Here is a 72,089-nt window from a genome sequence, read left to right on the forward strand (position 1 = left end):
TTGTAGCCGTGACGAACGTGGTTGTTATGTAGCACTGTGTACTACATAATATAAATAGTTTTTCTATAGTCCTGTTCACATTCAAAAAAGACATGTATGAGATGGTGTGCTGATTTGATACAGCAACCTGTGCATAATATTGATAAGAAAGGCTTCAGAGTTTGAAGGTGTTGTAGGTAAGATTTAAGAGCTATCATTTAATGGTTATTTTCTAGAAATGTGAGAATATATTTTGACTGAGTCCGCCTCTGTATGAGATCATTTTGATTTTTAGACCGCTCGCAGCTTATTTCATACCAATCAGGGCATGTCTTATGGGAATTCAGGGAATCCTCCTTGCCTGTGAATCACAGGTGCATGAAATGCAACAGTTCTCAATGTTGGAAAAACAAGGGAGGTTTCAAAGTCTTGCCCTCTTCTGCTTTCTCTCACTCAATAACTCTCAAATCTTAACTGCAGCAGCTGTAAATCAAGTGTGTCTGAATACACACTTGATTTACAGTTTCTAACAGTTGTGCACAGCAGCATTAGCCTTGCGTCTACCTGAAATATAGCCAACACAATCCACAGCTCCCTGAAACAAGCACACACTCACATACTGCGTAAGGGATTTCTAATGCAAAAATGAATGCATTAATTAACACATCTTCTACGTGTTGCCTATAGCTTCACTTGTTGTTTTCCTCACATATACGTTTGGTGTTGAAGATGAACCTCATGATTATCAGGCTCCCCATTCACAACTTCTCTGTGCAGCCCCTGCTTTTGTTTTGTGATTTGTTTCCTTCTTAAAATGGTTGGTACGATTTCAGAATTATAAAGAGAGAAATAATGGAAAAGAGCGTAAGGGAGAAGGATGTTGAAAATGGACAACCCAAATAGCGCACCCTTCATATCTGCTCCCTCCTTCCCTTTGTTTCTCCGCCATGTCAAGTCAAGTCCATTTTGTTTGTAGGGTCCTAAATCACAGTGACAGTCTCAAAGGGCTTAACAGGCCATATATTTATGACATCCCCTAACCATAGCCCCCCGATGTGCGGAAAAGAAGATAATGGCCATCTAGATGTTAACGAAGTGTGCGCAAATGTGTTTGCAAAATGTATTTCACGAACCAATATGGGAAGAGATGTCCTTATTGGTTAAAAATTAGCCAGGAAAGTCTAAAATTAAATCTCACAAAGGGTCAACTTTAAACAGAAATTCACACAGCACATTTCACCCACTAAAAGTTGACGGATGCCATTGCTAACGGATTGCACAAATTATAGTTCTATAACTTTTATTTGAGTTTATTTTTTGTAAGTAAAGCTTTCGGTTTTAAAAGGAATACACGCAACAATGTGAATGTGCTGCAAAATAAGCAATACATTTACTTTTGGCGAAAACCGTGCCCTGTGCCTTGGAATGAGGACTCTAGCTGTCTGGCCCTGAACTCAGCCCTTCTGCTGTATCTGCTAACAAGGTAACCAGTGAAGAGCTGCTAGTAGAAGGCTTTGTCTGCCAGTACCAGCTGTGACATAAAATTAAGATTCTGCATGTTACTGTTGGGCAAGACCTCGAAGATACTTTTGATTGATTGAGTGAATGGAGAAAAATGTGTTAAAGCTCAAAAACTAAAAATCTGTAAAATAGATTTCCAATGCTTTTCCTCCCAACTGCACGACAGCGAGATGTCGACAGCCCCAACATGCGAAGTCCCGGAGGGTTCAATTAGCTAACTCCCATCCATCATTTATCAGTTTATATGCTGAATTCAAATGAAGCCGCCTAATGTCACAGCAGCGACGTCGACAGATACACACTTAGCAACGCCGATGCCACTTGAGTAATAATAGGAGCCGTGCATTGGCCTTTAGAGACGGACGCTGGAGGGCCGAAATCTCATCAACTAAGACCACACTCAGACCAATGGTCACTTTACTTCGCCAACAGCAAAGAAAAGTGGTCGTTGGACAGAAAGACAGACGGAGATATCTCTCTCATTGTCTCTTCATCACTGCTCTCCGGCTCCGTCTTGACTGGCTAACCATTCGAGACCTGTTGATTTTGTTTTTTGGGAGGAATATAATTAGTACTGCTTCATGAATATCAAAGATGGGGGGAGTGATTCCAAACCAGCAGCTTGTCAAATCCCTCTTTAATTAAAACAACAGGCCACAGTGTAAAAGCATTGCCAGCAAAGTCCAGATATAGTAGCCACATTACCGATATCTTTATATCAATATTTCAAATCAAGCTTGTTTACACGGACACAGTATTTAAGCATATTGTTGGAAAATTTTGAAAATGTTGGAATCAATCAAATTCATATACTGTCGAGCCTCAGTTATGATTTAGTGTAGAGAGTCTTTTTCGGGGGAATATGCATAAAATCGAGTCCAATGGTGAGCCTGAGGATAAACAGGCAGTAAGATATGCAGTCCTATAGTTCTTGTGAATTTCTAAGCCGCAGTAAGTTCACTTCCTCAGCAACACAGTGATCACTTCCTCAGCAACACAGGCTCCATGATCTTCTGGGACCAATTAGGTTGAAGGAATGACGGGGCCCGCCTTTTGACCCATGGAGGGGACAACTCCCTTTTCCGCTCTTTCAAGAGAAGCAGGAAGCTCAAACAGTGGTATGCTCCCTGGCCTACCTCCTATCTGCCCTAAAAGCTGTTTAAAATCCTTAATATGTGTTAAAACATCATCAAAAATAAAAAAATCCTTTGTCCATTGATTTTTCTAGCTCCTAGCTTCCAGTTTGTTTCGTTTCTTGTTGCAAAAAGTAGTGTATCATTATCGCAGCCTCTAATAATACATGTATGGGTATAAATGTCTGCACTGCTTATTCTACAGTTTGAAAGAGGCGACCTAGTAAGCAACCTAACTCAAAACTTTTTTATTTTTATTTTTCTGTTAGTTAACTTGGCTGCTGCAGTTCTGGCCCCAAAAACTGTTTTTCAACCGACTTCTTTTACTATATTAGCAGCAGAATGTATTATGTTGTGTTGCTATTTACACTTTGTGTAGGCCTTCATACCGCATAAACAACATGAGGAACTAAAGAATTAGTTCCTCATTAGTTCGGTTGAGTTTAAGCTGCATGTTAAATGCTCCAAAAATATTGGATTTTAGCTGTTTAATCACGCAATACCAGAATATAGTAATTTTAACATGTGATATGCTAAAATATAGCTTTAAACATGTAACCGATTTGTGCTAAAGTAACATCTTTAGACAGGGTGTATTTTTCTGCTGATCCATGTGTCACAGATGTCTAAGTAAACGCTACTTTGGCTCTCAGTGGATGTTGCGTCGCTCACAGACAAACCCAGTTATCTTTCCGCCATGCTTTGCGGACAAAGTGACTTGACATTTCTAGTGAACACACATGCGGGAAAATGTTTATATTCAGGAGTAGGTCATTTTTTGAGTATTTGCATGAATAAGGAAATCTAGTCGCATTAACTCATTCATAACTACTCACCCGAAAATATGAACAATTTATCCCACATCAAATCAAATCTATTGAACACAGAGTGACCAATTATATCCAGCTGAAATTGTCAAATGGCGTCAGACTAATCCCTAACAATGGGCTGCATGGAGAGAACGTTATTTTCTTTGAGGGAAAACAATTGTGGGAAGAACATGACTTAAAGGTTGGGTATGGAATTCTCTTTTTGGGCAATTTTTGCAAAATTACTTGAAATCCTTATCATAACCCACTTACAGCCACTGAGTTAGAAGTACTGACATGAAAATTAAACAAGTCAATCATCTGTGAAACGGGCAGGGCTCGAAAAACTCCAGCCAATGATTTCCAGACCCACCGAGTGGCAATGGACAGTGAGTATGTCAATCAAACGGTCGTACTGCACTCCCCCTCCTCCGCGCGACCCCTTCGTGCACGTACTCAAAGCTTGTGACCCAGAGCAAGCTTCTCAATGTAGATTGAGATGAGGTCTGGCGTTAGCCAGGCTAGCATAGAACAGGGCTGATGTCTATCAGCCAATCGCTGTCCTTGGTACTGGACCTTATTCCTCTGTCTGTCAAGATTCACAACAATAATCTGCTGCACCATATGGATCATTAACTTGCATCTGTTTCTCACTCTGGCACAGATACTTTGTCCTGAGCGTCTCCCTTGCCTTGCAATATCATAATGGAGTCTGTCAATAGCTCATCTCATATCATCATTTTATGATTATCCCTGAATGTCCTTTCCACTATTAATAAATTGTTCTCTTATTTAATCATGATGAATTCATCCCCCCTATAACAAGTGCATCACATAACACACAATGTAAATAAACAGAGGCATAATGTCATTTCATATAATATTGTGTGTCAGAGAGAGAATCAAATCCCTCCTTCCGCCTTCTTAAAAGCTAAAGCTGACTGCCTCAGTTCTTGACCCCCTGCTTTATTATAATTTGTGCGTCTTCAAATATTGTTTTAAATGATGTATGAAAGTTTTCCAGATTTTCTTTCAATACAATAGTTTCTATGTTTTCCTTGATTGACATGCATGTTAATTTATTAATGATAATGCACACACACACACACACACACACACACACACACACACACACACACACACACACACACACATACACACACACACACACACACACACACACACACAATTACAGACACAGAGAGAGAGAGAGAGAGAGAGGGAGAGAGAGAGAGAGCGGGGGGGGGGGGGGGGGTGGATAGCTAGTAGTCACAAATCAGATTTAAGATTCATATCTGAAGTCAGGTAGCAGAGCTCCAATGTGTTTACCAGGGTGTTACAATCTTTTTGCTTCATAATAGTTTTGCCCAATCATGACGCTGGAGGAGGGGATCAGGGTTTTCGACAGACACGGAAAGCTTCATCCTCTCCTGTAAATTATGTTTTCTTTGGTAGAACAACTCTGTAACAAAACAGGGAACAAGCGGTAGCTCCTCCCGTTGCAGTTCTGGTGTCCGGCCCACACTCCGTTCTGCTACAACACAGTAGGACTGCTGGATTCGATGGCTAGATTATTCTGGTACCTTTTCCGTATTTTCAGTTGTTTTAGTTGAAGCGCTACACTTAAATCCATAATAGGAACACATTCAGTGACATATTTTGTCATAATTCCTCATCTGAATCCAAAGTAAACATCTAATTAGCTGTTGGGCTTGTTTGTCAGGATGTTAGCCATTTCATTAAATAATCAAACACAGTGTAAACAACAACGTTTGTACTTGCTTACCAATTAAATAGAGCTAGGGAAAACGCTAATAGAGGACGGTGGATTTTTTCCCCTTATAGTCAATCCTTTTGAAAATGTCAGAACAACTCTTCCTATTTAAATTGTTACGTGTATAATGATATAATTAATATTTTAATGTGTACAATGTTTGAGTAGTAAAACACAGATCACACAATGTTGTTTCTGAGTGTTGATGATACAGTGAGTCTGCAATAGACAATAGACCAAATTTGGGTTAACGTTTTTGTACTATAATTATCAATTTATAAGTATCAATCCTTCTATAGACTACCAATCCCAGAATGCATTGCTCAAGTGCATAAACCAGCTTGATGTTCCTGAACTTTTAGGTATGTTTAGAGGAACCATATGAGTTTAAACTATAAAGTTACCGTTTATTTTACCATTTGCATGTGTCAAAAGGTCCCCATCCCTCCCAGTAATTATTAATTATTATTTTTTAATTATTAAAGTGTTATATTGTGGTGTAATTATCGTAACTTTTCCATTTGGCACTGTTCAATTTTGGCATTTAGAGGACAGAACTTTTAATTTCCTGGCAATCAAGTGCTGAATTAATTCAATCATTAGCATATGCACATGATTTATCCTTTGTTTGTTGTCATTTTTGAGCAATCTCTGGCACAAGAACTTCCTTCAAGATTACTGAAGTTCCCATATATCATATCAGCTGATTACCTTTGCCTAGGCCAACATGAAGTCAGAGCATGAGAATATGGATCTATTTGGAAAATGTAAACACTATGAAATAAAAAAAGTTATACCGGAAAAGGGATATTCCACATGGTTGCGGGGGGGGGGGGGGGGGTAGGGAACATGCGTGTGCGACTCCGAACACTATGGGCTGGTGGGTGATTCGATTTTTTATTTTTTTTTTTTTGGCCAAGGGCCCCCCCTCTGCCTTGGGCCCCCCACGACTGCCTCACTTTCCCCCGCAGTCCGTCGGCCCTGGTTGCGGCCCACGAACGGCAACTTGGGATATCTTTTTCAAATTTTAATGCCCACAAACTGATGTCCCAAAACTTCAGCACTATACAGGAAACAAGTTCAGACACTAATGTACTTATTTTTGCAGTTTCCTAGGATTATATCCCAAACTGAGATCCTCAAAGAAACCAAAACAACAGCCATATAAATCAGCGGGTTTAAGAATGATTGATTCAAAATGTCATGCACAGCAGAATTGTTTTGGCTCTCTGTCTTCCTTGAACTATATGATAGTCTAAGCCAGTACTAAGAGATAATCTATTTATTTATTTTTAAATAAAAAACAACTTCACAATGTACCCTTGAGTACTCATCCCTCACCAGAGAAAAGTGAACGTGCAAGGAGATTAGCATTCCCCAATCCATATGTTAAAAATAAAAACATTTAATTCACAATTCGTTATAGGCTTTCAGCATCAAAACCCAGGTGTCAGAAATATATAATCAAATTCAATTAATGTTTTCCCTTAAATGTAAAGGGAAATCTCTATTGGCTGTTTATTGTCAAAGTAGATTGTTGGCATGCATATTGGTGCTGTGTGCATTTCTTGGAAGGCAACAATTATGCCATCAAAGCAGCAGGAAAGTTTGACAGCAGCGTAGAATAATAGAGGAGAAAGAGGAAAACTTTCATTATTGAACTCCGCCTAGCAGCATTTGGGTTCAGACGGAAGGTGTTTCATGCTGACGTTTGAACAGAACTTTGCTGGACTGGTCAGGTTGAATATTATCCATCCACTCCCTCATAGCAATTAAAAATAATTGCTGCAGCGACCGATACCTTTTTAAATCTACCTATAAACTAGGGGTGGAAAGTCTTAGGCCACTTCTATGAATCTCCAAGTGCTCATTACAACTATTGGATATATGGATTTCTTGAAGGCAAAAAAAAAAAAGGTAGGCATATTTAGTATGCCCGTCTACCGTGCATCTTCTAGGACCTTGCTTGAATTCAGCGGCTCTAGTCAAGCTCTCCCATTTGCACTGGACCTCATGACACTTGGTTGGACTCTGTGGACTTTGCATTTTCTTTCCAAATGTTTTGCTAGTATTTTGCCAACCGGCACAAAGACAGACGTACAGGTCAGGCTCATGGGAGGTCTTAAAGTGACCCTTTGATGTGGTCTGCTGCTCTTTTTGACCTTGGACTGTACCCATTCGTCCCATCACCCAGCTGCCTCACACAGACACAGTCAGTTGGCTCAAGCTTTCCATGATCAAGTGAAGCAGATAAATATGATGGATGAACTTCCTTTTAAATCTCTGCACCCATTCCAACATTCCAACAATATAATAAGGATGTATGGCTTATCCATTATGAGATAATCTTTTTCTATTTATATGGTTTGGTATAGTTTTTTTGTTTAGTGTATTCGGTCTACAATACCACACACACACACACACACACACACACACACACACACACACACACACACACACACACACACACACACACACACACACATACCCCCATAGATATAAACCATGCTGTTTCAGTGTGGGACAAATCAGAATACATTTATTCGACATATTTGCGGATGCCTGTGTGTTTGTGTGTGCGCACATGCGTGATTTTATGTGTGCCTAATTACAGTCACTTAAAATTCAATAAAAAAGTACTGGGCTGATTCAAAGTAGGAGTAAGAAAAAAACGTGAATTTGGTTACATCGTTGTAATTATCCTTCCCTACTTTATTCTCCACAAACAAAGTTTCAGAAGGCTGTTCCACTCCAATTAGTTTAAAGTTAATTGATTTGCAGTGTTTGTCATAACAAGTGATGGGCTGTTTCTATTTACATGCTAAGGTGATGGTAATTTAAGGAAATCATGTTGAAGAGGAAAGGAGAGGGGTGAGGGCAGGAGAGAAGGGTAGCGTGGTTGGGTCTGGGGGGGGGTCTGTCATCGTCACCTGACGGGGAGCTGAGAGTATAATATGTTGAATGAGGAGGGAAACTGCAATATTAAAAAGGTAATCTAAGTTTTCAGCTTTCAATATCCGGGGGTCTGTAATGTTAGTGGTCATCGCCGTAGTCTCTGGCACATGCACAAACATGCCCACACACACACACACACACACACACACACCCTTGCCTAACTGTCATAGCTCATCAGTGCTTAAATTGGCAGTAAATGTTTGTGTGTGCGCTCACAAATGTGTAGTTGTACAATATATGTGTGTGTGTCTTTGTGTTGATGTGTCAGTGTGTGTCTTTTGTGTTTACCTTCATATGTTTGCGTCTGAGTGTGTGTCTTTTTGTGTAAGCGTGTGTGAGCAGGAAAAACCAATTTCACACCTCAGGGCTCTCCAAGCTGAAACACAAAATGGCTGCCGCTCATGAACCATCAAAGATGACTGAGACCAAAAGATTACTATAACACACACACAAACACACACTGACACTCACACCAACACACTCATACGCACACTCATGCACATACACACACACAGAACATGGAGAGTTACTGAGACGGACATACATTCATACGCTGTCCTGTCTGTCATAATTTTCAAGGTATAAAGCCACAAAAGATTACCAAGGATCGGCCATACTCTGTCTACCTTTCTCTATCCTACACTCACACACACACTCTCACTTCCACATATGCACACATACAAACAAAGAGATGAAGATTGCTTGGATATGGAACGATGGTTCTTATTAGAAACTGAAATAAAAGTTAAATAGAATTTTGTAACTTTTTAATGGAAACTGTAAGTGAAAAAAAGCTTCACTGCAATGCACAATTTACAATTCAAAAATGCACACACATAATACGACTGAAGTCAGAAATGAGAAAAGATATATATATACATATATATATATATACATATATGTATATAGAGAGAGCGAGAGAGAGAGAGAGAGAGAGAGAGAGAGAGAGAGAGAGAGAGAGAGAGAAAGAGAGAGAGAAAGAGAGAGAGAGAGACGCAGAGAGACAGAGACAGAGAGAGAGAGAGACACAGAGACAGAGACACAGAGAGAGAGAGAGGGAGAGACAGAGAGACAGAGACAGAGAGAAGGAGAGAGAGAGAGGGAGCTTTGGCTCATTGGACATACCATAATGTCATTATGTCAATCCCTCCTGTGGTCATGGCAACATTCTCATCTCAATGCCTTGAGGTGTGTACGGTGGTGCTTTGCCTGTTACACTTGAACTTGAGACTGTGATTGGACGACACGCCCCATTAACTACGAGAAGCTGATGTTTGCTATCAAAAAGGCACGCAAAAACACACACACAGACACACACACACACGCACACGCACACACACACAGTGACACACATTCGGTCCCAGGCCTACTCAGGGCAAATATGAAGCCATAAGGAGAACCTAGGACAGCACTATTGAAATTAGCCCCTCTGTGGTCAAATGTGTTATTTCTGCCATACAGATATAACTAGATTGACCAAAAAAAATGTCATACTGTGTGTAACAACTAAGAAATGTACAAACCAAAATTGGTAAATGTTTCTAAATTTAGGAACATTCACTATTTATTTAGTCACTCGATTTTCAGAAAAGGCTTTTAGAAGTCACTGATCATTAGCTCCGTCCATGTTCTTTTAGTTATCTACAAGTATTTAGACATGTTACTCATGGTAATAATATTGTACAATGTATGTCCACTTACCATTAACATATTACAGATATTAATCTGTATTGGAAGGACATAAGTGTTTAGGTTGGCTGTGTTCTAGAAAAACCTTCATCAGTTCATCCAGGTCGCATAGTCCGCTATGTGCGGACTATGCAGTTGCATAGTTTTTAGAGCTGTCAGTTAAACGCGTTATTAACGGCGTTAACGCAAACCAAATTTAACGGCGTTAAAAAATTTATCGCGCGATTAACGCAATTACTTAATAAAAAAAAAAATAATATTTTTTTTTTTTTTTGGCTCAAAACAAAGAAGCAGTAGCCTGACTGTTATGTTCAAATGACATTTGTTCAAAGCAGTCGTTTAATTGCACTATAGGCTCTTTTTTTGTATCGTCCTGTTTTGATCAGTGTATATGCCAATGTTGTTATCAATAAAAAATCATTTGCACAAGGCAAGCCGATGCACTTCACCATGTTGATAAGAGAATTAAAATGAGAAGAATTCTGGGACAAAAAAATCGAGGGATATTTAGCATAGAAAAAGAATTTGTGATTAATCGCGATTAATTAGAGTTAACTATGACATTAATGTGATTAATCACGATTAAATATTTTAATCGCTTGACAGCTCTAATAGTTTTATATTACATTTTTTTTGTTTCAAATAACTTGATTGAAATAACATTTATGACTGCCCTCCCCAAACGATTAACTCTGAAAATATAAATATAGATATTATTACTGAAGCGCTGCAATAGATTTGGAAGCGGCGTCTTGTGAGAAAATCAACTTCAACATTAATCATCGAACCGTAATATAAATATAAATAAATAAATACATATATATATATATACACACACATACACACACTATTGGTTTGTTATGTGTTTTGATCTTATCCGTCTTTTTATGGATGCTAGCCGTGGTGGCTGGCCAATAGAGATCGCTAGGGCGCAGCTGTCTCTTTGATTTTTCTTATTTTCTTCTTAAAATATATATTTTTTTTAACAAACAATCATTATTTATTTCAAGTATGTGTGTTTAAAGTGCACAATAAGATGTTAAATATAAAATACCAATCATGAGGGAGAACTAGCGACCATGTTCACCCCGTCCTGCTGATGATCTCTTGTGGGCCGATAGATACACTGCCCAGCCAGGGCAGCAGCGTAGCCAATTGCTGACACAAGATGTGCACATAGCATCATTAATTTTTGCCAATCAGCGTTCTCGAAACAGATGCCTAAAGGGCAATTAATCTGTTACACCTGGCATTATTAAGATTGACAATGATGAACGCGGGGCACTCAAGAGACAGAATTTCAGCCTCCCCCATAATTCAATAACATCTCTTCAAAATCCATTTTCGAAGGAAAACTATGGTGAAGTTACAAATCAAAGAACTGCCATTCAAATCAGACGGCATGCGAAAAAGGTAAAACATATATGTGAGGCTACTCCTGTCATTTATACAACCGAAGGCCTTGGCTTACCCACCAATGTCAACCTTTTGATAAATTTGTATATTTGTACATTCAAGTGATTTTGTGTAAGGGTTGCTCCACACATTGTGGTGCTATTAGTTAGCGAGTAGTTGAACCCTCTCTCAGATGTGGAGTTCAAAATAAACAGCTGCCAAGACAGAGATCCAAATATCCACAAACACTGCGGCACTGGTTTCCCTCATCGTGACGTCAAATGCCTCCGAAATATAATTACGGTATTAACTAAATTATGGAAAGTTGTACTTTAATGCCGATTCTGTAAATGCTAATCTACTTCAGGAGTTTCTCTTTGTAGGGGGCTACAAAGAGCACCCCCAATGGCTCTCTCTCATTTGAATTTGAGAGAAGGGGTCTTAAGCATTTTTCACGGATCATACTTATTTTCTTCTTAAAGTGCACCAGAGTAATGCATTGAAATATTAAATGCCTGCCCCTTGACTTGGCTTGGATTTCCCCCACCCCCCTCCCGGCATATTGTCCCAAAATAGGGCCCACAAAAAAACCCATCCATGTCAAGTTTTTAAACCTTTAAGGTTTGATGTTTTAGGATAAACAACGGATAAAGGGGTCCCCCCCCCCCACCACCCACCATTCCCGTTCTCGGTTGGGCTGGTGCGTCGTGTGCTGCGGCAAGACTGGTTATTATCACAGTTTAGCCCCGTCCTCCAGGAACATGCTGAGAAAAACAGCAGAGACAAAGAGAGTTCCCACCCTCCATGTGTTATTCCCACTCCCTGTGCAGCCACTGTGTTTCTGTTTGGTCGTGGAATGCCTCACGAGCACGCAACATGTGCCAATCTAGGGGGGGAAGTTCACTGCAGCAAATGTTCTCAGGAGAGACGTTCAAAATGGAATGTCACTGCTGAAAAAGGAAACACATTACGTGACGCAAGTTTTCTGCTCCTCTTTGGCAGAGGTTTGATTCCCATATACGTCATTCCGCACCTCTCTCTCTCTCTCGTCATTTCATGCCTCACCTTCCTTTGGCTGTCTCAGGTATCATTTAAATTTCTCTGCAGCATCCCTGACAAAGGGGTCTGTCTTGTCATATCCATCCTCAAAAAGATCACAGATCAAACACAACCAATAGAGTCATAAACTCACAAACCTGACAACCGTGACAGGTCATTTGTTTTTGTTGTGATTTGAAACTGGGTCAATGGAAGCCGTGTTTCAGCAGATCCCTGTCAAACATCTAACAGAAATCCAAACGAATATCAAATAAAGCATCAGACAGCTCTTTTGTCCAAGATATTATAGATCTTTATCAATAGTTAACTTCATACTCACAAGTTGATGCTTTGTGTGCCTGCGTGTGTGTGTGGGTGTGTCTGTATGTGTGTGTCCCACCCTCCGTTTGTGTGTGTGTGTGTGTGTGTGTGTGTGTGTGTGTGCATGTGTGTTGTCCTCTATTTGTGTGCGTGTATGTGTGTGTGTGTGTGTGCGTGTGTGTCCATGTGTGCCATAAGTGTATTCTTAAGAGTGCCTTCACATTTATGTGGAGGTGTGTCATTTAGACGAAACACAGCAAAGCACTCAGGGATCTCAGTCCCCGAGCACAAAGCTGCCACCGTGCGTCGCCCCTCACAATGCCGATGTTATGTCTGACTGATGCATGTGATCTCCACACGAGTGTGTTGGTGTGAGTGCATCCGATTGCCATTGGGAGCTCCGAAAGCAAACACCCAACCATCATCCTACGAAGCCCGCCTGCACAGCGGCAATCTGGGTAGACTTCACGTAATGACAAAATAAACAGAACATTTCAGAAAGCAGGGGATGGCTGCTGTTGTGTGTATGTGTGTGTGTGTTTCTGTGTGTCCAGCTATCTTCAAATGTGTTTCATAAAACATTGTTATTGCAATAATTTTATTTTTACACTTTATCTACTACCGTTTGTGTTGTTTTTTGTTATTTACATTTGAGAGGCGTTACGGATGAGCTTTGACAAATTATAATAGGTCAAAGTGTTATTTTGTACTATTTTAAAAAGGGGTAATATGATGACACATCCAGGTGTACATGAAAGAAGATTGACCTCAACAGAGCTATGATGAGTCAGTACTGCTGCAAGTAACTCTGAGATGAAACGGAACGATGAGGGAACAGAGAATATGTGTGTGTGTGTGCGCGCGTGTGCGAGTGTGTATGTGTTTGTTTGTGTGAAAAAACCACCCCATTAACAGAAGACAGGGTCTTATGGGTTTACTTATTCATACCAAGAGAAATCTTTCATTTAACTTATTAACAGCATCAATACTCTGATTATTTTTTACCTCGACTTTGAAAATATATGTAATTCTAAAAGACCAGCAGGGTCATGAAAGAGGTAGTTGGCATGAGCCCATAAAAGATGCTTATCCATTTAGATGTACTTGAATATATCCTCTAGCAACACTGAATATCCAGCCAGAATTGAAGCTGAATGATAATGTACAAGCCGAAAGCTTCCAGTACCTGTATTTCGAAGGCCAGTGAATGAATAAACGGGGCCCATAACAAATGGAGACTGAATTTGATAGTCATGAATATAGGTATCCATGATGGTTGAGCTTACCCCGTTTTGGGTAATAATTATTGTAGGGAAAAGGGATCAAAGATAAGAGCAACAATTCTCACAATGGAACTGGATAACTGGAGCTTGTTAAGGTTCAGAACAAAATGATGAGGCAAGACAGACAGAGCGTTTTTGGTCTCTAGTATTAGAACATCTCCAGTAGGTCAAGCCATCTTCAAGATTCAACATCATCGAATTGTTGCGGTCTCACTCAGTCAATCAGTGTCTATTGTTGACTGACCCCAGGAACCATGATGGGACTGTAGAAATGGTGTTAGAACTCATCTCGTAAAAACAGTCTAGTTTTAACGTGATCATTCTATATAAAAAATAACAGTCCCCTATGAGTGGGCTTGGAATAAAAATCCTATGCAGGATTTAGAGTGTGTGTGTGTGTGTGCGCGCGCGTGTGCGTGCGTGCGTTTGAGTGTGTGTGTGTGTGTCCAATAATATGCTAATTCCACATTAGCATCAAATGCAATGCTTTAAAACCTAGAGCGGCTTGGCATGGCATCTTTCTCACAATCTAGACTAAACGTGTAAAAAGAAAAAAGCGCATTTGAGTGAGATAGTTTCCCTGTGTTATTCTCCTGAAGGTAGGTCTTTCCTTGGTCCTGTTTCATTTGAGGGAGATAGTTTCCCTGTGTTTTTCTCTCTCCTGAAGATAGGTCTTTCCTTGGTCCTGTTGCCTCCCCATCTATGCCTCACTGGCTTCCCCTGTCTACAACACCTCTGGTATTTGTTCGCAGTATACAACTGCTGGCATGTCAATATCTAGGGGATTTGACTAAATCAATATTGCTGCATCAATGCCACATAGTGTGTGTGTGTGTGTGTGTGTGTGTGTGTGTGTGTGTGTGTGTGTGTGTGTGTGTGTGTGTGTGTGTGTGTGTGTGTCACACACACATATACAGTATATGCTAAAAATAACATTATGGGGTTCCCTTGAAGAGGTATCAGATAAACCCCATACAGCAAGTGGCCATATCACATTAACATTCTATCCCAGCATCCTAATATTGGGCACTAGAATTAGCCTAATTCCCACTAGGACTGTATATCTGAAAGTATAATACAACTCACAAATTTAATTTATACTTGACTTGGAGATACAGTTGCCTTCAAGGCAGAATAAATTACAATTTCTCAAAGTAGTGATAATAAAAAGCCTTAACAGGGCGGAATCAACGAAGGCCCTGTCAGTGTAAAACATAGTTGAAAGACTACCCCTGCGGTCTTCTGACTTTGTATCAACCTCTTCGAAGTCCAAGTCATGATGTCCAGGAGCTCGCTCAGTACATTGAAGACTAATGAACTATTTCATATCAGTCAGGACAAGAGCAAATGTATTTCTAATAATCTCAAATGTGAATTTAAATGTTAAAAAACATGCATGCGAAAGTCTTATAATATATTTAGATTTATCGATTATGGTTGGGTTTTATTTTATTTTTTAGATCCCAGATAAAACATTCTGACGAACAACTGCTTTAATTGTAGATGAGACAGAGCAGCAAATGAAGACCACAGGGCCGGCTAAAAGAAGCTGTTTGAATTAGTCTGCTCTCCAACTGCAATTTCCATGGCTTTTATCATGGGCAGCACAATGCATCATGGGAGGCATGCTGCAATAATGAGCACTCTTTGTGTACAAAACCAGACCTAATGGCGAGCTAATTATATCGCTTGCAGAGAAAAATCATTTTAAGGGAGATGCAAGTTCCCCTTTCGTTTTTTTCATGTATTTACATATAGATGCCATATATTTACATATTTTGTCATGGATAGTAACATTGTCAGACCTTGCTCTATCTAGCTCTGTCTCCTGGATATTGATGTGTAACAATTAAGGTTGACAAGTTGGCACGCTATGCAAGATAATGCTCACCATCACAATACCTATATACGCATTGGCTCAATCTGTGCTTTTTACGGAATACAGTGTTTGTCCATTTCCCCCCCAACATAACACTTCTAATCTGACCAAAATGTAAACAGAACCTTTTGTTTACCAACGGCAGATACAGTTCTGTTTCTCCTTACGCAACAAGTACAAGGATTGCATCCCATTACCTCCATCAATACAAATATTGCAACTGTAAGCAAGATAACATGATAAACAAGTATAGATTGTGCGTTTGAGGCCCACTTGTGCAGTCCGGAGTGGTAGTCTACCGTCGTGGGGGTATAGAAGCTACCGCTGTTTTTTTTTAAGTTTCATCATTGATGGGATCAAGCATTCTGTATGTTACTCCCTTTGGGTAGTAGTGGGCTGAATCAATGTGATAACAGTTCACATTGCCACAGCCTGTGGATATACTGAGTCTGTTTAACCTGGTGGTCCTTTTTTTTTATGATATCCCAGTGAATCGACAGCCAGGCAACCAGGGAAAGAACATTGTGAGCTGTTTGCACATTAGATGGAAAAGATGGATTGATCGCAGTTGTTCTCGTAACCCTCTGGATGGCTTCCCTGTCTTGGGAAGCAATTGTGCAGAGGTTCGCACACTTGGGGTCAGGACCACCTAGTTTGGGTAGCTGGAGATGAACGGCCATGGGAGATTGCTGACTTATTAGCTATAGATATGTGATGGAAACTAACAGGATGATCAGGTCTGGAAGGTCTTGTAAAAGCTTTTTGTGTGTCCACAAACAGACCGTTCTTATGATTCGTCCCCGCTTGCAAACTACTACTAGTGATGTGACGCTAGCAGGGTTAAGGCAATGTGTGTGTGGAAGCAGACGCAAGTATTTAAAAAAGAAATGGGGTCACGTTGAAAACGACTATCCTACGGGGACCCGATAAAAGTTTAGAACCCACTGTGTGTCGACTGACACCCCTATTTCCTATGAGACGACGTGCTTGTGCACTGGAATGCGTTCAGCAATTTGTTGTTATAAAGCTGCAGGGTTGAAGTGCTAAATAGCATGGTTTGAATGTTTTATATCCATAATAACTTGAACAGTGGTGGGCAGCCTACATTATCATGATGCGTTATAGTGAGGCTTTTTTTTATACTTTTTTTTAATCATTATAAATGTAACATAATAAATAAATGTTAGGTAGACATTTATTTGAATTTCAACTGATGAGTCACGTAACTGTGACTCATCTCAGACTACATTTTGGTGAGTTGTTCAAGCACTGACGACTCAGACCAAAGTTGTTCTATGTCAGCTTGACATCAGAAGTATTTAACAACTTCCAACTGGTACCTTGTACTTTCCCATGGGGTCATGGGTTACTGTGGTGGCTTCTGACAGCCCCTTAAAGGCGCTGTTGGTAAGAATTGAGAGCTATTATTTGAGTGTCTTTGTTAGAAATGGCACAGCCACCCGTCAGCCAGTAAGTGAAACGTACTGTGAGAATATTTGAGAGTATTTCGAGTTCACTGATTGGATAGGGGAATCCATCTTGCCTGTCAATCACAGGTGCAACACTTCTCAATGGCGTAGATACAGGCAGGTGGGAGGGAGCAGAGAGGGAGGGGACTTATTTTGTGGTTCTTTAGTTTCAAAATAATTTCTCTTCTGCCGTTTTCTTCTGTCGCTCTGTTTCAGGGCAGACCACAAGGTTATTATTTCTGTTGCATATTTCCAGCTGCACTGTCGCATCTATTTACTAACCCTTGCCCTGGATTTAATGCTTTCTGGACAATAAAAGTAAAGGTGATGGCTAAAGTAGCAGACTTGTGGATGAGGATGTTTGTTGTATTATTACTGCTAGAAGCTCACAAGTAGTAAATGGGTCTGCCTGTCACAAAGTCCAGAATTCAGTCGCTGAGCTCAGCTCCCGAACCAGGTAGTCTCAGAAACTCTTTAACTCTTCACAGAGTACGACTTTATTCGCAGCACTCACAATCCATTGGATGGCAGAGACAGCAGTCTGAGCACCACAGATTTCTCAGTAAATCGCCTTAAGTAAAAATGTGGGCGGTTGAAACTCTGCGGGTGCACTGCCAGTTAGCGACCCAAAATCTCCTCAAAGACACAATTTTAGGGGCTTTGACACATCTATTTATCTCATGGCGCACACAAGACTATTTATTTATGGCCATGTCATGAAATAAACTGTGAAGTAAAGGTGAAATAATGAAGAACATGTGGGAATAAATAAATGCACAGAAAATAGTACAGCTGGAACAAGACAATAAAAATGTGCATTTCTTGTTTAAGTATTTATTTCATGTTAAAATGTATTAATTATTGCATTCCATGTTTTAATTAATTATATATTTAATATTGGCACATTTGGCATTCCATAGTCGTATGGAATGTATGATATGTGTGTGACAGTTTGTTTCTGTCAATAGTTCATATATACTGTACATATGTTTAGTTATTTTTATTCATATATAATATAAAACATATCGAAAACAGTGTATGTTTACAACATTGAAACAATACAAATATGATAGTAGCCATTATTATTATGGCATATTTCGTTTCTCACAGCAATTGATTGAGCTTAAACCTCACCATTGTTGGGTGTTTTAATCACACTTGTGCCTTATCATTTGAAAGTGGACCAGAATAAAACCATTTATAGAGGAAAATTCCCAGGATGGATTGCCCCATGGATGGGTCTATTTTATTCTTGAGAAACTATCAGTTTTTTAATGGATTAAATAGCTGCAGTACAAAAGTTAGATACTGCAGGTTTGAACCCCTTCCCCATGTAATAATCTAGTTCAATCCAATCAACTTTTAGGTTCACAAAACGATTCATCATGGTACTATTATCATAAAAACTGCAATAATTGAACTATAAATCCTTATCTTTTTCTAGAAATAGGATTATTTCAGCAAGATGCGATCCCAGACAGGATGTTGTACCTGTCTGTCCGTCAGTCCGACAGCAAGAGGCGAGGGTGTGTAGCAGGGCTCTCACTGATCCACCTGAGCAGAGAGGAGGAGGTAGTCACAATGGGAGGAGGAGGAGGAGGAGGAGGAGGAGGAAGAACAACAGAGGAGAATACACTACACGATGAAGTAGGACTTCATCCAGCGGTACTTGATCACATATTCCTCCACCCAAAAATATCTTGTGAGAAGAAGAGTTTCCTCCACCCGAGGTGGGTCGCTTGGTGGCCTTGGTTAGAAAAAGCTCCCCAATAACACGTTATACAACACTGATAAAACAGGTTGTGGATTGTCACAGAGAGTTTTTTTTGGCCATTCTTTTTTTTTAAAACACAATAACCATATTGTGTTTTATTGGTCCCTTACATTGTGTATTTTAGCATTAAGTTATGGAGGATCACACTAAACGAGGATATTTGGTATCTGAAATAGCTACTAAATCTAATCTTAATCATTCAGTTATTTGCACATCCTGCCAACGTATACACTGTGCAGGCCTTTACAATACTAGGAGCAATTCAATACCAAGTCTTCGGTCTTTAAAAAGCTCTGAAAAACACAAAATATGGAGCTGCCGCTTTTAAACTCGCACTTAGGAGGAGAGTGTGTGTGTGTATGTGTAGGAGAGTTTGTGTGTGTGCATGCATGTGTTTGTATGTGATGGGAAGGTGTGTTTTTCCTCTGTGGATTGATTATTACACACAAAGTCAACCTCAAATATTTAAGACTGCCAGTGGCATTTTTTATATGCAAAATATTTTTTCCCCGTTTCCCTGTCTGCCTTATCTTCAGCCTCCTATGTACAGTATGTATAGATCTTTAACTCTAGTCTTCCTAGGGAGGGGAACCTCGCCCTCTGTCGAACCTCGCCCTCTTCTATGAAGTCGAACAATTGTCTGTCATCCACGGCCCATTACTCTCCTGGGAGTGTCAGCCGGCATTTAAGTATCCAAAAGGATTTGCTTTGGGATTTGTAGAAAACCAACCTTTTGTGAATCGAGAAGTCAATTTTTTAAAACAATTTCCCAAGATCCCATCACATGTTCCGCATCTTTTTTTTTTTTTTTTTAAACTAAAGCCAGATTGGACACGAATCTATATCCTCAGGCGTTTGAGAAACTCTAAATAAATTGGCAACACACAGGCAACGCCGAGTGGTAAATCTACTGCGAGGCAGTACAAACATTGCGGTGGTGGCAGCGGCTGCTAAACGAGAAGGCCTGTAATACAAAGTGGTGTTGAAATAACAGAATGGAGTCGGCAACCCCGCTGATACAGAGACACGAGATCACAACAATGTCGTTCTCCTCCTCATCCGTTAGGATATTTCCACCGGCAGGGTCGACAGAGTGAGAGATGGAAGTGATGAGACTCTCCCGGATATGTCATTAGTGGTTGCAGTGAACCATTCAAAATAGCAACATCAATGATCTACAAACTAGATAATTGGAGTAGTGTTGTGAATCTGTGTGTCACACTGAGCGGTCTTTTACGACAGTCTTTCAACCCGGAGGCCGGTCCTATTGATCTATATGCCTAATCTGGAATTGTATTACATGTTAATCCCGAACCTCATTATCAATCAGATCGAAATGGAACAGCAACATTCTACGTTATTAATCAAACGCATATATTAAAATTGTTGACACACACAGGCACACACAAACACATACATTAACCTGAACCATTCACTGCGAGCAATTCCTTATTTTTCCCGACACTTCAGCAAGGGTTTGATGCAGCAACTTCATGATAAGGCACGCAAACCAATTAAAATTGAAAATCAAATTAAACGACACACTCCGAGCCATTCATTTCCACACACACACACTCTCTCTCTCTCTCTCTCTCTCTCTCTCTCTCTCTCTCTCTCTCTCTCTCTCTCTCTCTCTCGCTCTCTCTCGCTCTCTCTCTCTCTCTCTCTCTCTCTCACACACACACACACATACAGACTCAAATTAAAAATCAATAAAACTGAACAAAATTAAATCTGAAATCAAATTGAAGTGATATCAGCTTCCAGTCAAAATAAATGCCTCGTTACCCATGAAGGATCAGCACACACACATACACACCCACACACAGACACAATCACTCCCATTAACACCCACTATTACCCTCAAACACATGCACACAGGCAGACATGCATGTGCACACACACCTACCCACCCACCAATACACCCACATCCACAGATTCAATCCACATGGTGTCTGCTTACAATTTCACCATTATTGTTGTGTGATTACCTTCCATTTGTATATGCAAAGCATAATTAATTTGGTTTCTATTTTTCTCCTTTTCTTTGTCTCTCGACGTCACTCACTGTCCGCACATTATCTCTGCCTCCCCCACTACCCGTCGACGTCACCAGGGAGTCAATAATGTGGTAATCAGTTCTCAAGTGACAATGGGAGAGACAAGGTGAGAGAGCGAGTGAGAGCGAGAGTAAGTGAGACAGAGAGAGAGACAGAGACAGAGAGAGAGCGAGAGCAAGAGGGAGAGAGAGGAGAGAGAGAGGAGAGAGAGAGATAGAAAGAGAAAGAAAGAGAAAGAAAGAGAGGGAGAGGGACAGCGAGAGCGAGAGAGAGAGAGAGAGAGTAAGCGAGACAGAGAGAGAGAAACAGTGAGCGAGAGAGACAGAGAGAGAGGGACAGAGAGGCAGAGAGAGAGAGGGAGAGAATTTATAGAAAGAGAACACTGCAGGAGGATAAAAGAGCCTATGGATGAAAGTGCATCTCAGCAGTTAATGAATGTCATGGCTGTGGGATTCTGCTGCAGGTCATAGCACCACTGCTGGGATCTGGTTGATTGCATTAATACGACTTGGGTAAAGCTGTTCACATTATGTTTTAGCACCGACAAACTTAACTGTGGAGACTCTTCTTTGTTTCCAGGCTAAAACTGGGTTGTGTAGGAGTGGCATGTCTGTAACGATTACACCGTAAGGCTACTCTTCTGCAAAATATGTACAACGAGAAACGCGATACATTCCCTTTGCTAAAGCACCTAAACAAGGTCACTCCTATGTTTGACCTCCATGGACTGCATGTTTAAGCAATATCTGTTTTAAAGTAAGCCAGTGTGAGCTGTATTTAATGAGTATATAAACTTTGAATTGCAGGCGCACATGCTGGTTTATTAAGATAACGCAGATATTTGTATTTACTGTATTGACTAGAGCAAACTTATTTTGGTGCAGTGCATGGAAGTCAAAAAAGCATGCGTCTTCTCCATCATGCGCCAGCTAGTGAAGGAGAGCAGAAAGAGAGGTGAAGTTTATCAGTCCGTAGTAGTCTATGATGGCGTTCATTTGATTAGGAAATCGCATTGGCCTTCAACTTTTATTAATTGGGCTGTTAAATTAGGGTCATTTTCTATCGACAATATATTCCTCTAACAACCTTCAGTTAAAAAGTCTCCATTCACTCACAAGGTGGGCCTTATGCTGTCTCTATGCCGTCATTAAGCGTACCTTTCTACCCCATTTGGTTTCAATGGGTCCCCCTGCGACGGTGATGGTAAACCTTAAACCTCAGACACGGGTGCCATGTTTTGACATTGCGGTGACAAGGCAAAATAAGGGCTTGGTGATGTAAGCTTTTGACACATTCGTTCACAGGGTTGTCTGTAAAAGCTGCCAGGCCCCTTAATCTGTTGCGTTAAACTCTCCAAGGATGTTGTGAACTTGGGCTTTCAGATTTGGTCATGTATAGCTTCTGCATACACACCTGTGTATGAGTTCAAGCTAACATGCTGGTGTTTACCATACTCCAGATTAAGCATTCACAGCACAAATCGGACTCCCGATTCGAGGGATCATAGCATTGCCTCCCGTATCCTAAAATATGTTAATCCTTCCTCTCATGAAGACGTGACCAAAGGCCAAATGGAGATAAGCCCACGGTCTTGGATTGTTCCCTTATTCGTATTGTAGCTTTGAGGAGAATCATTGAATGAGGAATTAGGGTGGGCTGTGGTCGGCTAGACACTTTGTCACTTCAAAGGTAATTAAAGTCTTCAGCACTGGAGCCCTCTATAAGAAGGATCAGGAAGAGCCGAATGGAAGCGTCTTGCATACCCAGGCCCAAGCACTGTTGAATAACACTAGGCCATACAAAAAAAACGCCCAGCATTAGTACCAAACAGATACAATATGGGGATATTAGAAAGGATAGAAAACGAAAGTTGCAGCTGGGGAAATGAGAGTGAAGAGATTTGTAAGAACAGCGGACATGTGAAAGGTTTTAAGGTGAACATCATTAGTATACAAAATTGCGCTTGTGGATTTAAATTCATACATTGAAACAGGAATGAAACTGAGACTAGTGACCGATGCATCACTGTACAGAGATGTAAGAGTAGTGGTGGTAGTACTCTATGCACTACCGCAGCATTCATTAAGCTATGAGTACCTTTAAAATGCAGAGCTTTGTCTTGTGTGAAAATTAATGATAACAATGTGAAGGACTTTATTTTTTAATTATATTGATTGTATTAACATATAAAATCGAGATTTGTTAATGACTCCAATTAGATTTACCAATGCTAATACGGTGAGAGATTCTTAATCATTCATATATCTTTCATCTTGGCTCAGTGTCGAATACCAACAGAAGATTAGACACTCTCTACCCTGTCAAGTTTCATTTGTATTCCTAATGTATTTTCCCTCAAGACAAATACAACACACATAGAATACATATTGTTTGACAAAGAATAAATCTTTTTTCCCCCCCTGTCAAGCTAGCCTTGGTGGGAGCCATTATGGCATATAACATAAATTGTGTCCACCCTAATGTTTGCGTGTCTGCAGCACTGCGTGCACTTACTGCAAGAGGACGAAGACGACCAGCATGAGCGTCGCCATGACGACGAAGGGCATCCCAGCCACGGTCGCCAAGGTGAGGGGGTAGAGGCCGTTAAACAACAGACCGGCCAAGAGAATACACAGGGCCTCCACAGACGCTGAAAATGAGAACATGGCACCTAGGGAAAAAAATAACCCCCCTTCATCAATTTAGACCATTTAGAGGGGTACACACACACGCCCACGCAAACACACACACACATGCACACACACACAGGAACACGCATGCCCGCGCACGCACACAGACATTCACGTGACAACATAACAATACACATGTTTTGTTCACACCTAGAATGATTCTTAGAACTGTGCTGAACTGTGCTGCGCCTGCTATATATATCATATTTGGATTTTGGATTTGGAATTGCTATTAGGGTTGCACTATAAACAAGTGGTGGCGTTTGGGATGGAAGCCAAGTAAGAATAAAAAAAAATAAGAGCAGATTCCCTAGATACAAACAAGGCCATAAATCTTTATCCTGCAATTTGAGCGCAGCGACATGAGCAGTAAAACAATAGAAATAAACAAGCCTTCAAATCCACCCACTCTCAGTAGGTCCATCCTCCATTGAATCACTCTATAATGTAATACCTTGAAGGGCTTGTCGACGGCCACAGTCAGTGTGGCCGGCTGTAATGAGATGAGAGAAAGCTGCGGGGAAGGACTCATGTATGCCGCAACTCTGGATTCTGGTTGCTGTCTGACGCCTGTGATCTGAAGTGCCTGAGAGACTGCTCACTGGTGATGCCCAAGACATGTTCTCTGTTCTTCTCTGATCTACTCTGTTCTGCAGCATTGTGTGTTGGCTCGGTTCCTGGTTGATAGAAAACAGGACTTCAGTGTTATCCGTGTTTTTTTTCCCCCAATTAATTGTGAGACTGCAGATTAGTGACTTTGTTTACCCGTGGCTATTCAGCTGTCCTATCCCGTTGAGCTCTGACAGGGTGATTGCTCTGCATTTAAATGTGTCCCCATAGGATGTCTGGATAGAATAGTGCTGCAGCACACTTTGGCACTTGATCTCCTGTTTACACAAATACATGACACGGATGTAAACTAATTTCTGGTTCCGGATATATTGTTTAAACACAATGCACTATCAATGTAGTCAAAACCTAAGTCTGTTGGTTTTTGTAGTCGTTGTATTTGTGTAGGGTTAATGCCTTCAGACTATGGCTACCAAAACACCAAGTGACCAAATAATGCATAAAAAATATTTCTCCATTCTGATTAATTTGTATGTTCTCCTTGGACTATTTTAAATCATCTAAATACCTCAAAATTGTGTGCACAACAGATCTGAATCCTGGACCTTTCGATATGACACTGTATGTACCACACTATGATCAATACTATTTGCTATCACTTCTATGGCGCGGGAATTCTCGGCGGGCTCAACAGCAATCGTTTTGGCAATTGCACCATTTTCTCCACAAATAGACGCCAAATAGGAAAAATACACACGTCTGGTATAAATACACAAGTCCCACAAGTGGTGGATGTACATGAACAAGCTGGCAGACGGCGACTGCCATGGTTAATAGAGGGCTTGGCTGGCGCTTGTAAACTTGTGGATCTCCGTGTTGCTGAAGGCTGCATGGACAGCCTGCTGGATCACCGATGGTAGAACATATATTATACTCTTGTTTTTCCCTTATGAAAGCTTTGAACTCTGTGGGCGCTAATGTATGTATTTATGGGAGCATTCAGTAATCAGCACTGGTCGGGCGAAGGTTCTACACTGGTGGACGCCACGGGGGAGTGGCTCTGCGTTGATGAAGTGAATGCAGCAGGCCTGGGATGCATGCCATCATAGTAATTCGAATATGTATCGTCCAATTAGGTTGCAGAGCAGGTGACACCCCCGGCTGTGAATCCCAACTCATGTCCTCCCCCTTCAGCGGACGGGCTGTGCGTGATGACATCCGCTGACATCGACCAGTCATGGATGCCTGTCCATAGGTGCGCTGCTTTCCTTTAAAGATTTATTTTTGCATTTGTGAGATGGAGAGGAAGGTATGGGAGACAGAGGGAAGGACATGCAGCAAATGACCAATGGTAGGATTCAAACCCAGTTCAGTCCTGAGCCGATATGGTACGCGCTCTACCCGTCGAGCCGCCAGGGCGCCCCGCTCTGCTGTTCTTGACAGGTTCCCAGGCCCGCCCATGGAGTTTCCCAAGCGTGGTGATGCTCCGAGTTAGGTCACCCCAACATGCCCCTATTCTCGGGCTCCTCGACTGCATTAGTAATGATCCACTTTGGGGATGCATGGTCAGTGACAAGAACTAATAGCCTTCATAAGAGGAGATACCTCAGCGTGCCTCTTGCCCACTCAGGTATTCATTATCTACGGTGGCATAGCGACATTGTGGAAAAAAACAATCCGTGGTTTGTTTATGTGACAGCCCCCGGCAGCCCACCTCAGATGCAGCAGTGTGAAGCATACAGAAGTGACCAAAGTCTGGGGTCCCCCAAACTGGGTCTTAGAAAAAGAAAAAATTGTATTCCACCACTGTCCACTATACCTAGTCCTGATGGAAGGGCAAAATAGAGATGAAAAGCATATAGACTCTTCTACTATAGTTCTTCATCAGTTTAATTGGCCATGTGATGGGGCGAGGTTGTTCAATTGCCGTATCCTGCAATGTAGCCATGGTGTTTAGATTCTTCTTAGGTCGAGTGGCATCTCTTGGGATTGGCTGTTTGACCTTGTGCAGGTAGTCCTGTATGGGTTCTGGAGGGGTATCCAACAGAACAGCTACATAGAGTGAAAAGTCCAATTGGCAATGATCCTTTGGAGGGATGGATGGACACCTAAGCATTTGGTACTTAGTATTGACTTAGTATTCTTGTAGTTAATCCAATTACAATAGTATGCCTTGATTGTTCTTTTGCATGGCCAGTCCCTCTTAATTTGTTTTGCATGCATGTTAGAGATTCTCTTTTAAATGCCAACCAGAACAGAAGAGAGAGGCATAGCTTTGTGAAATTCACATTTGAATTCGACAGACAGCCAGACAGACAGACAGCCAGCCCGCCCGCCAGCCCGCCAGCCAGCCCGCCCGCCCGCCAGCCAGCCCGCCAGCCAGCCCGCCAGACAGACAGACAGACAGACAGACAGACAGACAGACAGACAGACAGACAGACAGACAGACAGACATAAGTGGATTGAATCACCTTGTTCATGCTCTTCCACGATAGCAGAAGAAAGTGACCTCACAACTGCCTGGCCTATTCCTGATGGAGCTCCAATGACACACACTGCAGAGGAACAAGTACAGAGATAGATGAAGGCTTTCATATGGCTGAGACGTTCCTTCCGCCACTGGGGCCAGTCTAATTCCGCCCACTACATTCAGGCTAAAATATCATTGAATATCGCATGCAGTGATTTGTGCTGCATTATACAGCACTGCGTGTCCCTCTCGGTGAACCTTGCAATGGGTCGAAATGTCTAAACATTATGCAAACCATTTGTTAAATTGCCGCCTAGAATATACCCTCTACTAGTTATATCTGGATAAATCCCTGTACTGCCAATTCTGCTCACTCGCCTGCTGCATAGCTTATGAACACACATAACAGCAGACTGTCAAATGCGCTTACTCGATGTTGACCAAACAATCTAGTTAATTTCAATCACAATTTCCCAGTATTGTCCTGGATTGTTTCATTTCCGTTTAAAAGTTAGCAATCATAGTTATGGAAATGTAGGTTATTATCATGCATTTGTTAGCATAAGCAATTTGAAAAAGCTTTGTTTTTTTTAGTGCTTTTGTTGTTCGTTGATTGGAAACTGGGAAAAATCTCTGTTTGGTCCTCACAGCATTTCCGAATTATTAGCAAAATGTTAAATGAATGGAATTGTTCTCTTGTTGCAGATTTTTCACACTTTTCTCTGGATAGAAATCTATCTTCAATTTAAGCTAGTTACACATTTTATCTGCGACTTTGTTTTATCACTGAGTATAAACTCCTACCACATTGTGTGTGTGCGTGTGCATGTGTGAGCGGGCCTGCGTGCGTGCGTGTATATGTATGCCTGCATGAAAGGAACCAAAAACTGGGAATGGTGATAGAAATCAAGCTCCAAAACACTGTCTTGAATGCTAATATCAGGTCGAAAAATTCCCTGTTAATAACCCTGACCCAAATTCAGAATTTAAAGAGACATACTGTTAAAACCGTGGGGCAAAAAGGACTGTGTGTGGCTGGGCTCACCTAGGAAGACCATCCACGTGTTGGTAGAGAACGCCATGAGGAATAGGGCGGCCGAGCGGAACAGGGCGCTGACCTTTGCCAGAGTCTGCTCCGAAACCCGCTTCAGTAACAGAGGAAACACCAACAGCAATACAGCACCCTAAAAACACACACATACACACACACACACACACACACACACACACACACACACACACACACACACACACACACACACACACACACACACACACACACACACACACACACACACACACACAGCGCTTTGTAGCATATAGACCTCACAATAACAGAGACAGAGTTGCATTAAAGGCAATTAGGACATAATGACATGCATGGATCTATTAGCCGTAAAGAGAGCAAGCGACAGAGGTGAATTTGAGCCTAAGCCATTCACTGAGACTGAAAGTTTAGCTATAACGCCCTATTTTGATCCCTCCGTGGCCTTATATCTAACCAATGGCTTTTGTGAACCAAAGGATTACAAATGACATGTCATTTCACTTATGTTGATGTGTATGGACCGTTACGGCCCTGGCAAGGTCACAGTGATAGACTGGCAGGAAATAGCGTGTGTACACATCCCGTGAGATCACGATAGAAGGGGGAGTCTGTCGCACGCTCACCATCCAGATGGTTGAACCTTATAAAAGATATTAAGGGGAACCCAGCTGGATCAAGAACATCCATTTGTCCCCCGAAATGTCCTTACAATGTCCTGCAAAATGTCCCCAAGTGGGACGAGCACAAAACGCACTCGGGGACTTGGACTGTTCTTTTGCTTTCTAGACGTTTACTCAAACAGGCACTTGGATATCAAACGACGTCCCTGCCTTGCGAGGGGCTGGATGTGGACGAGGATCGCAGTGAGAAAAACGTGAAGGGAATGAAGAGAAAAGAATCACTCATGGAGTGGCCGTATGTTTCCCTTCGCCTCTACTGCAAGTCCTTTTGTGGTATCAACAAAAGCAGTCGGTGTCAATATGTATTCAAAACATACATGCAGCATGAATACAGTGTCAATGCATGTGAATCGGATGGACCGACGGACATGGCGATAGATAGACGGACAGATGGAGAGATATATAGATAGATGCCGCTCCCACCTGAGTGAGAATGACAGGCGTTGCGATTAGAGGCGAGGGGTTAAGTGCTTTGCTCAAGGGCATTCATTCAGCTGTAGTTATTATCCAATAGAGGAGGCTATTACGGCTGTAGGCTGTTATCACAGTCACACATCATTAGCGAGGAATCACTACTGCTGACACTGACACACACACACACGCACGCACACACACACAAACACACGCAAGATGTACATACAAAGAGGTGGCCACACATCCATAACACAATGGCGGTGGTGTGGCTGATGAATAATCCTGTCATTTGTTAGACAACAGAGTAGAATGAATTAACCTTCAGCCATTACTGTTCTCACCAATGTCTGCGTGTGTGTAGACGGGGATGTTGAAATTCAAATTTTCATGCTTCTGTTCAAAGCAAAATGACACGTCTTGCACGTACGCCCTCGGCCACACACCAAACAACAACAATAGACATTGTGACGCAGAGAGAGAGGTGTGTGTGTGTGTGTGTGTGTGTGTGTGTGTGTGTGTGTGTGTGTGTGTGTGTGTGTGTGTGTGTGTGTGTGTGTGTGTGTGTGTGTGTGTTACAGTACTCTATAGAGTATATAAACTCTTCCATAAGCTAATACTTCATAATATGGAAGTGCATATCTAGGTTCTACATTTGACGTTTGTTCTTTCCGTGTGTTCTCGTAAAGATGATGTGCTGGCGCAGAGATAAATATTGTCTACCTCTTGTGCTGATGCTCTTCTCTACAAAGTGGCCCCAGGTGAGAATGAAGGCTATATTTTTTAAAGTGTCAGACATTATTTACAACTCAGTGTCAGCTTTTTACGACTTTCAACCAGTCTAACAACATGGATGAGTCTGAACAATTTTACGCTTAATCTGTCCAATTTCCTATGCAGAAACATAAATTTAAAGCAGGCTCAGTCAATATGGTGTTACCAATTTTCTTTTTTTTCTAAATGGCCGTTATAAAATAAAATGTGTGTGGGCGGGCTCTGTGACTCAGGCTGCTAGCGCACCAACCACGTAGGCAGGATGCCTTCTAGCGACCCAGGTTCCATTCCCACCTGTACTCCAATGACATTGCTTCTCTTTTTTCCAACCCAATTTCCTGTCTCTCTTCACTGTGCAATCCTTAAAGGCACAAAAAAAGCCCCAAAAAATACAGCAAAGAAAAAGACAGGACCACACCAGTCCGAGGGAACAAAACATTGCCAACGCCTCTCTTTCTCGACTAAATCCTCCACGAACAATATAATTTCTTTGAAATGACTTTGTTGTGCCGAAGAGCATGTGGTCGAAGAGCACTGAGGTCATTGTGTATTAATCACCACACCAGTAGTCCACTTAACCTGATAATGCCATTAACAAAGCTTGGTTTTGTTTGAGTTTCGTGTGCTTAGCTGTTACAAGCCGTTTTGCAAAAACAGACTCTTCTGACATCACAAGTGGGTGTTGTGTAAAAAAACCTTGTGTAACCGCTAATCACACTCACACCTGGTGCTATAATATGTCATTTTTAAGCGTCACACTTCCGATTAAACCATCTTCCACAATGCGACAAAAGCCACTCAATGAATTGCTTGAACAAGCCATGTGTTTTCAAGACATCTTAGGGCCCTAATGCGCGGTTTGGTCATCCCAGTCGCCGCGGGGGTGGAGCAGAGCCCCCTTTGGGACTTGCTCTCTACAATTGACCTCAAAGACCTTAATCTGTTCCATGACGCACAAACCCCCCCCCGTCTTCTCTTCCCCCAGCCAGCCTCCTCATTGTACATTGTATTTCTTGATTGATTTATTTACACCGCGCCACAATAGCCTCACTCGTTCCCCCTTCACTGGGGACATGAATAAGCGCTCGCTTCTCGTCCCGTTGGTAAACACGTCCCCGTCAGCCTCCTTATCTTCACCTTCTGCATCTATCTGGCTTTGTATTCTAACCGCTCCCCCCTGGTCGCTCCATAGGTACTCCTCCTCCCCCCCCTCCCCTACCCCCACTAACCTAATTAAAATCAACTTTCCATCTTTTCTTTACTTCCTATCTCTCTTCATCTCTTTCCAATTCTACCCTTTTTCCGGCCTCCTCTCTGTCCAACAGCTATTTGATCTGGCCTTAATTAAACCTCTTTGTGGTGTGTGTGTGTGTGTGTGTGTGTGTGTGTGTGTGTGTGTGTGTATGTGCCTGTGCATTTGCGTGTGCGCGCGTGTGCCTGAGCATTGCTGCGTGTGTGTGTGTATGTGCGTGCGTGCCTGTATTCTGGTGGACTGACGTGTGCCGGTGGTCTGCCTTGATGGACTCTACAATGTCATAGTGACACACATATGCAAGGCAGGGGTATTGCTGCTGCACATTAACAAGGCAACACACATAAACCTCATCCTGATGTCCACCATCCTCCATTTAGCATTGTTAGTCAGTCTGGGAAACGTAAGGGAGTTACGTGATTCAAATGTGAATGAAACCTCCTCTTTTCCTTTAAAGGAGGTTTATAGGTCAGAGCGGAGGCAGTTCCTCAAAATGGTCAAGTAAAGGTCTAACCTCGGGGGCGGATCGAATTACTCCAATATAAACATCGCACCGTTTAGGATACACTGAAATAAGCCAGCAGTAAATTAACAATTCATTTGGATCGCCTATTAGAGGAAACGAAGGACAACTTCTCAAAGAGAGACTGAGGATGTGTTCAGAGAGGTAACAACAGGAAACCAGGATTCCCCGTCTTGTTTCGGTCGATAATTAGATCAATACTGTTTTACTTTGTCAAATTGCAGTTATTGCTATGGCTTGGAGGCAGGTGGTTATTCCTGTCGCTTTTTAAGTTACTACAACTGTACACTTCATAGACGTCCACTGACCAAAATCAAAGTGAAACTAACTGTGAATTGTACAGCTAGGTAAAGCTACAGTTTCAGCTCAGCGGTCCCAGGTGTGGACGGCTCAGTCGGCCGTGCTGGGATCAGATCAGAGTCTGTGAGGACTATTAAGGCAGTGGTGTTGTTCCCTGTACACAGTTTGGAGAGGACAGCAGTTGTCACAAAAGGCTTCCCATTGGGGGAAAGGCAGCAGCTACATTTGTAGACAACCGCATGAGGAACTGACTGCCTCTAGATGTGACGTGCAAGAATTTAAAGTCACGTGTGGTTTACCATTTGCAGAACTGGAACAGTTTAAAACAAAGACATGTTTTAACTGCAATTTATTAGGATGTTTTTTCTTTCCGATATCTCCTTGATATGCTTGCATGATATGATGTGATACTACGGCGTGTTAATGCTGCATTTTATCACATCCGAACCGTTTAATCTCCAGTGAGCATCAGCATTCCTAATACGCATCTGAGACTGAAGACGATATCTCCGTTAGAAAGTGGAACCATGATAACACGAAAAACCACAGAAACGGGCTCACGCACAGAGCCAGTCTCCCCAGCTGACTCCCACTCCACCACGGAGAACTTCAACAACTTTGGCGTAAACTGAAAAAAGCTGCCATCAGCAAGCTACAAGGAAATGATGTGGTTATGTTTCTTGGTGTGTCGCATTTCAATTTGTAATGTGTGTGTGTGTGTGTGTGTGTGTGTGTGTGTGTGTGTGTGTGTGTGTGTGTGTGTGTGTGTGTGTGTGTGTGTTACCAGCAACAGCATCCTGATTGAATGGAAGATCCCATAGAGTTGTGTAGAGAAATTTCTCGGCTCATACGAAAGATAAAGCAGGGAGATTGTGGTCTCACCTGGAATACACACACACAAACAAACACACGCACACACTGTTAGAATTGCATGTTTGAACTCCCTTTGTTTTTCAGCTGTTCTATTGAATTATGCAAATGGGTTGGATGTCATTTTTTTGACAGACCCAACTGTTACAATTCCGACTGAGAGTTGAATTTCACCATGGCATCATTTCACCTGTCGAACATGAGCACCAGTGTGTGTGTGTGTGGGTGTGTGTGTGCGCGCGCGTGTGTGCACACACGTGTGGATGCTGTGTGTTCTCTCACCGACAGCTACCAGATTGTTAATGAATGTACAGACGATCAATAGCAGCAGCTTGAACCTTCCCCGATCAGGCCTCTCCTTGAACACCACCGCCAGAGACCTTCTGGCATGTGACAGGATGCTGGGGGTGGCGTCATCCTCGCTGCTAGGGTTAATAGACTGAGGAGGGAGGAAGGAAGGGAGAAAGGAAGGAAGGATGGAAAGTACTATAAAATACAGTACATTTGGAGGCCCATTATACATTTGACTAATATTCACTTTTATTAATCTGAATGGGAAATGTTTACATTCCCATCAATAATAAGTCCACAAATATATTATAGCATCATGGAACTCCCTAGTTACATTTTGGCATCACACACTCAGCTGGTCGATACAAAAATATAAATCTTGAAATCGGCTTTATAACAGGAAAAGCAAAGCAATTCGTGAAGTTGTTTTCTTAACTTTTTTTAGATAACCACGTCTGGGTAATCCTGAGCCAACTATTACATTGGCTTTAAAATTAAAATTGCCACCCATTGCAATGGATGCTCCTCTTAATTTCACAGTTTGGCTTGCTTAATTCAAAGGTTATATGACCTTTGCTCACTGTGTCCAAACGTGTGCTTGGGTTTCCCTAACTCATGTTCCTTGTCATGCTATTTTTCTATGTTATGGCTGCAATGCCAGGCTGGCTCCATTAACCATGACCCTCTAGGAAGTGGGAAAGTAATGCTGCTTTTGATAAAACATCAAATAAATTAATATAAATGGCAAATTCTAGTATGACATGACTGTGTTGGCACTGAATATCTGGTTTCCCTCTAACTTTTCTTGAAATCAAATACACTGCTTCACAGAGGTGTCATCTGAGGACATATATAGATGTTGCTCATAACACAAATTATGGCTCTGCCACCTTCATGTAACAGGGCACAGTTACACAGTTTACACTAAACTAGTGAGGATACGTCTGGAACCCGTGCCCTTGTACATTAAAGTTTATTAAATGTAAAAAAGAATAAAGTGAAAAACAAGGTTATTCATCTTCATTATTTTAAATAGCAGGTATGTAATGTAAGTCACATATTCACCATTGATAGGCGGTCTGAGCACCAAATGCTCTTTGTCTACGATGTAGCTTAACATGTAAATTAACAGTTGTGGAGCCTCTGCGGCAGAAAGATCCAGACTTTGGACAACCTCCCTTCAGGAACGCCCATATTTGGGCATTACACTGGGCAATCAGTATTATGACTGGCAGGTGCCCCAAACCTGGAGGTGAGGCAGCTGCAATCAATTGGTAATCACTAAGCAGCCTGTTCTTCAGGAAAAGCTCTCTGAGGCCACGTTTATACGTAGCAGGGTATTTATAGAAACGAATATTTCCCCCCCTCCGTTTTCAAAAATAACATTGTGCACACAACATCGTTTTCAAAATATTTGTCGTTTACATCAAAACGCATAAATACGCCGTCGAGCGCAATTAAAGCCATGCAAGCCAATCAGAATCCGCAGAATCAACAACAACGAATAACACGAGCATCTTCCTGTAACAAACAAACTGTAAACATAGGGCGCTCATATGACGTTAAGCATTTCCTGGCGCATAATGTGACGCTTCAGAAACTAAAACCCTGTTTCCCCCCGTTGACACGACAACACATAACCGGCGTTTTCAGAAATCTCCACTTTGGCCGGAGTTTTTAGAAATGATCGTTTTCTGTGACAAAAACAGCGTTTTCGTGTAAATGAGAGGCCAAACCGCGTGGAAATATCTGCGTTTTCCCTTCGTGTAAACAGGGCCTCAGTCACCGAGCAGAAGTTAAAAGATGTGACCCGGACGACTACTGTAAGTGAAAATAAGTTTGACACGGTCGGGTGAAGATGTTTTGTTAGTTTGGGATCGCCTATCCCCTCTCCCTCAGGAGTTTACATAAGTCGGGATTTCCTTGAAATATGTCTGCTGTCGTGATCAATCAACCCATCCCTGCTGCACACTGCAGCCACGGAAGCATAACGCATGAACAGTTGTGCGTCTCATCATATCTCATGAAATTATAGTTGTCAGAAACGCAAATTGCTTCCCAGTTGGAATACGTGATCGCTGCTAAACATAACATTTACCTGACGATAAATTAAGTGCTACTGGGTGTTTTGAAGTCAGCTGAATGTCGTCTATTCAAAACGACTTCTCAGGAAAAATATGGTCTCCTTTTCTCTTCTTTCTGAATACATCCAAATCTTCCATCTATGCGTAAACAATAGTCATAGCCTTCATTTAGAAGCATGTCTAAAAAAGCATAGTAAATCTTTTGTTGCCGATGACAGCAACATTATCCCACTTTGATGACTGCGCCTTACGCAGAATCACTGCGTTTGCAATGATCTTCTCTTTGCATCATCATGCATGATCATTGTCATTGTATGATCATTGTAAACAAATCATCTAGTTTATTTCAGGCTGTCAGGCCTGCCTGATTAACCATGACAGCCAGGATAGACATGCGATTTTATGGCGAATGTAGCATTTTTTGCCTAACTACGCTTTGCTCTTGCTTTTTCTCAGAAAGAGTTGACTTGTACGTCACTCAAATCCTATTGAGCCCGAGTGACATCATTTTATCACTCAGGATTCAGGCGGTTGCCCAGGGCCTGCCTGTTGGTATTCTGAGAGAATCTGCGCCAACCCCCCAGTTCAGTTAGAATCGTGATTAAACGTCTGCCGGCACCTCGACAAGATCCAGGGATTTATTCCACTTCTATTCACCTCAAAAGATGTGATGATGTGTCTGCATTGTTAGACAATGTAGATCCACAGACAGGACATGACAAGACATCCAAGAACAATGGGATTTGAATGTTTAACCGAGCTTTGAGAAGTCAATCTCATGGAATCAATGGGCTGTCTTGGTTTTGGAATCGCATTATTAAATTGCACTTCTTGGTTCTACCCTAATAAAATGCACTATTCTTTGGCATAATGGACTTTAGGGGATAAAACAGCCTCGCAACAGTTTGAAATCATTTTAAAACATCTATCGTGATCTGCGACGCACCAAAGGCAAATAGGTCCTATTTTATAGTTTGGTGTAGTACGTGGCTGTTAAATGAAGCCTTGTAAATCCGTGTTACACTTCGGCTCTACGGTCGTGGTGGGGGATAGCTGTTATAATTAATAATAAAGCCTGTAATTCATGTTTTAATAAACCATTTGATTAATTGATTATATTTATTAATGTACCATTTACAGAATGTTGATGGCTGATGTAGTGAGGGGGTAGGGAAGTCATTGGGGGTATCGTAAGAAAACAGGACACTGGAGCAGATCATGGGACTGCTCTTCATTTTAGGACAGCTACCCTTTTTTTTTCAAAACATTTGAACACCCTACAAAATGGCTGATATCCTAGTCAAACTTGAACAACGCTGCCTTTAGTCCGCTTACCCCATATGAGGATGTAAGTCGGGCTGGTATGATGGGGTCGCGTAACCAGGCGAGGATGTATACAATGGAGAGAAGTTGACAACCGCAGAAGGAAGAGAAGGCTATTACCATCCCCCAATCTTGCTCCTCCAGATATCCACCTTGAAAATAATTTGAAAAATGATATTGCTATGTATAATTAATTGTATTACCGGTATATGTCATAAATTAATAATGCACCCAAATATTATAACGGTATGATAGAAGTCCTTTTGTTGCACAGAGTACAGTGAAATTGAGCAACACTTCCAACGCGGAATTCATATACCTTATGGCAATTAGAAATAGAGGAAAAAAAACTGGACTTAATTATGGTGCTAAAAATAGTATACGTCTTCTCCAAAGCCTATAACACAATAATATATAAAACTGCAACCTATTAAACAATAAGATAAAAAAACAAGGATGAAACGAATTCTCAACTATACAGCAATAACCTCTGCATAAAACTCTACTTTAAGGGAGTTTACCTAGCAAGAAGCCAATGGTGCCACCCACAAAAACCATGGCCTCGGCCACGGCCATACGCAGAGTCCTGTTCACTCCTTCACTACTGGCTGTGAGATCTGCGAGATAACTGAAAGAACTGACAGGGGGAAGAGAGTTGTTTTTATGCTTATTAATCATAGTTGTATTCATCATAATTGTAGAGGGTTGGCTAAAGGTATTCATATGGAAAATCCTCTAATTTACCTGTTTTACAAAAACCAAACCTGATCTTTCTAATTATTCCACATTAAAACCTAATCGTTTATACTAATGTAAATCATAAATGTACAAGCATGCGTGGCCATCAATTTTCCAACCAATATAACACAGCTGGGGCTATTCTACCTTGGCTGCCTCTACTTGCCTGAATGTCGTGTTCGATTTTGAAATATAACACATTGGAGAACCAAGCGTCGAACACATTGTTTTCAGCAGAAGAAGTTAAGACAAGATTAAGAAGAAATGCATTGATCCCATTCGGGAAACATATCTACTCAATAAAATATAGAATAAATATCCACACAAATATTTTTAAATATATTTTTTATCTAATAGATTAATCACCTCTGGTGAAAGAATACAAGCCCCATACATGTGGCGTGTGTTTTAGCGTAGGCATATTTACCTTAAGAACAGGGAACTTGTACCTCCCGAAAGTCCGACCAAGCCGGCCGCCATCAGCATCCAGAGTACCCCCAACTGGTCCACCATCGCTATGGCGATGAGCAGGCCTCCGCTGGCCAGGGAAAGGATACAGGGCAATAGCAGAACCAAACTGCGCCTGCTGCCCCGAAAACCTGTCCCAAACAAAAGCCATTAGCGTGACTGTCAGCAGAGATGCATATTGCTTGATATTTCACCACATTTCATCGTACTTTTGACAACCCCAGATTAGATTTTCTTTTGTCACTGTTTATATTTGCTTACCGTAATTTCCATTTTATTCAAACATTTCTCTTAAGTTGCTAAAAGTTTTCCGTCAAATGTTATACAATGTGACAGCTGGTTTACACAAGGCACCCTCTATAAAAGGAGTCTGCACAGTTCATACTGCTCCCAAGGTGTTTATTCTCCCCGACTACAAACAAGATCTACGCTTTGATCCGATTGGATCTTCATCTATTATACAATTTGATGTGCGTGTTTATCTTGTCCATCAAGACATGCGCTCTCATTACTGAAGACAGATAACTTCTCAGAAGAAAATATGTTATATGCTGAATAAATAAATAAAGATTCCTGTCAAGTGTAAGTAGGCTAAACCACTGGCATGGGTTTGACTGTAATCAATAACACTGAAGAATAACTGAAGAATAACTTAAGAATAACCCTGTTAAGTTTAGCAATAAACAACGACGATTTAATACATCTATTGGATATGACAAACAAAGAAATCTTCATAAGCCGCGTAGGAACATATTAGATATTATACCAGATATTACAAAATGCATCAAATGTTTTATCCAACTGAAAGGTCTCAATGACAGCAACTAGTGTCAAAGCGTATTAATAGTCAACACAAAAGCACAGAAACAACCCGGAGAACATTCTCCATCTCAGAGCTTTAATTAAACATGACTCTTAATAATGCATTCGTTTTTTTGCATGAAATATTTATACGTTGTAAATATCTTGTCACAGGCTCATCCAACAGGCCGAGTTATTGTTTGTTACGCAAAAGGTTGTGCTCTTGTGTGGATAGGTTGTGTGGTTGCTCATGGCTGGCTCATGGGGTGGTCCGCCACTGAACGCCAGCAGCATTCAAGGCTTCCCAACACAAAGTGAAAGCCCCGGAGACGTGCACAGCATACACGATTCACATGAAACACGTCGTGGGCCATATGGACGGGGGGTGACACGACAGCTGCTTAATACGATTAACACAGCGAGTCAAAGAATACGATCATTTTTAACAAGGCTGGCCGTTTTTATAAATGGCTACCAGGGGAAAGTAAGGTCCTTTCAGGTCAGAGGTTGCTGTCTGTCATTTTTTTACTGTGTGCCCCTTTGTGAGGGTCAAGGACAGATGGACGGCCTCAGTCAAAAGGCTCTTTTTTCAGAATGATTACGTGTCAGAAGCTTTTTGTCGTCATGGCACCCTTTAGTTGCTGTTCAATGTCTGTTATATGCTGTGTGTGGTGTGTTTGAAACTGTGTACGGTCAGTACTTACTGTTTGCTAGATTGATGAAGACAAATTTCAATATTATGTAAATTGATCGGACTATAAAGTCATCTTACCTTTTCTATGTTAGCCTTATATCTTTTTTAATCTTTACATCATTCTTTTATTTCAAAAACTGATTGGTATGAGCCTATGTGTTTTCATGGTCTTAACAGAACAATAATGCCGCACTGGACACAAGAAAAGTTTTACTTTTGGCTCCATGCAACCTTGGAACCATTTGAATCCACAAAACAAAGTAAAGAAACAATCCTGGCAGTGAAAAGTTAAGCAGGTGCAGCCGCAATTCAAAAACTTTTAAAGTGGCCATCAATTTCTGCGACCGAATAAATAAACAATGTGACAAATGTGATGCGGTCATCGCCATTACACACTCCAACGGTTGATTGGTAAGTGAAACATCAACCAGCCAATCAAGCCGAGAAAAAGCCCCGAAAACAAACCACACAAGTAAACGTCCATTCAGGCACAAGATTGATAAGCTTGTGTGTGTACTAGCCGAGCCCTTTGCTTAGTAGCTCTGTAGCGACGGGCGTGTCTAATTGAAAACTAATTTGGTTCAATGGATCACGGGAGACCATAGTGGGGGGGGGGGGGGGGGAAATGGAGGCCCAACAGGGTGTTGGTTTTCTACAGCAGATGAGCTGATGTGAGCTGCCATCTATTCTGACAGCACTCCAGTGCAAAAAAGGTTTTGGACAAATCATATGCAAATTCTTGCAAATGTATGTAAAAATGTGATTTTGATCAGCAAGCCGTTCTGCACGCGTGCTGCGCGGCCTTGGATCCTTATCTCCGCGGGGAATGTAAATGCTAAGGGTTGCTCGTCGTGGATTGCGGCAAAAATTGGATATGTTGTGGGATTGGTGTGTGTGTGTGTGTGTGCGTGCGTGCGTGCGTGCGTGTTCATATGCATTGATATGTCCTTCATTTGAGTTGTGATTAAAATAACGAAAGGTTTCCCATGATGATGCGTGGTGGAGGAAGCGTACCTCCGTCGGAGCGCTGCCTCTGGTCCGACCAGGAGCCCAGCAGCATGGCCGGGGGGATGGAGAGCACGGAGAGCACGGAGGTGTAGAGCAGGATCACCATGGAGGACGAGCGCTGCACCGACTGATGCGCCTCAGGGTAGGCCGCCAGGTCCTTGCACTCTGCGCTGGCCGGCCCGTACTGCTCACTGCAGATCTGCGCTCACACACAAGCACGTTTTGCGTACGTTATTTGGCCGTTTTTCGCAATTATGTCGAGGTATTGATACAGAGAGCGCCCTTCGTGGCCGTTTTGACTTGGACATCTCTGCTTGGTTTGTCGCTCTGTACATTTTATTGAATAGGAAACAACGGAGATCAATTCTAACATTAAAAAGGACACGCAGAGTTAGACAGCAGATGTTTGCGTAATCTATGTCATAATCAACTTGAAGGGCCGTACCGGTGTCAATCTTTACTGCAGGCGATTTCCAGCATTCCTCATCCAACACGCATTAGCAGCTGCCACCCAAAGCTATCGACTGCTGTTTATGGGGTGCTAAAGTGAAGCACTAAAGTAACTTATGTTGTCATTCCATACCCTCAACACTGTTACGTGGTCTTTAACTCCACAGATAATTCAAATAGACATACTTTTACAGCTGATAAAAGCGCCCGTGAAACATAAAAAATATATTAGGTGACAATCTACCCTTTGTGTGAAATGTATCAAATGTTATTCAAATAGTATAGATATAATTAATTATTAACTAATTATTGCAACTGAAATGGGAACATTCGGAAAAACAATATGAAATGCACATGAAAATAAAATATATTGTCAATCAATTGAAAACCTGATCAAATAACTTAACAACATCTACTAGGAGAAGTTGTTCCAATTTGTATCTAAATAAGGGTTGAAAACTCTTAAGGTCAAGGTTGCCCAGCCACATTAATTATACTGAGGAAAAAATGTAAACACCCGTTTTAGTGTGTGGAAATCCATGTTGCTATAGTAACGCAATTCTAATCACTGGGATATTAAGGCAGACCCCAATCCTGTTACAGACAGTCATGGTTTGTTGTTAAATGTCACTGATTACATATTTGAGCACCCTTTGCAAACTGCAATATTTTAGTAACAAATCATGATTAACGGTTCTACAGTCAGTGCCCAGAGCCAGTGAGGGGGCTTCCATGGTGGAGGAGCAGGGGGATTAATCAAACACACCCCGGTTTGTGCTCTGATTCGATTTCTAAGCAACACCTGTTGATTATTTAAGTGTTCTTTGGTTCGGGGTCCTTGGGTGTGATGACCAGGGTCGACCGAGTCCAAGGCATGTGAGCAAACCTGGGAGGTCATCGTCACTGCAGTGCAATTTAGAAACACAGAGCAGAATACTGATTGGTCTGAGGGTTATCAAGTGGCCGTGATGTTGGAGAAAGCGAGACCGGTTTGGTTATCGGGGTACGTTAATGTGCGGTCGTCTTCCCAATTGTTAAGATAGCCTAGATCTAGATGAAAGGTTAATACAAATAATGACGTTTTTTTTTTTGTAATGCTATTGATATGTGCTTTAAGGTGCTGAATGTTGTGATTGTTTTATTTTTATTTTATTCAAAGCTTGAATCTGTCAACTTGAGTGCAGCGCAAGTTAGGTCATTGGGAAATGGATCCAAGTTCAAACAAAGTGTGCATCTCCGCAGACATTTGAAAAACATTGACTTAGCGAGTCAAAGCTAGTCCGCACCCTCACCTCAAGTCAGATGATTCAAAACATAATGTTACCTTAACCCAAACTCGACCATCCTTCAGTAATACATGCACTTGGCCTGTTTTATTTCCCATAGCCTTCCTGATTCGAAAAGCATGGCTTTGTCAATGTCAAGTCAATTTCAGAAGCTGGTAGCGTGGGCGTCAGGGGATTAGTTTTTCGAGAGAAAGGGACGTTACTTGAGCTCTTTTCTCCCCCCCCCATGGATTTTCTCCTTCAGGTTTTGTTTGTTCATTTTGAGAGGAGCCTCTCGGGGTTATTTCATGCTCAAGTGTACCTTGTGGTTTTAAAAGAAGGATCCTCGCAGCAGGGCACTTAGTTATCTTCAGATTGATCTACTCAAACCTTAACAGACCCGTGGTTATGAAAGCAGATTAAAGGGATACAGGCTTGTGCAGCAGTCTATATCCATACAGGACAATTTAGATAAATATGCAAAAATCGATTATATAAATACAATACCTACAAATGCATATATTGGAGGTCATCTGGTCTATATATTGGTGGCAGATTTAACTGGCACAATTAGAAATATACAATATTATTACTGTACTATTTAATATGATAACACGCTGAGTATTTAAAGGTTAGAACGTGGTAAAACATACAGTGCTATAAATACATTGAAGCTGTGGTGAATGAAGTGTCAAACTTGGTTCTTTGCAAGGCCTTCTTTTTAATATGCGCTGTAATGATCCAGGGGTTACAGTAGGCAAGCAGCTAGCCAAGCTGGTAGGTCATGAATTGAGCAGGAAAATAGAAGGTTAATTAATTTGAAAAGCATAAAGGGAAATGCATAACGTGTAAAGAGCTATAGGTGTGTGTCCAACGTCTTCCTAAGGGTTTCTTTGTCCTACAAACAAACAAGCAAGCCACAGGCTGATATGCTGAACTCGCCCTATAGGGTTTCCTGTAGCATAGCCTTTCAAAGTAACAGTTTTTGATCTTCATAAGATCACTTCAAAATAAAGTGTCTTTCAATATGAAGATAACATAAAAATACAAAGGCAAAAGATGTCATCATCCGTTCTGGATGTTTAAAATATAATTACTGCTCCAACGGCTGCATTGACTTGTACCAAAGAAAACAATCAAATGAGATCTATTCTGATGCATTATGAATCCTCTTTCGAATCAAAATATTTCCTTCCCATTCACATCATTATACAAATAGCAGAGGTTATTACCTTACTGATGATCAGTTGTTGATAGGCAGGGGTCACTAGAAACAAGGCAGTCATGTAGAGCAGAATAACCGGCTCGACAGTTACAATGCTCCGGAGACGGGCTACACTGATTGCCATGGCAATTACTATAAACCCAAGTCAAATGGTCAACAATGCAAGCGTTGATCAACCGAGAAGCCCGCACAAAACTTCAGCATCAGGTTGTTCTTCTACAAGGAACTGTTGACATCTGTAATCCAACCAACAGACACCTATAGTCCAACTCAGTGATCTCCATTGTCGCATTACTCAAAGCCATGTTGTCGTGCCATCTTATATGAACTAGCTACATCAAATTGAAGTGTTTCACATGCACTCTGCCTTTTCGGTAACTGTTAACATAGTGTGAAGGTAGTGAAACACAAACACACACACTGCCGTACGCCCATCAATGGGCTCACATGACTCGGTTGCCAAAGAGGAAGTACCTCCTATAGCCTACGTAAATAAGCATGTTATGGTTATCTACTTCCTGATACAAACCACCTGGTCTCCCGGCACAGCCAATCAGAGGGGTCACGCACGAGTAAACCGCCGGTCAGGGGACCCAGTGGACCACAGGTGACACGCCACCCCCCACCACTGTAAAGTGTTTTATTGTGCAGCGGCGGGCGGCTGACAAGGCTCTTTACTCCCTTTTCGGTCTTATAAAAAAAGAAAACCTCATCTCAAGATAAATGGACATTGTAGTACAAGGGTTTAGAAAAAAAGCATGAAGCGTTAAAAGCCTGTCCACCTCCATTTTCACTGTTCCTGCCTCCTTCTAGTACACTGTGCCTCTCTCTCTCTGTGCCTTTCCATACATTTAACATCCAACGCCGTGCCTTATTATCACTTACTCTCTCTCCCCTCTGCCTGTCTCTTTATTTCAGTCTGTTACATATTTAATAGCCTATCAAAGTTATCTTGATTAAATTACTTAGCAACCATCATGTGCCTTGTCCCTCTCTCTAGCTCCCTTTAACTCTGGCTGTGTCGTATATATTTAATGGGTGATCCGAGTCATTTAAAGTGAATGTGACTGCTTTAATATGCTCCATGTCTTCTCACTCCCCATCCACCGTCTCCCGTAGTGTGCTCCTCAAAGTCTCTCACTCTCTCTTTCTTTCGAGTTACGCACTGATCGGATCATAACAATGCTTCAGATAGATTGTACGTACAACAAATGGAGCAGATGTCGCAAAGACAAGGAGACATTTGAAGACGGATTTCAGCTTTGATCGAAAAAGAGTGTCATTTAGTTTAATGATAACTGCTGATGTAAAAGTAAGTAAGGTAAAGTCTGACCTGCCTCGGCTACTCTCACAGCAGCTGCTAGAGGAATTGACTTAATGTCCGCTGAGGCACTGGGATCTGATCAATGCTTTAGCCACTGAGCTTTGAAGATACAATCTCCGACATGTTGCGCATTCATCAATTTGAACTTGGTCACAAGGGACTGTGGAGAGACATATAGGCTTTTGACGGCCATGACAACATGACCTCTACATCCTATTCTTTATCTGTATGTTTTGTTTGTTGCACTATCGAGGATGCCTGGAATACAAACATTTCATGGCCATAAATTACCTCCAATTGTGGTTATTGTTGTGTTGTTATGAATACACTCACCGTGAATATTGTACATACACAAACTTTTATAAATGTGTTGTTCAAATCCATCCATCCAAAAACAGACAGGAACAACTGTTCCTATCTGCCTGCTTGAACAAAAGTTAAGATAACATTAATGAGTCAATCCAACTCTGCAGACAATTTTTTCTTTTTTTAAATAAGTGTCTGAAAATATTGAAAAGGTCCTCAAAGTGAAGAATTTTTGGGAGGGGAGATGCTCTTGATAGCAACATTGCCACTATCTCTGCTACCACAAACTAAGCCAGGGCACAGCAATAGAGTCACTTTATAGGATTAGGATGGCAGCCACCGGTCCCGGCTTGGTCTCCACTGGCCCATGTATGTCTCACTTGCTCACCCTACTTAAAAGGTTTTCTACTGTACCTTGCCATTATCTGATATCCCCCACTGACACTGCCTGTGTGAGCGGACTTGTGTGAATACATTCCCGATACAAGCTTGGAAAAACACGCCTTGCAAACAAGATTGCGATGCGTGTTTTTGGCTAGCTTTTCCGCTACAGGGCAGGATTTTGTGTGTGTGTGGACTTCCCCTGACTCATTCATCTCTAAGGTCCTCCTAAAATGAACCATACGTTACAGTACAAATACCCAAACAAGCCATTTTTACAAAGTATCCCTGAACTTAGGCTACATAAACCTTTATTTAATGAAACATAAATATTTGTAACATTATTTTTGCTTTTTTAATAATAATGTCATTATCATTTACCATCCACTTCCTTTAAAGCCAAACCTAAAATAACTTCTCTTATAACCAAAATACAATCGCATGAGCACATAGACCAGGCCGCATGAGTGCAGTTATTGGACACCTGCTCGGCTATGCGACTAGGAGGGCCAATAGACTCCATAGAAGGAAATCAATAAACCGAAATTCCATGCAATTGCAATAGATTTCATAAAGCAACAATTAGATTACGAATTATGTTGTCCATCACTTAAAGGGGACCTATTATGCTTTTTCAACTTTTATGCCCTATAAACGTTGTTATAATGATTGATAGTCATGTTTAACCATACTAAAGTGTCAAATAATGACGTACATGAATTTCGACGTATTCACTGCTGACAGTCTGGGGTGGCTGTTTAGAGCGCTAAACACTCGGGACAACGTTTGCGATTCACATTTCCGGGAAATCATCTACGTAGATGCACTCCTGCCGCGCCCCCATATGCCTGGTCAAGTCTGCCCGCGTGCGCGCTTCAAGGAAGGTAACCAATCACAACGGAGTTGGGTTGGCAGGAGGGGGGCGAGGGGGCGGAGAAGGACGAAACCGAGCGTTGACAGAGAAGGCTGAAAGCGCCCAGATGAGAGGAAGAGTTTCCCGAAAATCTACATCGTTTTTTGTGTATGGATAAACATGACTATCAATCATTATAACAACATTTATAGGTCATAAAAGTCGAAAAGCATAATAGGTCCCCTTTAAGAAAAAGCCAATAAAATAGAATACCTCTATGCATATTATACCTTTGCATGGAAATCTCTTTCTTCTCTTTGATGGACCCACAGTCTGCCTTCAGACTCTACTGCCGTGGCTGTGGGCAGCTTCATCCAGGTGGTCTTTTATCACATCCACCACCACTGCATCACTCCTCAGCAGTGTTATTATGGAGGAGAGATACAGTCGAGTAAATTGTCAGCATTGCCTTTAAATGCAAGGATATAGTTTGTGTGTGGGAGTATGCGTTGAATGTGTCTGTATGTTAGATATAATATAGAATCGAAGAGAATAACTCAAAGTGCCCATGTGGAAGAGAGTCAACCATAGAGTGCCTGCATCAACTGAAGATTGCCCGCCTGTGGGGTATACTATGAACCTCGCTGAACATACTGTGGCAAACCACTCCCTCAGGCCAGGTGGGCCGAGGGAGTGGTGGTGAATGGAGTGTACCGCCAATATCCACCAGTCGGAGCCAGAGAGCGTCCAGTGCGTCACACTAATCGGCGCAATGGGGAACACCTGCGGCGGAGGACGAGGAAGACGGGGAACAGGAAGGCTGTTTCATGTTCTTGTAGGGGAGAGAACTGGGAGCCCGAGAGAACCAAGGAACCTTCAGGACCCGATATGGGCAGGCCGAGAAGAAAAGTCGGTCTAGCGGACCAACAGGGAGCCGCACGCAAGGACTATGCTCGCCAACGAGGAACGCCCCACCGGCACAGCAGTCCAGACGGGAGCGACCTCCCTCTCCAGGGACAAGACCGGCCCGGCCGGAGAGACAATTTCGCAGTGACTTTTCCATGGCTCATGGAGCCAGTTGTATTATTTCAGTTTATCCCACGTTTGGCATCGACCGACCCACAGGTTTTTCGGTTATACCTTGAATAAATGCCTCTTTTGGTTTTGCACGGACCTGGGCATTTGGAAATTCCCGAGAAGTAGAGACAATCCTGGGGCCGGGTCGCCACATATGGTGGAGAATGCAGGCAACCTGACCACGCTACGGACTACTCAGGTTTACCAACCCACCCGCCAATGCAGTACCCGGATGGAGCCGCCGCCCAGCGTCAGCAACGGGACCACGCCCTGGCAGCCGCCACCCAGAGGGACACCGCCGAGAGCCTCATCCTTCTCCGGGAGGCGGTACTAGGCCTCACCCAACAGGCAGTTCATGAATCCCGCACTCCGCACCGACCAGCCGCCTCACCAAACTCCAGACGACGACGTGGAGGCCTACTTGCAGTTCTTCGAGAGGACAGCACGTCGGGAGAGCTGGACGGAGGACCATTGGGCCCACATCCTGTCCCCCTACCTCACCGGACCCGCACAGCAGGCAAGCCAGGACCTGGCGCGGAAGCGTGCCAGTCAGTACTCGGTGTTGAAACAGGCGATATTGGCATACTACGGATATAGCCTTGCTGTCAGGGCCCAACGCTTCCACGAATGGTGATTTGACATCCGAGGCGCCGTGCGGACTCAAATCTCCCCACACGGGAGGCTTATCCGATGGCTCGCAGACGGCGAAGGACCCAGACTCCTGGACAGGGTTTTAATAAACAATACCGTCCGTCAGCTCCCGCCAGACGCCCGGAGAACCCTCGCCACCAACCACCCTGACACAGTAGACGAGCTGGTCCGGCAATTGGAGAACTGGCAGGTGGCTCAACAGCTGAGTTTAAGCGTCCGGAACCCGCCGAGACGAACCGGGACCGGCGAGGACCGAATCCATTGCCACGAGCACCCACACCGAGACCGCCGACCCTCTCCCAGGAGACCCGAAAGGATAGACGGTGCCGACGAGGGACGGTCAGGGCCGGGTCTCCTGAACACCTGTTGGGCGCATCAGAAGCCCGGGGCCCCAACCCTCCCAGTACGGGTAGGGAATAAGGACACTCAGGCCCTCCTGGATACCGGCAGTGTCGTGACCCTCCTACGCCCCGACCTAGCTGGGGGATGGCGAGGAGAGCCCATAGATGTCCCCTGTGAGCACGGGGACATCCGCACATACGAAACCTGCCATGTGGTAGTGCGGACCCCCGAGGGATGTTTACGGCACGGGCCGGGATCGTGGCCCACCATATTCACCAGAGTGTGGAACCCCGAACCGGATTACAGACGACTGCGGGATCCGCCACGACGGCACGGACGAACCGGCAGATCCGTTTATGGGGCTAGGGTGGTCCACTCAACCCCAGCAGAATCGTCTACCGAGGACCCGAGGGAGATGGCCCCACCCGCACCAGGCACCCCAGGCCACTCAACGGGAGGAAACCCCCGAGCGGGACCCACGGGACCACCCCTGGACGGCTACCGAGGACGAGAAACAAGGGTTTTTTCACGGGTTTTTCTGTTATACCTTGAATAAATGCCTCTTTTGGCTTTGCACGGACCTGGGCGTTTTGTAATTCCTGAGAACTAGAGACAATCCTGGGGCCGGGTCGCCACAATACCCAGACTTTCTTGGGAAAACCTGGCTCGACAGAGACGCAACTCGCGATCAGAGTTAAATGGTACTACAAAGCTCACTTAGGATTCGATTAGTCGAGCCAGGTTCTCCACTTTAAGTTCAATGCGTGTTCATGTGAAAGGGGCGTTTATCGCGTCATTTACTCACCTTTACAAACTTGATAGATCAATCGGCCTATATAAATGCGTACAAGTGAAAAGATTCTGCATAATGTCTATAAAATAACTATGCCAAATGCAGAATTGTTCGCTATTAATCCCAGAAGAATGATGATGATTTCAAAATGCATAAGCAACGTCCGACCTGCCTTATTCTATAATTTAGGGAATTCACTTTAAATACACCCTATGTAAGAAATGCATTGCATATAACAGTAGAGAGGTAGCGGCGGTGGTGTAATGGATTAGTATAAGACCCGGACGCCAGCGACCGGGGTTCAAATCTCGCCGCTTTATCATCATGCCTTTTACCCCCATAGATCCGGTGCCAGCACGGCCTCGAAAATATGGGTTGAAGTTCGAAATAAGCACAAAAATATAATTCCATAACCTTTAGTGAATAAGTATTCCATATGCATGAGAATTGGGACTTTTTAAGCGCGTCACTTAGAAGTTCCACGTAGAAGTTCAAGACCCACTCTACCACTCTCTCACAGGGACACAATGCGCAACAGTAAGCATTGTCTACATAAGGCCCAACAAGGACGATCAAATAGTGAATACCCTCTGATGAGAACCTGTATCTCTCATAAAGAATATTCTCAGGCAATGCTTAGGGATCGGTCCCGAGAGAGCCTCTGTCGAAGAGACCCCTGCATGAAACTGTCTCCGAGGTCCACGGGAACACCCACAAATGGTGACGGCATTGTCAAGAGGAGGGGCGAGGAAGCTGCGCGTCGCTTTAAGTAGTCGATCTCCCGATAAGACTAAGCTGAAAACCTGCTCCTGACCAGGTTTGGTTGAGAGCATAAGTCACCATGGTGATACAGTGACACTAAAAGAGATCGACTTTCGTGTCCCAGCTAACCCAGGCTTTGAGCGCAACATACTTCGGTAACCCACTAATCGAGGTTCGTAGTCCAGGCCACTGTACTACGTGCTTGCACAACCCCACCCCCAGTACTCGGGTGTGCTCAATTAGGTCATTAGGATACTAAGGCCTAGCCCTGCCCTTGTAGTGGCAGCTATGACTTTTTACATATTCTCACAGGACGTTCTTAAATGGATACCTTTGTCTTCTCTTTTCTATCTGACATTGTCGATCAAAGATAATTTTATGTTCCTTTTTAATATCCTTTAATTGTTTAGCCTCTTGATAATTAAGGTGCACCTATGCACTTGACTTTGATTATACAAGAGCGTTTATACCCTGTTAGACAAGTCGTTTCCCATCAAGACAGATGTTTAACCTTTAGATAGCAGCATGGTGGCGTCTGGAACATAGTTATTCCTTAACGTATAGATTCATGATAGATGTCCAAATATTGTTTGCCATTGTCTTTTTGTCAACAACATGAATTTCCCATGGCTAGACATCCATGTCCAACCAAGTGTCTTGCAGTTGCAAGTTGTAGGTGTCGCTCATAACACTAATTATGGGTCTGCTGTTTTTCTGTACCAGGGCACGGGGTTAAGGCTAAACCGCGAAGGATAAGGCCACTGCGGAGGGCCAGTCCTATGGTCACGCCTCTGTGAAAAGGGTTTATTGATTTTAATTTAGGTCCCTCTGAAGCAATTTTAGTTTGTTAAATGCTACTGTTTGCAATCTAACTGCTAAATTGGTAAGGAGGCAGGGGAAAGGAATTTAATATCTGGTTCCTTGTTTGAGGTTATCAATGTGAAGTGAAGCAAGTTGAACAGATGAAATATAAAGAATGTGTACAGGAAGCAGATGCTAAATGTATGATACAGCCAGTGAGACTTCATACATTTCTTCCTTCGTCATTGACAACAATAGAATGGAAAGTTTCTGTCAACATTTGAAAGATTGCCTTTTTGTGGGTGTAGCACAAGATGTGTGTGGTGTGTGTCTGTGCGTGTGCGTGTGGCTGGTAAACGAGTGGCCTTTAAAGTAAGTGGTGGTGACATGATGATGCATGCAAGTCCTTTATACGCAAAAACTCCTCATCAGAGCAGTGTTTTTCAGAACACAAGTTAGGGTCAATATCACAAGATTTGCACAGAGAATCAATGAACACAACAATAATGGATGGCTTTCATTATACAATTGTCATAAATATTGATACTCTGCTGAAAAATGTACTTCTAAGGGTTTTATTGCCATTTAATAATGTCAATGTATTTATGTATCACATCCACCTTCTCGACAGATATAGGAATACAAATGTGCTATAATTATAATTGACTGGATTTTCCGGCAACACTTTCAAACACCTAATAGGGTTACAAAGTAGCTGCTGCCAAACTATTCTCAATGGCATGAGTTGCCTGTCGGGATATTTTCCTTTTTGCTGGCATAAGGATTCATCCATTAATTTGCACTCCTGCTGATGTATGCACACACACGTTTTTCCCCCAGTAGCTTATGAGTTTCTGAATAAACCCTATTAAGTTTCTATCAGTGACAAAATAATGGGTGGTGGGGTGGGAAGTGTGTGTGTGTGTGTGTGTGTGTGTGTGTGTGTGTGTGTGTGTGTGTGTGTGTGTGTGTGTGTGTGTGTGTGTGTGTGTGTGTGTGTGTGTGTGTGTGTGTCAGATGTGATTTAGTGCTTGTTGTCCCCATATCCTACTGCGGCCTACACTGAAAGACAGATTAGGATAGAGAGAGATAGAGATAGAAAGTGATTTATAGAAACGGTTTTCTAGACTTTTTTAGTTTTAAACCTCCCAAATGACTGATTAGTTTATTTAGCTTATTTGGCTTTGCTTTTGTGATATGTTTTGCGGGTATTATAACGTTATGCTAATGTTGATCGTTTTATCATCCTATTGTGATTCATTCGTTTGTTTGGTAAGCATGGGTTGATGGATGTACAGACAACATCATAGCGTGTGTATAGCTCCGGTTTGAGGAAGCTACTCATTGAATCGGAGCCCCAAACGTTGGCAGATAAAACCTCTCTAAAGCATTGGATCATATTGAGCCATATGGTTCAGTTTCGTCATGACTCCACCAGCGTTTGGCTTCCTATGCTCGTCAGTGCGGAACGTCTGTGAGAGCCCTCTGACAGGGATGGGTTACATGCCTTTAGTTGCTTCGCATGGGTGATGGTTACATGAGTTCAGAGGATTCTCTGCGCGGGGGGGTGCACTGCACACACGGGGGTTGCGTGTGGTCATGTGTGAACGTTGACGCGCCGATGTACCCCAAGGTATGGGCGATCATCAAACAGTTGTCATCAAAGAACTGAGGTTCTCAAATTAAATACATGATGGCACATAGAAGGGAAAAAAGGGTGACACGATGAGGAGATGAGAGACAAACAGAGACCTGGGACAGAAAGAGTCCGGTCCCCACAAAGATAACCAGAAACCAAAGACCACTAGTGTTCAATAAGCTTCTGCATGATTATGACCAGAATCAGCATACTGCCTTCTGTTTGCTGGGAGTTTTTTAGACTGAAAGGTAGACCCACAGGCACACACACACGCACACGTGCACACATGTGCATACACCCACACAGCATATTACTGCGCGTCAGCAGGTCTGGGAAAAAGGCTCATCAGTCAAAGGGAGCTTTTGCCAACAGCGAGTTCTACACTGTTACTATCAATTACACACACTGGGCCGTCCTTTACTTTCTTCTTTAATCCCTCTCTTTCCTTTCATCTGCCCCACGCTCTCATTTTTCTGCTAGTTTTAACCCCCTTGCTGCTATCTGTCAGGGCCAGTGGTAAACGTCGTCCTGCGCTTCGGTCTTCCAAGCTTCATGTTTAGCTGGAAATCTGACTCGAGTTTAACATTCATACTTGCATCAGTTTGTCAAAATGGTTCCTATCCTCACCTATGGTCATGAGGGCTGGGTGATGACCGAAAGGACGAGATCGCGGGTACAAGCGGCCGAGATGAGTTTTCTCAGAAGGGTGGCTGGCGTCTCCCTTAGGGATAGGGTGAGAAGCTCAGCCATCCGTGAGGAACTCGGATTAGAGCCGCTGCTCCTTTACTTAGAAAGGAGTCAGCTGAGGTGGTTCGGGCATCTGGTAAGGATGCCCACTGGGCGCCTTCCTTGGGAGGTGTTTCAGGCACGTCCAGTGGGGAGGAGACCTCGGGGAAGACCCAGGACTAGGTGGAGAGATTATATCTCAACACTGGCCTGGGAACGCCTCGGGATCCCCCCGTCAGAGCTGGTCAATGTGGCCCGGGAAAGGGAAGTCTGGGGCCCCTTGCTTGAGCTGCTCCCCCCGCGACCCGACCCCGGATAAGCGGATGACGATGAGGATGACGATGAGGGACTTGCATCAGTTTCACTTACGGCTTGTGGCAGATTGACAGCTGGACCGGCTGATGTATCGGGCCTACAGGAGGATGAGCCACGATGTCACAGACTGCCTGGTCGGCTTGATATGACTGAAGAAACAAGCAGCGGTTTTAAATGGAACTTTGTGTGGCATTGAAGATAGTATTGCATTTGGGTTTTCTAGGCAAGCACTTTGAATTAGGGAAAGGCTGTTTTTTAAATTTTTTTATAGTTATGGGCATGATGGTTCTTTTTTTAGGTAACATAATATTTGTACAAATTTGTCAAAATGGCAAATTTGGCATCCCGTTTCAGAAAAAATCGTAAAGGCTTCTACATATTTATTATTTCCCTTGAAATGTAGTAAAAGGAGTACAAATATAATGTAACTGCTCAGATACAGCACAAGCAGTGCAAGGTGTAAAATATAGCACTTGAGAAACGTACTTCCCACCCCTGCTGATAGGTCTAGGGTTTTGCCAACCTACTCAATTAACTTGATGTTGGCACTGTAATTATACTTAATGTCAGTTTATTAAATATAGGGTAACATATGGTTATTTATATATGGATAGGTATGATTAGTTAAGAAGAGACATATTTTGGTTTGGTCAGAGTCCAATATGCCTCTTAGCTGTCAATACATTCTTCACCCACATTTGTGACCTTATAAAGTTATATTTTATCATTTTATTGTCCACATCTGCTAATTGAAAAGGCACCTCTAGATGCAAATATCCCACCAATTCATATATCAAAGATAGCTTATGTCTAGATTAGATAAATTACTTCTAGCCACAACAATGAACACAAATAATTCAATGTCATCAAAAAAGTCCCTTGGACTTTACACTAAAGATTAACAATGATCTACAACATGAGCAGGGAGCATGTGCAGAACATAAACAGAAACCAGAAACAACATACACTATGCTTAAATATATACTGTTTTAGGTGTGGATGAAGTAGCTGTTCCACTACTTTCTGGTCCCTCTATGATCCAATTAAACAGCAAAATCTGGTATTTAACTATTCTTTTTTCCTCCAAATTATCCTTTTTCTGCACACCAGATATTTCGTTTAAGTTTTGGGTCTGCGGCTGCAGGCATGTGGAGGGTCAGTCTATATTCATCATATCATCATAATGCCCTTAAAGCCCTGATGATCTGTCCAATTCATTCTCCCAGCACCCCCTCTCCTGGGCATGTCTGTGTCCACTGACCTGTGATCACAGAGGGCAGCGCAGTGTTTAAACATGCTGCTGCAATATGCATATTTGAATAGGAGTAGACAAGGACCTTAGTATCTCCTAGGCTTAACAGAATAAGCACATTACAGAGTGTATTTGTAATGTCATTCTCATTTCCTGACTTTAATTAAGGTAAAGCAATTATTGAAATGATGTAAACAAACGACTTTTACTGCAGAGGGAACTGTTAAAGGTTGTCTTGGTAGGAGTTGTTTTATGTTGTGTTTGGAATCTAGTTTCGATTTAACTTCATGCACTGCTACCCTCTCTGGAAGAAAATATCTTTCATCACAAGGGACAAAACCTGCTTGGTAAAATAAAGGGGAAAAGGTTGAATAAAACATGGTACATGTTAGTATTAAATACCCAACCTATATTATGTGCTAATGTTAAGCTTGTATTGTACATTAATGGTCCATTTCAGAGTGTAAATACACACGTACTAAGCAATGTAACAACCTGTAACAGTATGTATTTATATGCTATAAAGAATGGAACTACCCATCCTTGACCCCAAACGCCCTACACTAGTGTGGAACTTGCCTTAAGCCCTGACCACACTGTGTCATTATATGCTGTTCCAGACATTTTTAACAATTAAGTACATTTAAATGTTGTTACATTGCACATTACATACTTGTGTGATTGCAATGTAACAGGAACTTTAATATAACGTTTAACTGTAAATATTCTAATAAATGCTCATGTTACGTTTTATTAAGCAATCATATAGTATTGTCATCTAATGCTACACCTTGACAGTGGGTTTGACAAGTTAGGGAAACCTCGTTATTTAAAAGTTAAATTTGGCACGTTAGTGTGCCGGCGCCGCTTTTCATCGTCTCTGGAATCAAAACATGACAAAACTTAGAGTACAGATGGTGGTATTCATATCACTGCCAATGGGCTCTTTAGATATTTACCTTTAATTCAGTGTCACTCTAAAAAAGTGCTATTTGGGTCTGTGTGTTCATGTGAGCTTGAGCATGTGCCTGTGTGTGGTGTGATGGCGTATGGGGGTGGAGAAAATGAGAAAGAGGAGAGAAGCATTTATAGACAGGAAGGAGGACAAGATAAACAGAACGTGGATGAAGAATAGACAAATAGGAAAGGCAGATGAGGTAGATAGATGGATGTGCTGGCGAAGGGAGGAAAGGGAGGAGACAGATAGAGGGCTGTGGAGGAAATAAATGACAGTGATGGAAAGAGGTGAGGCAGAGAGAGAGAGAGAACGAGAGCAAGAGAGAGTGAGAGAGCGAGAGGGCGAGATTCAGAGAGAATAAGAGCCAGAGAGAGAGAGAGAGTCTGGGGGGGGGGGGGGGGGGGGAATTACGGAGAGAGCGATTCCTCAGCAATTCCTCTCGCAGATGTCATGTTTACAACGAGGAGAACTGAATGATTTATCAAAAGGACACACACACACGCACGGGGCGGTTACTTGGCTCACCCAACTACACACTTGCACATTGTTTTTAATGAGAAGAATACAATATAAGAGCATTTGTTATAATGCACTGTTGTGTATTATTACTTATGTATGATAGTGTATCCGCCTCCAAACCTGCACGTGTTCCTATAGCTCCTGAATATCAACATGAAGATGTCGCGGGGGGAAAAAGCTGTAATGAGAACATGTGTCATCCTGAAACCAGGTCATGTAATGAACAACGGAGAGCCACCCATGTGTCAAGAATCCCGTCCGGAAGCATTGAATGGAGTTGGTTTCTAATAAAGCTATTGACCATGAAGCTAACAATATCAATAAATAGGGGACAAGTCAGCAAGAATTGTATTAATTGGTTTAACACAGTTCTGTTACAGATGGGTTTCAGAATTGACCACAATTTTAATGCGGGGTTTCAACAAGCAAACAAGCTTTGTTGATAATAACCAGTCAATATTAATGATGCGTTGTTAACATAAATGTTGTCCCTAAAGTTGCACTGATATTGATGTAGTATTATCACTAACCTTCCCACCAATACAGCTATGTCAACAATTTTAGTTTTGTATTCTACAAAAAAACGAACTTTAGTATTTTTTCCTTCATATTTCTTTCAGAACAGAACTTATTCTGTATAAAATCAGAAGATGTAAAGTATGCATGTAAATGCATAGTGATCAATGACTGAAAGATGAATGTTGACAATTCAAAAATTGTCTAGAAAAAGATTTTCTTTGCCAAAAACCCTCATATCTAAGCATATCAAAGGTCACAAAAAATGAGAATAATTTTCATTTCATATTGATGTTTGAATTGGGTTGCTATGAAACTGTTTAGAGTCCCGATAATATACTTTGTATATTACGGGGATTCAACATTTTCTTTCCAGTAATTGCCTTATTGCATCTCTAATGCATTACTGAGCACCCCATCCACAGCACCATAGCACTACGCATCACGACAATTCACACAATTTGTTCAAATAGAAGATGAAAATCCGACATGAGGTAGACATGACATCAGTCTCTGAGACCAAGAGGTCGCTGCGGTTCTATTTATCTTCTGGATTATTGGCAGGCAAGCTGCGGCCCAGCTACATTCCCCCGCACCTTTAGTTCAACCACAGGCCTCAAACACTGCACAAAGTGTTCTGCACTGGAGGACCTTGATATGAGTAGTTTTCACAACCTCAATGGATTCACAGTACACTACAAAGCTTACTTATTCCAACGGCAGACATGGATTCCTACATTTGGATACACAAATAAAGCTCATTGGTTATTATTTTCGTTGGTACGGAACAGTGTTAATTTTGTCAGCTATTTTAGATTAAGTCTTAGGGCCCTATCTTGCATCCGGCGCAAGTGACTTAGTCACTGGCGCATGTGTCGTTGCTAGTTAACAACTGGCGCAGAGCGTTCTTTTCCCACCAGCGCCACTCGCCGGTAAATTAGGGATTGATCATGCGCCCCGAGGGGCGGTTCGGCGGAAGGAGGAGGCGTGTTCTGGCGCAAACGGTATTTTGCCCGTCTCTGAATATACCATTGCGCTACTGACCAGGAAATACCTGGTTTAAAGTCAGTGGCGCGTTGTTCAGATGCTATTTTAAGGGCGCATGCATACATGCTCATGCGATGCATACGGATTGCTTGTGCACCTCGCGCATACACTTTGCTTCTCTCATCTACCTAGCCGCACATTCTTGGTAAATTATTTGGGAAAGAACAGCTGATGCAGCGGTAATAAGTTGTACTTTTAAATCAATGCATCTGCAAACACCGTACAGCAAACACATATTTTCTTGACACAGACATCGTGTAGGCCTACATGCCCATAACATTTAGGATTGACGAGTAGGCCTATTTGATCGTGAAAAACATTGTTTTACCGCGAGTGAGTGTTAAAAAGAATGAATGAATGCGGGCGCGCGTGTGTGCTCTGTTTAAACACACGCAAACTAAACACTCTCATCATCATCTCATCTTCGTTCGCTTATCCGGGGTCGGGTCGCGGGGGGAGCAGCTCAAGCAGGGGGCCCCAGACTTCCCTTTCCCGGGCCACATTGACCAGCTCTGACGGGGGGATCCCGAGGCGTTCCCAGGCCAGTGTTGAGATATAATCTCTCCACCTAGTCCTGGGTCTTCCCCGAGGTCTCCTCCCCACTGGACGTGCCTGAAACACCTCCCAAGGAAGGCGCCCAGTGGGCATCGTTACCAGATGCCCGAACCACCTCAGCTGACTCCTTTCTAAGTAAAGGAGCAGCGGCTCTAATCCGAGTTCCTCACGGATGGCTGAGCTTCTCACCCTATCCCTAAGGGAGACGCCAGCCACCCTTCTGAGAAAACTCATCTCGGCCGCTTGTACCCGCGATCTCGTCCTTTCGGTCATCACCCAACCCTCATGACCATAGGTGAGGATAGGAACGAAGATCGACCGGTAGATCGAGAGCTTTGCCTTGCGGCTCAGCTCTCTTTTCGTAACAACGGTGCGGTAAAGCGAACGCAATACCGCCCCCGCTGCTCCGATTCTCCGGCCAATCTCACGCTCCATAGTTCCCTCACTCGCGAACAATACCCCGAGGTACTTGAACTCCTTCATTTGGGCAAACTAAACACGTAACGCATAATACAATCAATGGCAATGTCTGTGACCGCTAGGCCTGCAGCGGATTCGAATTGTATCCGAATCCGTTCGGTTCGTTTACCACAGTTCGGAGCATTCTGGAGATCCGCGGATTTCGGTTTCATGAAGGCATTGCCTTATGTAGCGTATTTTGCCTACTGTAGCCTACGTCCGATACAAAGGGTGTTTAGGACCCAGCGGAATGCATTCTCTCCAGTGCTGCCCGAGCCAATGAGACTTTTCCCGCCCCTCCCTTCAGCGTGTCAGCGTTCAAAACAAACTGGGCTTTAAATGATTCCTAAATTTAAAGAAAGTAATTGATACAATTATATTCTAAATATACGGGAGATAAATACAAACGGGTGATAAGCGGGATAACGGCCTTCGAGGTCGACCGGTTCGATGGAAATAATGGACAGGTAGAGGCAACTCTGGCTTCATGCTGCGCTCGTCGCCAGAGTTCTAAGCCTCGTCGGCCGTTATCCCTTACATGTTACACTCAGTGCACCATGTTTTCAAATGCATTTAGGGGAACATTTATTGCACAAAAAAGCCTTGCAAGTTGTCTGATTGCAGTCAATTAACACATTGCAAATAGCCTGTGGGTCTCATTCATTTTTGTGTTTCTCCCCCAAACCCTCCGTCAAAAAAAAGTCTGCCTTTTTACTATCACGGACATGATCCTAATCCGAACCGTATCCGAAACCGAGGCCCAAAACGGTTATCTGAACCGAACCGTGGACACACTGATCCGTTTCACCACTAGTTACCGCGGGGACACATGCATATTAGGATAGCATACAATACTGATAAGAAACTATGTTTATAACGTATTGCGTATATCATTAAATAGAACCACAGTTATCGCATATCATATGTTATAGCCTATCATACGTTTTCTTTGCCAAAATTTATTTGAGGACTCAGTATTTCTGAGGTTGTGGAAGAAACCCCCTTATTCCATGTGGGAATTAGGCCATATTATTTGGCAATAAACTAAGCCATTTGCAGTTTGAAATTCATGTGCATCTGTCTCATCGGAGACTGCAGACGCGCTGTCAAAATATCAAGTCGTCCGATTCAAATGCGCTCATGGCTCTTAAAGGGGATGGGAGCTGGCATTCTCATTGGTTCGTTGCACGTTACGCCCAAACCACACCTACGGGTAATTAGGCTGCTTCAGACCAACCCTTTTGACACTTGCGCCGCGGCGCAAGCGTCATTTATCCGCCTGTAAAATAGCGATAGCGCCGTAGGACCGCCCACAAAGCTACTTGCGCTTTGCGCTTCCCACTTGCGTTTCAGACCGTTAAAATAGGGCCCTTAGTCTTAGTCTTTTGACGAAAATGCTTATTATATTTAGTCACATTTTAGTCATTGTTTTCCTTTGTAGTTTTAGTCTAGTTTTAGTCGACGAAAAGTCCTTACATTTAAGTCAAGTTTTAGTCATTACTTTTATTCAAAATGTTTTCTCTTTTTAAACTAGTTCAATTAGGCTAACCCTATATATATGGACACCTGCTAATTTGTTCCACTCAAATAGAGTACTAAAGTGAAAACGTTACGTTTTCCTGGCAACCGGATTTTCAGTTCTAAACAACCGAACGAGAGATGGCGTTCTCCATTGCTTCCATGTGTTGTTTCTTTCTGTCGAGGCGTTCATATATTCCCCTGGGGTATTAAAAGGAAAAGTTTGCAAACGTTAGTTTAGTTTAGTTATTTTTTTAATATGAAGACAATCAATTCTCAATATTACTTACATCATTGGTAAAGCAAACTCACACATCAATTCGCAAAAAGATTGTTCCTTTTCTATAAAAGGTTCGTTTGGCATAGGATTTCCCTTTCTTAATTTGGTTTGTGTAGAACCGAAAATCTGCTGCTATCGAAACGTGACGTCACACTTTAGTACTCTTGTCTGTTCAGCCTTCAAAACGATAGCTGGTAAATTGTGAAGAATGCATCAAACTGTAATCAGAAAATGCGGTTATATGCTATAAACCCTATAGTATCTTGGGTATAAAGGCTGGGACGAATTTCAAAGTCCAACGTATGTTGAAGTATAGACCGTGGCGATTCCCATTGAAAACAAAATGACATTTTGTCATAGTTTTTATTATCAAAGATCTATTTTTAGCTCGTCAACGTCACGTCTTAGTCACGGAAAAAGGGTCGTTGACGAACATTTTTCGTCATATTTTTCGTTAACGAAATTAACACTGGTACGGAATCACACTGGTGGTCTTTAAGCTTAAAAAAACACTAACACCCCTCCAGGTGCATGTGCCATCACAATAAATAGTCACAGCTGTGGCAAATGGAGTACCAAGCAAATATCAAAAATGAAATAACCATGTTTTTCTCTGCAGTGCTCTCTAGAGAAAAATAAACAAAGAGCTCACCATCTATGCATGCATTTTATTTGCTGTCCTCTCACCTCCTCCTCAAACAGTTTTGTTTTTTGTATATATTTTTTATCAGACCTGACTGAGATACTTTTCTCAAATAACCTTGTATGTGCACATGGTGTGTTAAAAAAGCTTTATGATGATTTACTACAAGTTAGTGTAGCAAATCATAAAATGACCACGAAAATTCATCAGAGATTAAGGAAAACAAGTAAAAATAGAGGCTTCTCCGACAACAACGCTACAGCCAGTTTGTTCTCCTTTGAAATGTTCATTTCGGGTCTGTTTTGGCTTGTGTTTTTATACACTATTAGCTGACTCGACTCCGGCCACATCCTATTTAGACTCCCCGGGTTGCCAGATATGATACAAATTAAAACACAAAACACAGCGTGCTTCAGACATGAAGCAAGCAAATTAACTGGATCTGAGATTGTCTTAGGTTCTACCCAAACTAAAAAGCCACTTCCTCTTTCGAAAAAGCTTCATGACCAGATTATTGCTAAACAAATACATAGTGGTGATGCTTTTGAAAGATAGAGATACCTTGGAGCCCAGAAGGATTTCGAGCTTATCCACTTACGATGTACGACTCGTAGTCACTTGTCCTTGTCAAAATATAATAATTGCGCTTGTCTCGAAATATATTGTTGCCCTTGGCTCATCTTGCGCCGCCTGTGTACGTTCAGTATTGTTAACCTGGCAACCAACGTGAGCTTCAAATCTGGGGAGGAGGGGGCAGCCGGAGACAACTCTCCAGTATTGGGAATTTAGACTGCAGTACCCACTTTAAATGCTCGGTGTCAGTGTTACATATAATACCATTCAATGGATTTTTTAATATGTTCAATTAAGGGTCGCACAAATGCTCAAATAACGCTCTAATGGATGGCAGCTAGAAGGGAAGTAAATAGGGTTGAATCCCTCTAACAATGTAATAGGTTAACCTGGCCTGTCCTCTGGTGGTTGGAGGGAATTGTTCGGTTTAGAACTAAAACATCATGTTGAACTAAACATTATAATAGAGGAAAGGGTAAAGATTGCATTCAAATGCATTGAATTAAACATGCTAACATCAAGGCTTGATATTAATTATTGGAGTTAATGAAATACAATCAGCCAAGAGACAACTGCCATTACGATTCGGTAAACAAAACAATTAAATATCCTTGAGCAAATTGGTTATGAGTTTGTCACTCAGTTTGTCTTCCCCCTCCTGATTCCCTGTTCTTTTCCTCTCCCCTCATTTTCACTCACCGCCTCTCACGGTAATTGGCTGAGAATGATTGCTTCTGATAGCATCTAATTGGGAGCCAGAAGTAGTTCTGACTCTGGTCATTTTAAAGGTTTGTGCCTGTGTGATGAACCACAAACCTTAATGTGAATGCCAAAAAATGTTCGGCACAAAAATTATATACTGATCGTTTGAACCTTGTGGTTAGCATACTGCAGAATTGGTTACGAGTAGACCTACATGAGTCTAGGAGGGCTCATTGCCAAATAAGCATACGTTTTGTAGAAAGCTTTCTCAATTCAGTTGTTCAAGTTATGTAGATGTCCATCTGTTTTGGGAAAACCTTGTTCTGTTGAGGCTCTCCAACTGCTATTGAAATGACAAGTTTTCCGTAAAGGATAGCCATAAACAACATGCAGACTGCTGACTCTAATCAGAACCATTGGACTGCCACAAAGATCGCACCCACGAACCAGCAGTTCAATTAAATTAATTGGCGCACACACACACAAATTGAATTTTCTGAATATGTCACATTGGCACACAACATGAACACAGTGCATATGAATTATGTAAGCCTGCACGTGTTAGGTAATACAAGATTAATTTAAATGCATTCTCAGCTGGTAAACCACTGCGCCCACCCTGCCAAAATTACTCCTCCAGGATAGTGTCATTCTATTCATAATACCCATTTTTCACAAGTTCATGGGAATGCATGAGGTGTTCTTTTGCGCACAATTACACTAATGTACCCAGAGGTTGCAGTGCAGAGGGAACAGCAGGTGCGACAGCAGCGGATGGCTTCTGATTGCTACGGAGACCCAGCATCATCTGAATAAGCAGAGGCACTTCAGCACTAAAAAAAATACGACATTGTGTTTTACCTTTAACAAACCAGGAGAACAACATCATTTGCAGTAAACCCAAGCCTGCTACAAAGATGATGTTATTCAAACACGCGCGCACATTTGCAGGCACGTACATGAGCACACACGCAGACATGCACACACACCAGTCGACCAGTGTATGGTATAACTATCTTTTCTGTGCAATTAATTAATAGCATGATTTAAAGGATGCTTTGGAATAGGTGGTCACAGAGGTTAGGTTATAATATATTACTTTTTAGGTTGAATCACATGTAAGAATGCTTTCATACGAAACTGGTCTTTGCCATTTGTATTCATAAGGATTTAGTCATCTTCATTGTATTGCCTAAGAATTCTATGACCCAGCTGAATGATTCAGGCTCAAACTGCTGTCCGTTGAAATATATCACATCACACATTCAAAATTGCAAACAATGATGACGATTTGAGTGCTAGTTTGTAAATTGAAAACGATCCCTTTATTACTTTTCTACAACCCCTTTTTCTATGTGGATCAGAGTTGGCCATTATACTTCAGGATAACTACGGGGATTGTAATCACTCTCTGTATCAAAGAACAGTAAGACAAGACAGCTGTATTAGTGATATATTCATGCAATACCAATAGTTATACATAATAGTTAGTGATATATCTCCACTGCATGTTATTTATATAATGATGACTGATGATGACAGTAATAATTATATAATAATTATTATTGGTAGTTCATCATTTGCAGGTGTTTATTTTGCTATAGAGTGGTATAAGGTTATTAACCACCGTTACTAACCCTAATGTTCCATTTCTAGCAGATTATAATACATTCATTTCTTGAACTGATCTATGTTTATTTCGAATTAACATGTAGTAGGAGTGCTTCCTTGTGCTGATCTACATGTCATATTTCTAACTGAAATAGTGCAGTAGTGCTTCCTTGTGGGATCTACATGTCATATTTCTAACTGAAATAGTACAGTAGTGCTTCCTTGTGCTGATATAGATGTCATATTTCTAACTGAAATAGTACAGTAGTGCCTCCTTGTGCTGATCTACATGTTCTATTTCTCACTGATGTAGAACTGAAGTTATTCTGCCATCCATTTGTTCAGTGGTCTCTCAGTTTGACAAAACTGAGATCATTGATCAAAGGATTGAGTGATGATCATATCTTCCCCGCTTTCCCATTTTCAGGTTCAACGTCAATTCTACAAACAAAAAACATCTCAGTAGATAAGGTGATTTAAACCATTGTCTTGAAATGAAAAGAGGCGCTTGACACCCTTCCAGCACTCTTACCATAAGAACCAAAATTGACCTTTTAACAGCCTGCACCATCATTCTTGATTTATGATGCGGGTGTGCGTTGGTCTGTGATGAAACGTTGAAGAGAATGAAAAGAAAACTGAAACAGAATGGGCGTGAGACAACATACTGCGTGTTTGTGAGTGTGTACCATATGGGAGTGCGCCTGTATGTGTAAACCCGGGTTAGTAAAAGAGAATAAAAGCAAGAGAAATCATGTGTATGAGCGAGTGATTGATAGAGTGCGTGTGTGTGCGTGTGTATGTGTGTTTGTGTCTCTGTGATGGATAACTGAGACGTTTTCTGTCTGTGCTTGTCATTTTGGGAACGTGAAAGATGCTGAAACTGCGCGCGCACACACACACACACACACACACACACACACACACACACACACACACACACACACACACACACACACACACACACACACACACACACACACACACACACACACCATTTCTCCTCCTCACCCTTAGCATCCACAATTTATTGGAACCGACTAGTCAAGGACATTTTACCCTGTTCAAGGGGTGGGACTGTCTGCACTGGTTCATAGATCAACCAGAATCCAGTCGATCTACTGTATAAAGACCCCAACAAGGAAAGTAGTCGTAGAATAGTAGAATGGACGATGACAGGAAGGGGAGTAAGTGAGAGCAAGAAGTTATCCAAACTATCGTTATATTGATAGTGTTTATGCTCATATATCTTATTGGAAAGTTGCAAGCATATGGACAGAGTAACAGGAGATTGCAACATATGCACCATATGACTGAGGGGCACAGCAATACGACATGCCATTGGTGGGTGTTGCGTCAACAGGCAGGGAGAATGTTGAAATAATGCACAGGGGTGGGAGGCGCACCCATTGTGTTATAATCTATTAACTGAGAACGATGCATGGAAGTGTTTGTAAAACAGCTTTGTGGTTCACAACCCTAGATTATGTGCACCCTTCATGTGCCACCGTGGCAACACGGCCACGATGGACCTTGAATTCTGAATGAAAGCCGTTGAATCAACTCGATGCCCAGTTAACTGGAATGATGGCTCGGAAACAGTGCGCTCCTCTCAATACTGATGGCAAAGCCAGTATGTCGATGTGAAGAGCCAGTGAAGTACACTGGGTTGGCTTTACCCCGAGTAGCGGTAGCTTAATAGTTGTATATTCACGGCCCTGGGGTGGCAAAGTGGACCTCTCCCTTGAAAGACGAGACACCAGACAGAGGGTTTATAACCCTCCAACTGTACCGGGCAGTGATTCTGTTGTGCCCCGCCATACTTCTCTTCATGGGTCGTTCAACGCTTTGTCTCCGCATGACAGCTTCAGTAGAGCTTCTGGGGACAGAGAGCCCCCTTTTCTGCTCGGTAGGGGTGCCCAGGTTATCACTGGCCGAACAACCAAAGCAGAAAAGCCATTTGAGCTCACCACCTCTTCAGACTCGATGGATTACTAATAAATTATGATGAACGAATCCCACAGCCTCTCAAAATCCTCCAGAGTCTATTTCTTCTCTGAAAGCCTGGAGAGTGATTGCCGCACCGTCGTCGGAGGTCCGCTACCAGGGTGCAGGTGTCACGTCTCCAGTAATGTGCAACAACAAGTTTCTGACCTTTCCATCTGAGGCGTGGAAGCTGCCATTTCTGTCTGCATTTCATCCCAGTAGGGCTGGGATGAAGCGTCCACGCACGAAACCTGGACTGCAGCCAGACACGCTCATTACAGGGTTGCTCTCTGCGGGCCTTTACATGACCTGCTGTGTTACCTGAGGTGTCACCACACTTGGGCTCCCGAATGGAGAAAGAAGATTGAAAGGTCCCCATTGAACTCCTCCGAGGGGTACAAGGGGACCCCCTCCTGAGGACCTTAAAATAACCTTGTAAAGGGGGGTCCACCGCTGTCTTGTGTCAAAAAAGAACTTCTGCCCCATGGCGACGCCTGCTAGGTATGAATTTGGCCAGCCGTTGCATGATACCTTCCGAGCCACACTATAGGAAGCTATTCATTCATTCATATGATGTGTTCCATCCATAGCTTATGTGAACGAGGAAGAAAGGAACAAAGTAGTCGAGGGTCACTTCATGCTCTCTAGCGGAAGGCGTTTTCGGGATTGGCTATCTGGGGATGATGATCTGCAGGTCAACTTCCATGAGCTATCGATCACAGTGATGGTCAACCATTGTTATGTTGACACATTTTTCAGCAGCGCTATTACTTACTTACCCTAAACCTCAAACAAAGTATGACATTGTACACACCGTTTACAACGTATACACCGTGGCAAATTACACTTTCTACATTCATTGAAACACAATAGAGCAGCATCACAATGAAACAGCAGCCTGTGTGGGCTGATGCTCAGGCCGAGATGGGGACAGGAGAGGTCAAGGATGGACCGTTGTGAGGCGAGGCAGATGACAGAGGCCTGGAGATTTACAAACCCCTGACAAGGCAGGACACACCTTACCAGGGGGTCAGGGAGGACTGTGGTGTTCAAAAACACTGGCGTTATGCAATGGAGGAAGGGATGGAAGAAAAACCACCCTGGACCTAATAACTTTGGTATCTAGTTCAACACACATACGTGTACATATGTGTTGTGTGATTCAAACAGGGTTGTGAACGGGGAGGTAAAATCAAAGCAATTTCCATGGGGATTATGCATTTTACTATAACATGTACGCAAACTCTGCACTATAACCCTCCCCTTGGATGGGCCTGGTGTTTATGCATGTGTGTGTGTGTGTCTGCACGTTTCCATTGAATAATGAATAAGGTTGGTGATAACCACAGGCGGCAGAGGGCTTTGGACACAGACACGAAAGCATGAACACACACACAGACACATACACACACACACACACACACACACACACACACACACACACACACACACACACACACACACACACACACACACACACACACACACACACACACACAGCCCTGAGGGAGAATGTATTAGCTCAACAGGATCACAGCTTTCGTGGAGCAATGTTCTGGGTAATGTGCAGGGTGGGGGTGAGGAGGGGGCAGATAGAGAAATGGAGAACTAAAAGAGAGCAGAACGGCGCCAGAGAAAAGTGACTGAGAAATGGTTTGAAAAATGAATGATAACAAGGTCACATCTCTACTTAGCACACAGAGCATGTGTGCGCTAGCATAGACTTGGTCTCTTAAAAGTCGTGCTGGATATCAGCAAGTCTGGGAGTCGAAACTGGCAAGGCATCAGAGGAATTTCTCTAATTGCTCCAAATTATTCCCCAAAATAAAACACTGCTGCCTACGTAGCACCAGCACCACAAATAATCGTGCCTTGCAGTTTGTTAGACGCTATAGTGATCATGATGCATTACTATGGAGATGTTTCTTAAAAACATCTCCAGCACAAAAATAGTACAAACCAGTACCTGCCGAGTGACCTATTACAATGTCATCACACAAGTTAATAAGCTACTGTGTAGTAAGCAATGTGACAACATGTACCAGCATATATGTAACATGTAATAATTGTATTCCTTAAATCCATGCATACTGCATAATACTCACCAGGAACCTTGCAAATGATATCAAAGTGATTTAATAACTGAACATATATGTGGTTGAAGGTCTGGATGACTGAAGTTAGATAATGGATCTAAATCCCTCCATTCTATTTTTGGTGAATGCACTATAACTTGTAAATCAACTTCTTTCATTAAATATTGATGAGTATGAAATTAAATGCCACTAAAATTCCTTGGTGAGATGTCATGTGGATAACAGTATGAGGTGAATGGCCTGTGAATCCTACTTACAAACTGTTTTGCACAAAAATGTTGTTCATTTCCTATAGTATTTGAATAACTTTGCACAAGAGAAAGGTATGAAATGTATTTAACTAATGTATTACGATCATGTGACGATGTGATAATGTGGTATTTTGGGAAATGCATATTATAACAGTTGTATCATCATCTATTATTATTGTTTGTTTGAATTAACTTTAACAGTAAAAAGGAAAAACTGGTTTCAAAGGACGATGCGAGAGATGGTTCCCCCCATCTGTGTGGCTAAATGTTTTTTTTTATTCATTATATATAAAATATGTATTGCACACAGAATACGTTTCGCTTTGGTTTGGGTGTTTTTGAGTGGTCGGAGAAGAGGAGTTCAGCCCATACAATGGGGCTCCGAGTCTGGGCTGATTGGAAGCTTCCAAGCTGTTTTTTCCATCACTTCAACTTGCAGGTTTTCTCCGCCCAGTCAGGCACCAATCAGATGTATTCTACCTCAGAGGATGCAGTCAAAATATGTTTTAGTCTGAGCAGCACACCAAGCAAGGTCTGCCCGAGTGAAGATCAATTCAATAACCAAAAATGTTCTTTCTTTCCCCAAACAGAATGTCCTATTTTTTTTTTTCATCTGCTGAGCCTGCCACTATTGTTCCTCCCCGCTAGTCAGGTTTTTAAGCAAATTTCTTTTTAAGCAATACGTTTTTTTTATTCGGATTCTCATTTGTAGTTTAGTTGCAGTTCAGAAGTTGACCAATGTTTGGAGGTAGCAGTTGGTTTCCGATAAAAAACAAAACAAAACTGTTTACTGAGATATGTATAAACACACACTCTGAACTCCCAGTTTAAAAAAAATATTTTCACATACCTGGAGGAATGTTCATAGTACAACCACCTAGGTGGCTGCAACACTCCACCTAGGTTACTTCTATTGGGCTCCTCCAGATAAAAGGACACGGGGTGGTGATGTTGAAATACTTTTTGCAAAGGTTTGTTGAAAAAAAACACATGGCCTTGCGCTTCATGTTACCATCTAGGAGAACTCTCCCTGAGTGTGTTTGGAGATAGCTGGTTCATCCTGTGCACACTGATTACTCAATGTGCAACCTCACCGAGCCCCAGGGTCCAATCAGACTCGGCCAGGTGAGTCCACATCGTCCACACACTCCCAAGATATATATATTTAAACACTTGCAAGCTTACCCACTTGCCTTCCTCTAGCACCCCTTGACCACTACAGGAAGAGGCAAACAAAGCCATACTGAAGCAATTTGCAAAAATAATGGTGTCCTCTATGAGGATGCTGGAAAAGCTATGGATATAATGGTGTCCAAATTCTAGAATCATGCTGGACAATCTGTTCATATAATGGTGTCTAAACTCTGGAATCATGCCACACTATCTGGGGATATAATAGCGTCTAAACTTTAGAATCATGCCGTACATTCTGCGGATATAATTGTGTCTCAACTCTAGAATCATGCTAGACAATCTGCGGAAAGGCCCGTGGGTCTAAAATAGTAATCCCTTACCGATTACTACTGACTAGACCGGTGTCTACTACTTCTGGTGTCGCGCTCGACCTCAAAGTGCATCAATGATAGTTGTATGTCTTCCTTCTGAATCTTTTTCCTGTACGGCTGTTACCTTACCTTACAGTCAGAATATCACCGAATTACAGAATATAACATTTGGCCCAAACAGACAATTTAACAAATTTGTAACAGCGGTACAGTGGGTGGTATAGTTATAATGTGTTTGTTGACACATTGTGAATGAAAAAAAGAAAAGGATAGATTTAGCAATGTGTGAAAGGAGCCTTATTTCTCTTGGCCATGATTTACTGGCTGAGTCAAACTGCACCATGTCTGCTCACTGTAATTGTAAATGGCGTATCTAGGAATGTGTTTGGGATAGCTGTTGAGTTAGTTTGTATTTATTTTTCCCATTGGGGCCGAGGTTCCATTTCTAGGAGTAGAGGGTAGCAACAACACGCTGCCAGTGGGACCGACTCCAGTCCTGATGCCAGGGCCTTGCTCAAGGACACCACCAGGAGGGTGCACTGGGAGAGTAAAGTATCCACACAGAATGGTTCCCCAGCTAGGAACTATGTTCTGCGAGGCACAGCACTGTGCCAACTTGTCACAGCACATTTACGCTAATCTATTCCAAGTTATAGTGCAAGGGTGACTGCTGGGCTAATGGCAATAGCGCTGAACACAGGGTAAGGGAACTAGTTGCTGATTTCTATTAACCGGGTGTATTGATTTTACTTAGGTGTTGTGGCCTTTTCTTAGAATTCCTCTTCCCTTACCCGTAAATGAAGCTTGAGTGGGTTTGATTTCCCATGGTGCACCATGCAACCATATTTATACCGCTTCAAAAAAGGGCTGCATAGTGTGCTTGGGTGATGGGTGGTAAGCCCTTAATCATTTAAGTTTACGACTACTGTCTTTGATATTACAGTTTTTGTTCCATGTAAAATCGGTATGTTATTTGAAGCGTATCCGAGACAAACTTAAACACGCTCGGGGAGGTTTCTTTGACTCCCATAGTTCTTTATTAGGTTGTAAGTGACATTGGCATTAAGCTGGTTTAATTTTCTCTTCAGGTAGCCTGTGCCAGGAAAATAGGGAAGGGAAATAGAATCTTCACAGATCCGACATGAAAGTGGATCAACGTAAAAGGAGAAAATTGTAATGCGGACGATAAATGCTTTTGAAACAGTAATGTCCTGTTCTAATGAAACATTAAAATGTCAGACAAAATAGAACATACATATGGTGGAAAAAATAAATAAAATAAAGACAACCAGACTTCCTGATCGACCGAGGCTTGACTAGTAATAAGCGACACAAGTTGATTAGCACACTTCAGTCTTTGTCAATAACTCAGTAGCAGCTGCTAATACCCCCGCCGTGCTGCGAGAATGACACACTTATTACAACCATTTTTGAAACCATAAATGTAGACCGTGTTCTCTGCGTCTTTCGACAGAGAACACTGTTGGTGATTGTTCGATTTCACTGTACTAATGTCAATACAACCATATACCCCACATGTAGTTACAAATGTCCTAAAGGCTTTATGGTAAAATAAACTAAGCGTCTTATGTGTAAGCCTTTTGAACATTACAGGTCTACAAGTAGTTTCTCTATCTTCCCATAAACTCCTTGGTGGCGGTTGATTAAAAATGCACCGCATTTGGCATGCATGAGTGAGATGTAGCAGTGGGAGGTGGAAAAAAGGACTGCCGGAGGAAGTGAATCCACAGCCAGATAAACCTGAACATAGGAACAGTGATTGGGTAACGTTATCATGCGTGTTGTGTTTTTTGTTTGTGTCTATGTGTAAATATAGCTGTGCTATCCAGATAACAGTCCACAGGCCTCAACAAATTGAAAAATAAGTTAAAGCGTGTATAAGTGTGTGAGCAGGTCCTTGTTGGGAATGGGATGCATCACACCCACACCGGATTACTTAAACACGAATATATAACGGTAGGTATGTATCCTATATGATTCTGGCATATTCAATGACTACTGAAAACTGATAAATGTATACACATTCAGCTGCATGTGTAAATATCTTATACAAATGAAAAGTGACAAATAGTCAAAGATGGAATAATATTCCTGTCTTATCTTGTTTTCAATATGGAAAGAACCTTTCGCTCACAATTCTCAAACAAACTTCCCAGCCTCCGGTAGCTTTTGTATTATGATTGTATTGCCCTTTTGTAGAGAAAAATATATATAATGCCATGCCAGAGGTATATTGATTAAAGTTTCACTTCCAGTATTCAATCCTCAATACGTTGTTTCAATGTCAGTGTTAAACAAGAGTTCTGTATTTGTGGATGGCTGCTATTGTTGGTCTCTTATTATTGCTCATTTAACTATGACGAGTCCGGATGCAGCGAGTGTTGACTCTGATCTTTGTTTGAGGGTCACCATTTGCCCATGTTGATGCCCTTCCCAATTCAAGCATGCTTTGAAGCAGATTCTCATTTGTTCCAGTTTACTTCCTGAATTAATCTTGTATCGTAGAAAGCATTCAACACTTCCCTGTTAGTTTTTCATTACTAAACCTCATGCTGGGATCCGACTTCCTAATGGCTTTCTGTTTGACCAATTCACCTCCATCACTGTTGGCGT

The 72,089-nt window shown here is 42.3% G+C and overlaps 1 protein-coding gene across 3 annotated transcripts; it reads right to left on the reverse strand.

The window, feature by feature from the left end:
• Positions 1-18,063: 18,063 nt before the first annotated feature.
• zgc:174356 (proton-coupled folate transporter) lies at positions 18,064-43,511 on the reverse strand. Of its 3 annotated transcripts, XR_003976774.1 has the most exons (12): positions 43,022-43,511; positions 40,081-40,273; positions 37,531-37,702; positions 36,887-37,002; positions 36,378-36,517; positions 32,950-33,106; positions 32,582-32,679; positions 27,855-27,993; positions 26,811-26,894; positions 24,535-24,656; positions 24,224-24,446; positions 23,624-23,750 (listed from the first exon to the last, which is right to left on the reverse strand). XR_003976774.1 is itself a non-coding variant. In XM_030356582.1 (11 exons), the coding sequence occupies exons 1-11, from the start codon at positions 43,136-43,138 to the stop codon at positions 18,748-18,750; spliced, it is 1,425 nt and encodes a 474-aa protein (XP_030212442.1). In that variant the 5' UTR covers positions 43,139-43,510; the 3' UTR covers positions 18,064-18,747. The 3 variants fall into 3 exon arrangements, 1 of the variants encoding a protein (XP_030212442.1); XM_030356582.1 differs by lacking the exons at positions 24,224-24,446; positions 24,535-24,656 and adding an exon at positions 18,064-18,799 and having other exon boundaries at positions 23,594-23,750; positions 43,022-43,510; XR_003976773.1 differs by having other exon boundaries at positions 24,224-24,656.
• Between the last annotated feature and the right edge of the window lie 28,578 nt (positions 43,512-72,089).

Source organism: Gadus morhua, chromosome 5 (assembly GCF_902167405.1).
Source record: "Gadus morhua chromosome 5, gadMor3.0, whole genome shotgun sequence".
Lineage (NCBI taxonomy): Eukaryota > Metazoa > Chordata > Actinopteri > Gadiformes > Gadidae > Gadus > Gadus morhua.

Coding starts and splice junctions, on each gene's coding strand:
- zgc:174356 (XM_030356582.1), bottom strand. CDS start 43,138: ATGGCAATCAGTGTAGCCCGTCTCCGGAGCATTGTAACTGTCGAGCCG. Junction 37,003..37,530: donor ACAAGTTCCCTGTTCTTAAG/GTAAATATGCCT, acceptor TCCCCCTGTCAG/TTCTTTCAGTTATCTCGCAG. Junction 18,800..23,593: donor GTCGTCTTCGTCCTCTTGCA/GTAAGTGCACGC, acceptor CTCTCTGCTCAG/GTGGATCAGTGAGAGCCCTG.